Below are 72089 nucleotides of genomic sequence, written 5' to 3' on the forward strand. Positions count from 1 at the left end.
ATGTCAATAAATCCAGTAGTTGAAAACAACAGCGTCTTTCCATTGTGTGCTATATCTCTCAGGGTCGGCCCTTTTAAATACAATATATATATATATATATATATATATATATATATATATATATATATATATAATATATATATATATATATATATATATATATATATATATATATATAACACTTTTAAAAAATGCTTTTACATGAATTGCAAATTAAATGTATATATATATATATATATATATATATATATATATATATATATATATATATATATATATATATATAAATATTTATATATATATGTATATATATTTATATATATACTATATATATATATATATATATATATATATATATATATATATATATATATATATATATATTCCCCAAGTCTGTAGCTGAAAAGACAACACATTTTTTTGTTAGGGCATTTGTTTAGAACTTTTATTGCTGCCTCAGGTCGAAGCCGTTCTCACTTGACCAAGTCAAGAAGTTGACCGCAAGTGACTTGACCACAAGAGACGAGTGCAAGATCTGGGTGGTGAAGGTGGATGACGTCACGTACAAGACAATTTGGCCAGACTGTACCGTACACGACCACGGGGTGAGTTCAAAGTTCAAAGCTAAAAATAGATCGAGTGTTTTTTTTTGTTTGTTTTTTTTTTGGTTTTTGTTTGTTTATTTTTTGTTTGTTTTTTTTGTTGTTGTTTTTTTGTTGTGGTTTTTTTTTTTTGTAAATTTTTTTTTTTTTTTTTTTTTTTTTTTTTGTTCTCTAGTAAGTAGATTCTATAACTTTTTTTGTAATTCTTATATCCGAAATAATCCCTCAAACATTAAATGCTGCACACCCCTTCCAACTGAAATCTTACTTTATATATTTCGTAAGTCATGTGATACCGGATATTGCGTAACACTTGTAAGTATCCAAAGTTGACAGCCTCTTTCTGAATATTCTCTTCAGGTAGTGCCAGCTTATGACCTAACTTGGACCTGTAACTCCATGGTCGCCTTGACGAAGGACAAAAAAGATTTGGAATACGATCCCGTACCCATCGTACACATAAGGCAGGGACCCAGGTATGTAAGCGTGTTTAGAGGACCTTAGCAGGACATTTTACATGTAAGGTAGGACAATAGGCCTGTAACATAAGTATAGTGTAGAGGACCATAACAGGACATTGTACATGTACAATAGGGGTCATCCATAAATGAGGACACGCTTTTTTTTACGATTTTCACCACACACACCCCCCCCCCCCTCAGTCACACATCGTCACAAAAAGCCAGACCCCCCCTCCTCTAAAATGACGTCACGCCTCAGCCGACAATCCCGCTCAAAATTGCAGTTGAAATTTTTCTTAAAACATCGATATTTTCCGTAAACTCTGTCAACATAGAATATTTTTGATCAATTCCTATTACAATCTTTTAAAACCGTTTTCTAAAACGCGAAAGAAAGGCTAAAACTCGTTTGCTATACATGCTTTTTTATAATGCAAAAGTGTGACGTCACACCATCTGAACCCCCCCCCCCCCCTACCCCTCATCACCTTCATTAAATTACGGACCGCCCCTCCCTCCTACGAGTGTGACGTCCATTTATGGACGACCCCATAGGACAGTAGGCATAAAACTGATAAGTATAGTGTATACAATTGTAGAGGAATTTAGCAAGAAATTTTATCAGTCTTAATACTTAGAAGAAAATGTGTGTTAAGTACGGAGTTAAATATTCTTATCCAACAGGTTCCCATGGGTGTCCGCCTTATGGAGAGAAGACTTCAAGGATCCCTGTCAGTAAGAAATTGATCTTGTGACCCAAGCGGGTTACTCGAGATTCATAAATAAATAAAACCTTGCAAAAACTAATTTCGGTTTTATTATGTTTTTTAATATCATTAGCAGTGTTCGCTAATTAAACAATATCTGTTAAGGGTCATATCCATAAAAGACGTCACGTCAAGAACGATATTTTTAGTCTCCACATAAAGACTGGTGCTAGACCTCATAGATTTATTTTCTAAATATAAACGGAATACAAATAATGCGACATATAACACGTTTAACAAATAAATAATGTAGATTACTTGAAAATACAAAGCATATACAAATGATAAAAAAGAATAAAAAACATGCCAACAGAATAATCAAAGAAGTAATACTTGTATGGTTAACTAAATGACAGATGAATTAACATGCTATTACATCTTGCCGCAATTTAAAATATAATTACACAACATTTGAAATTAATCCTTACCGTAAATGGACAAAGCGCTTGTTATCAAACGAAGCATTATACAAACCACCTGTGATCAAAGACCCTATATACACAAAACACCTGTAATCAAAGACCCTATATACACAAAACACCTGTGATCAAAGCCGCACACGGCCCTTGTGATAAAACACCCGTCGACAAACCACCTGTGATCAAAGACCCTCTGCTGAGAAAACACCTATGGTCAAACCCCCGTTATGTTCAAAGCCCCGCTGTGGTCAAAACCCCTATGGTCAAAGCCCCTTTGGTCAAAGCCCCTATGGTCAAAGCCCCTATGGTCAAAGCACCTGTGGTCAAAGGTCCGCGCACCAATAAATTGAATCGGTGCACGCGTATAGATTTCATACCGAACAATGAATCATGATCACCGTACGTACGACCGGTACAACTTTTGCCTTATAATTTATTTATTTTAAAGTTGCAAGCAGGTTGCGCTAGAAAAAAAAAACACTTCCGCAATCACGTACGTGTGTATGTGTATGTCATTGTGGTTGGTCATGTCTCATATTTTAAATTTTATATTAAACTAGTTGTAATAATAAATGTTTAGGCGAAATCATGCGAATCTACAGTCTCCACATAAGTCTAGAAACAGTAAATCTGTAGCCTATAGGCTACATAGACCTAGTTGAATAACACGAAATTTTATAGATGGTAGGACTTCTATTTCTTACCGGCTCAGAGTTACCTGAATATATGGTTAAATGTATGAGATATTAATACTCAGCGGGTTTGCTTTACGTGCTGACCACAAATTCTATTTTTGTGTCTTTATATTTCTTTTTTTTTTTGTTAACTCTCGGCAGTCCATCGAGTTCCAATGTCTCTGCGAACTATGACCATTCGCCCTTACTTTTCCATAACGTGATTCAAGTACCCATAACAGCTGAGGGGACTCGGTCGTACTTCATACTCAAAACTTTCGGGGTTTTTTTGTTTTTTTTTTACATCGATCACGCCGTCAACTAGTTTTATTTTTACGTTGCAAAAACGTGTTTTGTTTTTTTATGTGCTCGTGTGAATTACCATTACTTAAAAATGTACTTTATTTCCCTTTCTATGTGGGTAAACTTACTTTCACAACAATAGATTATGTTTACGCATAATTTTTTTTTATTTGCTCTAGTGAATAACAATAAATTGAAAATATGTTTTTATTTTCATCGATATTTGATGTTGTGTCAACGATATTTGTTACACCAATGCTTCTAAATCTATTGGAATATATACCCGTGTTATACAAGTTATGCAGGATCATACGTGAAATGAGATGGTGGCTTTCATGTAATGGTTAGTTTTATCCTCTTAAACACACAAAAACATTAGAACGAACATGTTTGTGTACAGCCTATAAGATAAGTACTCAAGTAAAGATTTGAGAACTACTGAGTTAAACTGCATAAATTAATTATCTTGCGTTAGTTTTATAGGCAATGAACATGCAGAGATGTGTATAAATACCCAGAATTTATATACTGCTCCTACATCTAATAGTACTACCAGTTTAGCACTGTACGCGTTTACAAAGCGAGATAGAATACATGTTCAATGAGAATGACGTCAACTTGCTACACGGCATTGGTGTTGCTGATTGCTTGCGGTTCCAGCACAGCCAATCAAAAAAGTGGGAATACACCAGGTAAACTTTCAGGGTGAATGTCAACTTATCAAGACTTATTTTACGCATTTTTTAACGCTTGATATTTTAGTTGCGAGCTTCTTTTTATGCGATTATTTGTTTTCCGTCTTTTCCTTTCCAGTGAACTTCTTCTTCTTCTTCGTTCTTAATTTTTAGTGTTGGAGGGGATCGAGACTTATCTGCCAGAGGGTTTGAACTCGAGACTTTTTCAAATTTTACAACCATCAGATTTTGCACGCCTCCAACACAATTGAGTATATGTGTCAAAAAGTTATGACTCCGATTTCAGCCTGCTTTTCTTTTTAGATTTGCTTCCATAGCCCTTTGTCCAACCAAGAACAAACTACAAGGCAGCAGTTGTTTGATTTTGGAGTTGTCTCTCCTAGAAGAAAGGCTGTCCCCTGGGTCCCTCATCTGCTCGAGAGTTCGAACTCAAGACTTTTCGGTTTAGCAACCATGAGCTTTACCGACTCGACCACTCCAACCCTTTCTCGTCATCAGTTTTACTGTCTCTCATACTGTCTCTTATACCGAGTTTGGAGGATGTGTTGTACTCGTTTGTTTGCCTCAGACATGTAATTTACAGCGTCAGCTTGCCTTGCATGTTCGCTTTAGTATTACAGTTGTCATCATCGGCTAGTGAGGACTGATACAGATTTACAATAGAAATACTTATTTCTTACATGTAGCCTACTTTCATTCATAAAACTCGACTTTTTACATCACTCCGAGTCGGACGAAACCTGGCTTCTTGAAAACGGAAAGTTTACTTTATTTCAAATTCCTCTAAAACCTACAGAGCTCGATAATCTAATAGTAAAGCAGTATATTCTAATAATATTTTGCCTTTGCATGTTTTCTCAAAGGACGAGCGGCTTTGCAAAAGATTTCAATATTTCTGAAGCCAAATTCCACTGGAAGTACCATCCTCGTACTTACCTTTATAAAACAACATTACTAAACGTATCAGGGGGCTCACTCCCCCCCCCCCCCAGAGGCGTAGCGAGAGGGGGCGGGGGGTGCGTACCGCACCGGGTGACACCATTTAGGGGGGGGGTGACACCAAGGCAAAAAATAGCAAAATATATAGAGAAAAATTTTAGGAGGGGGTGGCAAAATCGATGTTTCAGGGGGGTGCAAATCGAAAGTTTCAGGGGGGGGGGGGCAAATCAAAAGTTTGATGGGGGGATGCAAATCGAAAATTCAAAGTTTGTCCCCGGGAAGGGTCGCCACGCCTCTGGGGGGTGGCACCATAAGGTGCCGCACCGGGTGACACCCGACCTCGCTACGCCTCTGCTCCCCCAAATTTCGTAGACGATTATTGCTGAAATAATTAACTCCTCTCTAGTTTGAACTTTAGTTTTAAATAGTAAAAGAAAGATCTTAGAAGGATAAAAATTTCAGTAAAGAAATTTGTAAATTTACTGAGCAGTTATCAAAATCTTTGTATACAAATATACGTTTGCTCCACTAAAGTTCAATTATTGTTCTACAAGATTGTACTGTATAAATCTGTACTTTAAGTAAAACCAAATCCGACCACAGTCAAGTCAACGCTTAATATATTGTGACGAGCCGACCCGCGGCATATTATACACCGCTATTTAGTTGTTTTATTTTCTACTTTTCAGTAATTTGTGAATTCGACAGTACCAATGCTGCCACTGAAAATATTTGCTTCAAGAACGATACTACCCCCACCCTCCTTTCCCCCAACCCCTACCTACACCCCCCCACCACCCATCCCCCCACCCCCCGTGAAAGCAACCTCCTCTTAGTTACCTCCCCTAAGTTTAAAATAGTTTCAAACTAAATTATCTGCCCCTAATAGCCGTCACTAAACCCGCTCTATGATTGTAAACATTTAGCGTGAACCACAGCTCACCAGACCATGTAGGGGTGGGGTGGTAGGGAGCGCGCTTACAGCTTGTTTTCTAGCGTCTCCCAGAAGAGAATTATATATATAGATTCTTTACATCCCCAGTCCTATCACACAAGCTGTTGAACTTCCTCTACCTGTTCGACGGCTATTTCTCTGACGTCAGGCAAATCCAGGCCTATGAATCGGAAGATGAGATTGACCCCGATAAACCCTACTACTCGGTGGGGAGGATAACTCCAGTAGAGATTCCTGCTCTAGCACCGGTGACATTTTTTTTTTCGTTGGTTCTCATTTCTTTACCTGTGTTTATTTATCAACTAGAATTATTTATCCAAAGAAATTCGACGTTCAGAATGATCTTTAAACCCTTGATTTCATGCCCCGTATGTTGCAGGAAATTACGTATCTGTTTGAACAGCGTCTTGGGAAGATCCTACGACGACGGGTGATCCTTATCATATGGGAGGACGACAACGAGCAGATCTTCATGCAACCGTACAACATCACCACACCTCCCAACGACATGTAGGTATTTGTTTGTGGAAAACATTTTAGTGGGATCTAAATCTGAGTAAGGAAATTCGCATATATATATATATATATATATATATAAATATATATATATATATATATATATATATATATATATATATATATAATATTTATATATATACATTTATTTATTTATTTATATATTTATATATATATATATATATATATATATATATATATATATATATATATATATATATATATATATATATATATATATATGTATATATATATATATATATATAGGTCCAAGCCGTTCACAGCTGCTGAGGTCATGAATTTGACCGCTAGTGACTTGACCACAAAAGAAGAGTGTAAGATCCGGGTGGATAGGGTTGATGACGTCACATACAAGATTTCTTGGCCTGACTGTACTGTACAGGACCAGGAGGTGAGTAACACGTCCCCCAACATGTTTTGTTCTGTAAACGGTGCTGTTATTGGTTTTTTTAATTTACTTATATAATAGCCGTCCGGGAAAGTACCATGACTTGTGTGTTACCTGGAATTGCCCGGGTTTAGGAAATAGGCCTATATCACTTTTCGAATTAACCCTATCCACAATCAACCAAAACCTAAACATAAACGCAAACAAAAACGAAAACACAAACACAAACAAAAACGCAAACACAAAAACAAAAACACAAACATAAGCATATACGCAAACACAAACACAAACGAAAACACAAACCATAATCCAACAACTATCGCAAACCCAAAGACAAAAGCAAACGCAAACACATAAGCTTACGCAAACAAAAACGCAAACCAAAATACAAACACAAACATAAACACAAACGTAACCGCAAACAGAAAAGCAAACACAAACGTAAGCACAAACAAAAATGCAAACACTAACGCATTTACAAACGCAAACATTAACGCAAACAAAAGTACAAACACACCGCAACAAACACAAACACAGACGTAAACCTAAGCGCAAACAATAACGGAGAACATAAACACAAACTTAAAAACAAACGTAAAAATCTTACCCTGCCGGGGCGCCGGCGGAACTACCTGATTCAACTTAGTAAATGACTATAATGCCAAATCTTATGCATAATCTCACAGTTTAAAACGAACGTAGTTTCTTTGACTTTAGTTATTCCACGTGACGTTAATTAAAATGTTTAGTTTGGAAAATGAAACTTGTTTTACAAAATCGTTATTTTGTTAAGGATTCATTTGGGATTCATTTAGATAATAAACACTTTAAGTGTATTACACTATGGCGATTAACTCAAGTTTTTACTATATTGTTCTATAGTCCGTTCTTTGTCCGCCACATACAGAGACCGTTTGAGCTTTATATTTCAAGAGAGACCATTTGAGCTTTATATATTAACAGAGACTGTTTGAGATGTACATATATGTACATATATATATATATATATATATATATATATATATATATATATATATATATATATATATATATATATACATATAACCCTTATTGTTATGTGAAAGTTGATTAGAATGACCACGCATGACGTAACTGTTCAACTTGATTTAGGTCCTTATGTGTGGCTTTAGCGATCCTTTTAACCATAGGCGTCATCCATTTATGACGTCTACACGCGGGGGGGGGGGTCCGAACAAAACTGACTTTTGCGGAGGCATATGGACTTTTATAAGGAAAAAAGGTGGATTTTTGTGGGGGGAGGGGGGGGGTCCAAAATCCGAAAAAAATTGTGGACGTCATAAAAGGATGACCCCATACTTGATAAATGATCTCAATTTACCTTTTTTCCTCAGGTGTTACCAACGTATGAGATGATAGTGACCTGTGATTCGATAGTTGTGATCATTGCCATCAGGAAAGACATGGAGTACGATCAAGTTCCAATAATTCATATCAGGACTGGGCCAAGGTATGTGGAGAGTCGGTCACTTTATGGATATTAGGGGGTGATCCATAAATGACGTCACGCTTTTTTGACGATTTTTACCTCCCCTCCGTCACACATCGTCACAAAAAGCGAGCCCCACCCCCTAACAGAGTTTCTTCCAGGCATCTCTTCGGGGAGGCAAAGCCCCCCCCCCCCCTCCCCCCCCCCCGAAAAAATTTTACCGCCCCCCCCCCCCTCTCCCCGAACGAAATGAAATGTATATAGTTTATATAGAAAATATATACTTTTAACAGTGTCTGCCCCCCCCCCCAAAGAAAGTCTACCGCCCCCCCCCCCTCCGAAAATTTCAAGTGCCCCCCCCCCCCCGGAGAAAAAAGTCTGGAAGAAACACTGCCCCCTAAAATGACGTCACACCTCAGCCTACAACCCACCTCAGAATTGCAGTTGAATTTTTCTTAAAACATCGATATTTTTTCGAAAATCTTGTCTGAACTCTGTCAACATAGAGTATTTTAATCAAATCCTTTTGCAATTTATTAAAACAGTTTTCTAAAACGCGAAATAACGTCTAAAATTCGTTTTCTAACATTGCTTTTTTTTTAAATTCAAAAGTGTGACGTCGCACCATCTGAACCCCCCCCCCCTCCCCCTCGTCACACACCGTCACAAAATTACGTACCCCCCCCCCCTCCCCCCTGTGAGTGTGACGTCATTTATGGACGATCCCTAAGTTTGTAGAGCAAATGCAGTAACTTTGTAAGGCTTATATAATATGGATAGGATATTTATAGGGCTTTTTAGGGAGATGAAATACATAGGATATGTTGTAGAGGACGTGGTAGGACATTATGATATAATGGAGACAAAAAAAAAGGGGGCATGAGATTTAGAACATGCTGACGACATGTAAAAAAGGACATGTTAAGAACATAAATAAAAGTTTTTTAAATGGAATTTGGTAGATATATGATGCTTGTAATAAGTTCGTTGCTGAGGACATTTGTCAAAGGTAATATAAAGGATGCCAAACGTCCCAATAAGGAAACGGCAGTTTGATAATCGGCATTCGGATAGTTCTTTTCAGACTTTAGTCGTAGACTAAATTAATTTGATTGAAGCGTGGAGCGGTACGACTACCAAACTCTGGTTCTTTTTGCAGATAACACTTGATCTATAACGTTTTTCAATTGTTATTCAAACAAAATAACGACGTATTCAAATTAAATGGTTGTTCCACTGACCACAGGTTTCAGCCACTGCGGCTTATGGTGGCTGGAAACTTGACAGATCCATGTCACAAGGGGGTCGTCCATGACCAACGTGACACTGACGGGGGTGAGGAGTTGGGAATTCTGTGACAACGTGTGGCAAGAGTGAGAAAAGCGATCATCAGAAAGTATGCCGACACCAAAGTACATATTGACTAGTCAGGGGACTCTACAGATCATGGAGGCTTTAAAGTTGACAGATATATGTATTAGGCACAAACTGACTGATCTGTTTATTGTTCATTAAAATATCAAATGCAATTTATAAAAATACCTTTTTTTGTTATTTGTACGCTTTTGATTATATATAAATATATATATATATATATATATATATATATATATATATATATATATATATATATATATATATATATATATATATATATATATATATATATATATATATATATATATATATACTAGCCATGGGTACACGTTTCACGTAAATTATCTATCTATATATATAATTCTCTTCTGGGAGCCGTTAGAAAACAAGCTGCAAGCGCGCGCCATGCAGTCCCCTCTCTTCCTCTCTATCGCTACCTCCCTTCCCCACCCACCCCCACCCCCCCCCCTCACACGGTCAGGTGAGTTGTAGTTCACGCTAAATGTTTAGTTTGGTGACGGCTATTAGGGGCAGATAATTCAGTTTGAAAGTATTTTAAACTTAGAGGAGGTAACTAAGAGGAGGCTGCTTTCACGGGGGATGGGGGTTTAGTGTTTTAAAGCAAATATTTTCAGTGGCAGCATTGGTACTGTCGAATTCACAAATTATGAATTACTGAAAAGTAGAAAAACAACTAAATAGCGGCGTATGATACACCGCGGGTCGGCTCGTAGGCCTATAATCGTACTGTTATACTTATTTGGAAAAACATAATTTTTAAAATAGTTATTGGTCAAAACGCAATTTACTTTACTACCCGTTGAACGATATTAGTGACAAAGCAAAAAAAAAATAACTAAATAGTTAAAATCCGACATATTCAAAATAACATAGGCTACCAATACCTGTTAGAAAAATTAAAACCAAATTATCTCTATACTACTAAAACTCAACTTTGTTTACATGTTTGAATAATTATTTGTTTGTCTGATTTGCTACTGGAGAGAATCTGCACTATGTGTACGGCTGTAAAATAGTATGTAGGTAGAGAACAATTTTTCTTTTCAGACAGACTGTTAATCACAAATTTTATTTTAAGACGTTAATTAATTTATTGATTAATTCATAGGTAGATTAACCACATTAATTTTAAAATTTTCAAACAAGGGCTTAACTTTGACTAAAAAATCACGTCACATAATTTGTTTACTTTTTAGTACAATAAAATGGCGGCTTCCATCATAGATTTTGTGGCCAATTCAAAAGTTTAACGCGTTCTCAAGCTAATTTTCTATCTGCTATAACTTCAACAATACGCCCGTTTGCTGTTTTTATTACATTCCAACACTTATATAAATTTTCAACTCTCTTTTTTTATTTAGTTTTACAATAAATTTCTCTAGCTCTACAATATGTCCAAGAAAGTTATCTATTTATTTATAGATCTAAATATCAGGTGGCCAAGAAAGTTATTTATAGATCTAGATCTAGAATCTAGGTAAAACCAAAGATTAATTAGATACAAACCAAAGATTAATTAGATAAAAATACAATCCATTTTAAAATCATAATACATTTTTTTAGTCCTTAAATACTTGATATAAATCTTTGTGATTGTAACAACAGTAATATTGTTTATAGGATGATACTGTCGTTATTGTGGGTTCGTTCATCCAAGAATACGAGCAACAGTGCTTTGTAACTTCAAACTTTATTTACATGGATCCATAAGAAATAATAATAATATTCCACAGTAGAAAATTGACTATTACATTATAGTCTAGAACAAACTGACGTGGTGACATCTTACATCTTACTACACAGTTACAGGCAAGCACACCTCGTTCACCTTGCGCTCCCCCTTTTATACGTTCCATTCTTTCTTCTTACGTCGGGTGTGGGGAAATTGCGAGACGCGAAAAGCGAAATGGCGAGGCGGGAAAATGCGAGAAGATCATGCAAGACATACCTGCAGAATCAAGGGTAAATAGCGAGACACTTTTTGCGAAAAAAAGTTTTTTTTCATGCTTATTTCATCTTTATTTATTTAAATTATTTTTTTTTGTTTTAAAATAAACTAGCATGTAGCCATACCCTTTAACACGGGTGTTGTATGTTGTAATTTTTTATCTAGATTTTATTATATATATATAGATAGATACTAAGAAGATAGATAGATCTAGATCTATTAAAAAAATCAAAACATCGTTGCTGTGCTACTGTCATCGCCCGCTCTCGTTAGCGAGAGGAAAATCCCATCTCAGTCGGCATTAATTTAAAAATCTAGCCCGCTCATGTTTATACAAACGTGAGCTGTGTCATTGTGAATTGGTATAATTTTGTCAGCAGGAGAGATATTCTGCAACATGTATTCATGGATTGTTGTACTTGCAAAAAGTGTAAAAGTATAAACAATTCTCAAAAGTGTAATTTATTTTTTATTAAGTAATTTTAATTACAAACAAAATTTACAAACAAAATCTTCTGAAACAGTCCTAGCATTAATCAAACACACCTCGTCACAGGGGCGTAGCGAGGGGGGGGGGGGGCGGGGGGTGCGGACCGCACCGGGTGACACCATTTAGGGGGGTGACACCAAGGCAAAAAATAGGAAAATATATAGAGAAAAACTTGAGGGGGGGTGCAAATCGAAAGTTTGAGGGGGGGTGCAAATCGAAAACTTGAAAGTTTGTCCCCGGGAAGGGTCGCAACGCCATTAAGTTCCGCACCGGATGACACCCGACCTCGCTACGCCACTGCCTCGTCACACCATCTTTCACACATAGTACATCCAACCCACCAGTTCATTAGACTCCCATTTATATTGTGCTAGCACAGAACACGAATATGAACATAATGGGGAAAAAAGTGCGTCTGTAGATAATCTGAATAAAGTCCGCTATGGACAAAACTACCATTTAATAGCTAAAAGGGGCCATCCATAAATGACGATTTTTACCCCCCTCCCCCTCCCCTCCGTCACACATTTTCACAAAAATCCAGACCCCCCCCCCTCCCACTAAAATGACGTCACACCTCAGTCCACAACCCCCCCCTCAAAATTGCAGTTGAATTTTTTTTAAAACATCGATATTTTCCCAAAATCTTGTCTAATTTCTGTATTTTAATCAATTCCTATTACAATTTATGAAAACAGTTTTCTAAAACACGAAAAACGTCTAAAATTCTTTTTCTAACATTGCTTTTTTATAGTGTGACGTCACACATTTCTATGCAACAATACAAAAATATGTTTGCGGCGGCACGGCGATATTCAAAGACGGTTTCGGCGGCTTCGGCGTTCCACACAAAAGAAAGAAGTTGATCTATCGTCGGCGGTATTTCCGTCGGTTTCGAACAAGGTGGTATTCTAAGTCGACACAAAAGATGGGGGGGGGAGTAGACAAATCATCAGTATGTCTAGCGACGGAAAAATCGGAAGTTTTAACAATGTAAACGAAACGTCTTTGAAGTCTGGACCAAATACCACTGAAAATCGGGTGCGGTAAATTTTTCGCAGAAATCTTCGCATTTCAACACCACCCAGCGTAAGTATCGGGTTGTGGTAAAATGCGAAACAAAAAAGTCACGTGACCGACCGTTTTCGCGCCCTTCTCGCATTTTCCCGCCTCGCCATTTCGCTTTTCGCGTCTCGCAATTTCCCCACACCCTCTTACGTCAATGAGCGATCTCACAAAAGCATGGAAAAATACATGACGAGTTGCTCAGACAGTCCTTCCGTTGGCCAGGTACTCTACATTCATGCAACTTCATGTAAAACACAATATAATAAACATACCCAATAATACAGTCTGTGACACGTCCCCCCTTCAAATAAAATTTTGTGCAACAAAATTTACAAAGTACAATGCTAGTAGGGCAGGATCATGTGCCAGAAAACAAAAACATGTTTGCAACTTCATGTAAAACACAATATAATAAACATACCCAATAATACAGTCTGTGACAGTGATTTATCTATCTAGACCTAGATCTATCTAGAATAGGTCTAATTTAGATCTAGCAAGAGTTACGCAAAAACTATACTTAAGTAAGACTTAAGCAAACGATTCCTAGAATCTAGATCTAGATAATTCTATCTAGATCTAGATAATTTCAGACCTTCATTATCTATATATATATATATAAAGCAATGTAGATGTGTGTGTGTCTGTGTGTATCACATGTTTTGAACAATAATTTTGAACTAACTCGTTTTAGTATACCGTATCTGAAAGGAAATATCTCCAAGCAGAACTAAATAACTATAGCATTCCACTATAATTACATACTTTCACATTGAGTTACTAAACCTTAATACCGTAGATATTTTATCTTGAGATATAATGTCTGAGATACCTTGTGAATATATTTTGTCAGTCAGATAACTTGTCTTTGAGATAATTTGTCCTGACAATCATGTTCCTCAGATTTTTATTTCATGGAGCCCTTTTAATAGATTCTTTTTAGTCCGTTCTAAATTTGAAAATGTAAGTCTTGTCTACATCGGCAGTTGCGGTATGATGTCAGGTGGATTTCACACCATTTTGATTAAGTAATTAGTTTAAGAAAAATGGATTAAATGTAGAAGCTACTTCACCGTGCACACACTAAAACGTCATCATAACTTGTGCTTTCTCTAATCTTGTATGTGTATCAGGTCCTGTAAACTAAATCTTGTATGTGTCTCTCAGGTCCTGCGAACTAAATGTTGTATGTGTATCAGGTTGTGAAATAAATCTTGTATGTGTGTCTCAGGTCCTTTGAACTAAATCTTGTATGTGTATCAGGTTGTGAAATAAATCTTGTATGTGTATCAGGTTGTGAAATAAATCTTGTATGTGTGTCTCAGGTCCTGTGAACTAAATCTTGTATGTGTATCAGGTTGTGAAATAAATCTTGTATGTGTATCAGGTTGTGAAATAAATCTTGTATGTGTATCAGGTTGTGAAATAAATCTTGTATGTGTGTCTCAGGTCCTGTGAACTAAATCTTGTATGTGTATCAGGTTGTGAAATAAATCCTGTATGTGTGTCTCAGGTCCTGTGAACTAAATCCTGCATGTGTATCAGGTTGTGAAATAAATCTTGTATGTGTGTCTCAGGTCCTTTGAACTAAATCTTGTATGTGTATCAGGTTGTGAAATAAATCCTGTATGTGTGTCTCAGGTCCTGTGAACTAAATCCTGCATGTGTATCAGGTTGTGAAATAAATCTTGTATGTGTATCAGGTTGTGAAATAAATCTTGTATGTGTGTCTCAGGTCCTGTGAACTAAATCCTGCATGTGTATCAGGTTGTGAAATAAATCTTGTATGTGTATCAGGTTGTGAAATAAATCTTGTATGTGTGTCTCAGGTCCTGTGAACTAAATCCTGCATGTGTATCAGGTTGTGAAATAAATCTTGTATGTGTATCAGGTTGTGAAATAAATCTTGTATGTGTGTCTCAGGTCCTTTGAACTAAATATTTTATGTGTCTCAGGTCCTGTGAACTAAATCCTGCATGTGTATCAGGTTGTGAAATAAATCTTGTATGTGTATCAGGTTGTGAAATAAATCTTGTATGTGTGTCTCAGGTCCTGTGAACTAAATCCTGCATGTGTATCAGGTTGTGAAATAAATCTTGTATGTGTATCAGGTTGTGAAATAAATCTTGTATGTGTGTCTCAGGTCCTGTGAAATAAATCTTGTATGTGTATCAGGTTGTGAAATAAATCTTGTGTGTGTCTCTCAGGTCCTGTGAACTAAATCCTGCATGTGTATCAGGTTGTGAAATAAATCTTGTGTGTGTCTCTCAGGTCCTGTGAACTAAATCCTGCATGTGTATCAGGTTGTGAAATAAATCTTGTATGTGTGTCTCAGGTCCTGTGAACTAAATCCTGCATGTGTATCAGGTTGTGAAATAAATCTTGTATGTGTATCAGGTTGTGAAATAAATCTTGTATGTGTGTCTCAGGTCCTTTGAACTAAATATTTTATGTGTCTCAGGTCCTGTGAACTAAATCTTGTATGTGTATCAGGTTGTGAAATAAATCTTGTATGTGTGTTTGTTGTCTTGTGAACTAAATCTTCATTGTGTGTCTCATTGCAAACATTACCTCAGTGTTAACATTCAGCTCAATCTTACCCTTAAGCTCAACTTAACATTAAGTTCTCTTTAAATATTAAACCCCTAACATACCTTAACATCTCTGTTAAGTTACAACTTTAAGGAAATATCCCATTCCACTCTCTTCACATGTCCAATTTACGGCACCGTAAACATTATTTTAGTATTAAAATATGGTGTCCATTTTTAAATTATTCCTGTAATCCCTAAAGATGTTTAGCCTTTCAACACCCAACCATTTTGTAGATTTATAAACATGTTATTTGCTAAGCTAAGCTAGGCCTGGCAAGGCTAGGAAAGGCAAGGCTAGGTTAGGCTAGGGCAAGGCAAGGCAGGCAAGGCTAGGCTAGGCTAGGCTAGGCAGAGGCGTAGCGAGGGGGGGGGGCGGGGGGGACATATGTGTCCGGGCGCCGACCTGATGGGGGGGGGGCGCCAAATTGAAAGTTTGAGGGGTGGTGCAAATGAAAAGTTCGAGGGGGGTGCAAATCGAAAGTTTGAGACGGGATGCAAATGAAAAGTTCGAGGGGGGGGGGGGGTGCACATCGAAAGTTTGAGAGGGAGGGGGGGGGTGCGAATGAAAAGTTCGAGGGGTGGTGCAAATCGAAAGTTTGTCCCCGGGCGCCGGGAAGGGTCGCTACGCCTCTGAGGCTAGCCTAGCCTAGGCAAGGCTAGGTTAGGCTAGGTTAGGCTAGGCTAGGCTAGGCTAGGCTAGGCTAGGCTAGGCTAGGCTAGGCTAGGCTAGGCTAGGCCAGGCTAGGCTAGGCTAGGCTAGGCTAGACTAGGCTAGGCTTAGGTAGACAAGGCAAGGCAAGATAAGGATAGGATAGGATAGGATAGGATAGGATAGGATAGGATAGGATAGGATAGGATAGGATAGGATAGGATAGGATAGGATAGGATAGGATAGGATAGGATAGGATAGGATAAGGTAGGGTAGGGTAGGGTAGGGTAGGGTAGGGTAGGGTAGGGTAGGGTAGGGTAGGATAGGATAGGCTTAGGTAGGCAAGGCAAGAAATGCCAAGGCAATGAAAGGCTAGGCTAGGCTAGGCTAGGCTAGGCTAGGCTAGGCTAGGCTAGGCTAGGCTAGGCTAGGCTAGGCTAAGCTAGGCTAGGCTAGGCTAGGCTAGGCTAGGCTAGGCTAGGCTAGGCTAGACTAGTATAGGCAAGGCAAGGCAAGGCTAGGCTAGGTATAGGCTTGGCTAGGCTAAGGTAGGCAAGTTAGGCAAGGTAGACAAGGCAAGGCAGGGCAAATATAACCAAAATTGTATCGCTTTACTTCTTTTAAATAATCTTCATTTTTAGGTTTTTCACCCTGCACTTTTATTGTTCGCATTGGGATTACTGTGATAAGGTTGTAAAAACAAACGCACACAAAAATACATGAAACCCACGTGACCGAAATCTACTGCAAATGTGAGCAGTGTAGAGTCTGATGGGCCGTTCATTGTGGTGGAAAAAGAAAGGCTATGTTCTTTGATACTACTGTTAAAATTTCTTATCTTTATCTTAATCGTCGTCACCATTAGTGTAGTATAGGGCAGCAACAAATCTTCGCCATTCCACTCTGTCTTGGGCGAGCTACTTCAATTCATGCCAGGTCTTGCCTGTAGCATGCACTTTTTCTTCCATCTCTCTCCTCCATGTTCCAAACTGTACAAATTTAGAGTCATCCATTTTTTTTCTAAAGTGAATAACTATTGGAACTTGTTCCTACGTATCGGCTTTGTTTCTATTAGATCAGTTAATAACTCCATAGCTTGGCACTAACAACATCGATTTCTTATTGATTCTGTTGTGTACATTTTATTTTACATCATTACTGAAAGTTTTAACTTATTTCTAATATTCTTGTTGAATTAATACATGTAATCTGATTTAAGTACTGTTGTATATGGTGGGGGGGGGGCATTTCGTCACTACACTAACCCTAATCCTAACCCTAACCTAAACCCTAATCCTAACGCAAATTATCAAACATAACCATATCCCTATGGCTATTTGGTTGAAGGTTAATTAATAATCTGCAGAATGGTAAAGTCTTTCTCTGCATTTTTTGTTCTGGGTTTTATACATAGTGATGGTTCAACATGGATACTATTTTATGTTTACGTTTTCTCTGTGTTTGAGTATGATTATGAGAATATGTCCTATTCTCATATCCATGAAGATATACTTGACAAAGGACAGGAATTTAATCAAGAACACAACAGAAAATCTGATACATGCATTTCACACCCAGAATAACGGTAAATTTTAGTTCAGTTGTGATCCTGATAAGTTTGTTGATTTAGCTGGATATGAAAGAAATGGAAACAGCCATATACATTTTATTAATTTGTACAAGCGGGATGCTCAATAATTTGTCTCACTGTAATCGCATTGCGCGCAAATAAGCAAATCGACAATCCTGGTTGGAAAGATTCAACACACAGAATAAAAGGGAAGATCTTAAACGGATTTCTGAATTAATCACTAGTTTGTATATTACCACTATGTATTGCTTCATGTTTAAGTCAGTCATACATTTGAGATAAGCATTGGTATTATATTTATACAATTAAATCGTGACTGGGTAACATTGTTATACACAAAGCTAAGATATGAGGCATAGGGCATTGAGTGATGAGTATTATCAAATTCTACCATTCCTAGATTATTAAAATCAATAAGCTGGGAGGACGGTTATGATAAGTGAGTTGGGTATGTGCGAGTAGGTAAGAAGTTAGGGGCAGTGTTTCTTTCAGGGATCAGGGGAACTGGACGAATAAATCTATACATAAAATATCTTTTTTTGGAAGCAAATGCTTGGAACTAAAACATGTTTTGGGGCAGGCCATTTAGGGAGCTTGAAAAAGCGGGCTTGAATTTTTTTTTACTACGGAGTGACCGCAGTTGTGTGTGTGTGTGTCCTATAAGCCTAAAGAGGGAGGGAGGGGGTCAAAGAAGTCAATATAACTTTTAATTGTCTATTTATATTTATTAAGTAAAACTAAAACTATAATTGCGTATCTTTCCTTGATTGCTGTATTCCTGCTCAAAATCTCATAAATACAGTTACCTCTCTTAGACCACGTTATTTTCTTAAGTAAGTTCAAGAAGAAGGATACAACAAAATGTAGGAATGCAGCTACACCAACATACTAGTGAATCCCTGAGCAAAAGACAAAACAGCTTTTGTCATTCTTGTTGGAGAAATATTAATTATACAAATTGCAATACATACAGGAATTAAGGGGAGATAATCAGAGAACAACAGCTGGGCTCTCATGGGCACTGATTAGAGGAGCAGCCCAAAACCGCGTCCGCTGGAGATGGCTCCCCAGGGGCCACAAAGGAGTGATGATGATGATGAATCAGAGAAGGTAAAACAATATACCGCAACCCCAACCCTTACAACACCATAAACCGCAATTCAAACCCAACCACCTAACCACCAGTCCCACACCCCTAACCCAACCACCTAACCACCAGTCCCACACCCCTAACCCAACCACCTAACCACCAGTCCCACACCCCTAACCCAACCACCTAACCACCAGTCCCACACCCCTAACACAGCCAGCTAAAGCGCAATACATCCCGCGTGAAAGGTATGACAAGTTTTGATTTTTTTGTTCCGTGTGATATCTAAATGAGTAAATATTTGTTTATTACCCGTATGTGAAAAGACAGTCACAATGTATTAGAGATTACCTCTACATTTGTACAATACAAGGAAGGCCTTATTGCGAGCTCATTCTACATATGTAATAATCTCGAAACAGAAAGAATTTAATCAAAAACTGTAAATCTATATAAGATTTATGTGTTTCATATTATTTGCTGGGATATGAATATGCAATACAAATAACCTTTTCAAATATTGCTCTTGTAATATAAAGTCAATCGCCCTTTTCGGACCGGACACTCCATAGGGCTAGTGAAGTAGAGTTCAACTGTTTCTGTGACCTCTGCATATGAAGGGATAGTGTGGTCATATTATACCCAGCTGACTTAACTTTCGCTAAACGTGGATCACACATTACAAAACGAATGCAAAACAGGAAAGAGCATAATCCCATCCAACACAATACTACATAACACAATACGGTTTGTGTAAAACTGAGCAATCTAAGGGGCCAAAACTCTCGAGGTTTTAACTTACCACAACAGCATATTCCACTACGCTCCCAAATTTAACTGTTCCTCTTCATCGCCCCGTCACTTTTAACTCATCCCCCTTCCCCCTTAAGTCTTACATAAGCAAAAAATGCACGCTTAAGACATTGTTAATGTGGATAAGATGAAAGATCCAAAAAATGTGTGGGTGGGGTAAAAGAAGAACCAGTTGTGAGGGTGCAAGTTGAAGAAATGTGTATTTCTATCTACATATACTATGTGATGCTCCGTCAAGAACATACAGAATTTATTATACTTTCTACGGGGATCGGCTCTTCTTATATGCCTGTAACAGTTTAGTGAAATCAACACACGAGTCCGATTAAAATGTTCTATCTATAATGTTTTTTATTCAACTCTAATCAATCTCCCACTCCTACACTAACTCCATTCTATCACATAACTATCTACTAACGCTATCTAACTACGCACTCCCATAATCATCCCATACACGATATCTTACTCTAACTCTCTACATATCTCTGTCCGTTCTCTACAGTGGTCAGCTTCAGTGGTCAGCTGTCTCTTGTGACTGGTCATCTGCTGTAATTCTATTGGTTTACCTAACTACGCTATACTCTGTTTCTGATAACTTCTGTTTGACATATCTGACGTAAACTTGCGTAATTAAGGACATTTTACTTTCGCTTGTTATATAATACTACACTACCCGTCATCCCTTGGATAACTGTGGGTTTCGGGGGGTCATCCATAAATGACATCACGTCTGTCCCTTATCGACAAAAGACGTCACACCTAAGACGTTTTTGTCTTTTAAAAACACCTATTTCGGCAGAGCATGGGTCTGACCACACTATCCCTTCATATGCTGAGGTCACAAAAATGGGTCAACTCTACTTGACCTGCCCAGTGCCGCCCCCCCCCCCCCCAAACTCAGGCATTTTTTTGTCTTTTAAAACACCGATCAGAGTTTCTTCCAGGCATCTCTTCAGGGCATCTCTACGTCCGAAAAAAGTCTACCGTCACAGGTGACCTACCCAACTCTGCTTCACCTGCCGACAGCACCGCTAAGTCTGAGACAACATGTTTTTTATCGTTTTATCGTTATACTCTTCCACCACTTTTGTTGGCAAACATGTTACAAACCAGTCTCTTTTCAATTTTTGAACCAACAAGCTTTAAATTCAATGTATCTTTTGTATTCATTTACATATTTCGATATTTATTTACTATACTCTAAACACCAATGTAACTATCTTGTAAATATTCACCCAAACGGCGTGGGTTGTTACTGTATTTGTTTTAAATTGGAAAATAAAAGTATTTAAAAAAAAGAATGGAACGTTATATATTAGTTAGAATAGATGATACGGTCTGGGTCTAATTTGGTTCGGCCCATATGCTTAAAGGTTAAATCAAATAAACTCTACTAATCTATTTCTGCAAAATGTTCAAAAGAATTTGTTTTGTCAATTTATTTGACCATCTTGAAATGTAGTTAATGTTTGTAAATAGTTGTTGCTTGAAACGTAATTAATCCTCTTGAGGTTCCACTATCATCACTGTCAGCAGAATATTAAGAGCTCCCTCTTAATATCATCATCTGTGAAATAAACATAATGCACGATAAAGTTTAGTGATGCTCGGCTTTTTTTTTTTTTTTTTTGCTATCAATGAATTGCTGTCGCTTTCTTGCACTAGCATTTTCAGCTTGAGGAAAGCTCTAAGGATTGACCGGGAAGGACATTACTCCGATTTGCCTTCATAATATAACAGTTGTCTTAAGACGCAGTGTTCTTTAAGGTATTTTTCACCCTAAGCTAGGGACACTTAAAACTTGGGAGGGAGGGCAATGGAAAAACATTGGTTGTAGTACATATTTTGCATATGAATTCAATTTCGTTTGTGTGTGAATGGCCGGTTAACGTGTAATGTCCTTTCCCAAAAACATACATAAAATAAACTCTGTACAGGATGTCACTGAGTCCCCATAGATGTGATGGGTATTGGTTAAAGTAAAAGAGGCTAGATATAGAGCGGGCTACACCATCCTCTCATATACCTTGTTCATAGAATCAAGTGAACTTAATTTTACCTGGCTCAATTGACCTCCATGTTCAAAAGCGTAATTTTACTTCTTTTTATCCATAATATAAAAAGCGTAGGCTTACATTACACCATTTAACCCTTGGAGTACCGTGGGACATATGTGTCCCATAAATTTGAAATTACATAAAATTTTAGTTGCTGATTTTGTTCTGAAATACTTGTAATGTTTACAGATTTTAAAGAAAAAAGTCTGGTTTTAAAATGTATGAATTACTTTCAATAATTCGTTGACAACAACTATGACTTTTCAACAAGTCAGAAAGGTTCATAACATGAATCTAAAATATATTTGTGGTTAAATGAAAACGTGTGTATTCCAGAATAAAAACAGATGAAACAGCAACTGATCACAATGATGTATGCCGACCATCTCGAGTAGACTTACAGGACAATAATAGAAATAGGGCTCATTGTGACATTAAACTAGGATCAGAAGTTTTATTTAAGAACTATTGGAAGCAGCAAAACAATCGTGAACGGAAGAAAACAATGAGTTCAATGTTCAAGGAATCAATGGAAAAAACAAGAAGATGAAACGGTGTGCTGTTCTGATTATATGCGATGCAAAACGTTAGGTTACTGATTATAATTGACCAGACTATATTACGATCGTAGTGCTATGTAATTGGCATAATTTTTTAGAAACGCTCCGCTTGAACAATTAATTACTACATGTAAAATATACACAAAACGAATCCATATTACGATTCATCTTGGAAAATTATTTTTCCTCGAAAATATGGATACGTATGTTGCGTGCTCTTTGTATTCGTGGTATAAACTTAATAGCATCGTTTTTTTTTTAACTCAACGGGCTTTTTACCTCTAAAATTGTGTATATGTTTCTTCTTTCTTTTTCTTCTTCGTTCTTAATTTTTAGTGTTGGAAGGGATCGAGCCTTATCTGCCAGAGGATTTGAACTCGAGACTTTTTCGAATTTAACAACCATGAGCTTTTGCCGACTCGACCATGCCTCCATCACAATTAAGTATTACGTGTCAACTGGTTATGCGCCATTAAGGCCATTGACTCCGATTTCAGACTGTTTTTCTTTTTGGATTTGCTTCCATAGCCTTTGTCCAACCAAGAACAAACTACAAGGCAGCAGTTGTTTGATTTTGGAGTTGTCTCCATAAAAAAATTGCATGCAATAATTTTAGTCCTTAAAGGGTTACCACCTGCAGTTTGAATTTTTTTTATGGCCCGGAAGGTTTCCACGCCTACTCGGGCTCTATATAAGCTGAAGGAAATTAAAGGAGCGGTACCAGAAGTGTTTGATTCTAACCAGATTTTGTTGCTTCACACTTCCAAAATGTTCAAACTCGTCTTGGTTTTATCCATCGGTTACATCGCAGCAGGTGAGTAGCTTAATAAAAACTTTTGTTTCCTTCTTGTAATGAAATTTCAACTTTTTATTTTGGAAATTTGAATTCAGCAAAGTCATACATTTCGCTAATATAAAAAAGGCCTCCAAAAAATTCGATAATTTACTATCGTTGATGACGGTTTTATAAATATATTTTTTTTTGCAATCAAATTGCAAATGCTGCATTTTTATTTAGCCCCTGAAAAGACATTCTGCTAGCATAAAAATAATTTAAGTTACACAAATTGTATTTGCATTTAGATAAATTAAATTTAGCGGATGCAAAATTAACTAAGGCAAGTTGAATTTACAATGTGTTTTAGAGGTTCTTTTCATAAAACGTAAAATATAAATCTGTAATTTACAAGGTTTTACAAAAACATAATGTGCTCGGTTAATGAATAAGTCACTTTGTGATACCTCTTTGAGGCGGTAAACGAGATATGTTTATTTCGGGGGTTTACTAATTAACTTTAGGAATCACACTTTGTTTACCTACTAGAACATTAAACCTAGACCAAAGGCGATACCCACCCATTGATGATAGTATCTGATATCATCAGGGGCGGAACTATAGTGCAGCCAGACCCCGCAATGCGGGGGGGGGGGGGGGGCACGCCATTTAGGGACTCAGAGCCGACCATAATAAAAAATTTTACTAGTAAAAAAAATAATTTTCTTGCATTTTTAACTTGATAGTTCTTTGTAAAAAGATTGCCATAGCTGCGGTTGGATTATCTTTATTCTAAAGACACCAGCCCACGCTCTTGTATATTTTTTCCCCTTTGTTGTTAAACCACAGTGAAAGCCGAGTCCTCTTTCTTCTACAATCAAAATTATCAAAGATAAGTAAACGTTCAAACCTCTTCCATTACCTATTTCCCTTTTTAAATAGTCAAATAGGGGTGCTCATAAGCTCCTTTTAATAGATTTGCACTAAACAAATTAAAAAGTAATTACTTCTCTTAATTATTTTGTTTTATAAATGCATTTAAAATTAATAATATAAATACAAAAAAACTTAAAAATAAACATAACACGAGACACCATTACTTATACAAAGCTTTCATGTTTTATATTCTTTTGACTAATTAGGGTTAGAAAGATTCTATAGCAGACATAAAATAAACTAAATTTTTAAAACAGACTAATACGCTTACGCACATGACATGTTATTGCAATTTGTTTTAATTGAAAAAAAAAACATTTTTGTTCAAATCCCGAACAGGCCAGCATTGAGAATCCTATGTTCATATTTTGTGTTTATATATATATATATATATATATATATATATATATATATATATATATATATATATATATATATATATATATATATATATATATATATATATATATATATATATATATATATATAGGGGGGGGCCTAAAAAAAATTTCGGGGTGGCCCTTTTTTTCTATTTTCGCCACTAGATATCATCCAAGTGTTTTAAACCCATTCAGAAAAATTAGAATAGACTATTTGGTATATAAATTTGTACATTTTTAATTAGTGTGAGATTTTTTTAAAAACAGTAGATGGAACTTGAAAAAGTCACTATTTCTATTCGAAACTTTTTCTTTCACGTACGCACGTGAGCTCATAAACGTCTAATGGATTCAAGTCCGCGACTCGAACTTCTTCCTTTTACCAATCGTTCGCTCTACCATCCGACCACAACTTCCCAATCTAATTATAAAACACTGCACAGAAACATGGACTTAATAACGAGGTTTTTTTTGTAAACTGAAGATTTTTTCGGTTGATTTGTACATGGAAAACTTGTTATTTAGTCCAATGTTGTGTTCTAGTTGAATGTTGTATCTAGTCCAATGTTGTGTTCTAGTTGAATGTTGTAACTAGTCCATAGTTGTCTTTTCTAGCTGAATGTTGTATCTAGTCCATTGTTGTGGTCTAGTTGAATGTTGTATCTAGTCCATTGTTGTGTTCTAGTTGAATGTTGTAGCTAGTCCAATGTTGTGTTCTAGTTGAATGTTGTATCTAGTCCATTGTTGTCTTTTCTAGCTGAATGTTGTATCTAGTCCATTGTTGTGGTCTAGTTGAATGTTGTATCTAGTCCATTGTTGTGTTCTAGTTGAATGTTGTATCTAGTCCAATGTTGAGTTTTAGTTGAATGTTGTATCTAGTCCATTGTTGTGTTCTAGTTGAATGTTGTATCTAGTCCAATGTTGTGTTCTAGTTGAATGTTGTATTAAGCCCGTTGTTGTGTTCTAGTTGAATGTTGTATCTAGTCCATTGTTGTATTCTAGTTGAATGTTGTATGTAGTCCATTGTTGTATTCTAGTTGAATGTTGTATGTAGTCTATTGTTGTGTTCTAGTTGAATGTTGTATCTAGTCCGTTGTTGTGTTCTAGTTGAATGTTGTATCTAGTCCAATGTTGTGTTCTAGTTGAATGTTGTATCTAGTCCGTTGTTGTGTTCTAGTTGAATGTTGTATTTAGTCCGTTGTTGTGTTCTAGTTGAATGTTGTATCTAGTCCATTGTTGTATTCTAGTTGAATGTTGTATGTAGTCCATTGTTGTATTCTAGTTGAATGTTGTATGTAGTTTATTGTTGTGTTCTAGTTGAATGTTGTATCTAGTCCGTTGTTGTGTTCTAGTTGAATGTTGTATCTAGTCCAATGTTGTGTTCTAGTTGAATGTTGTATCTAGTCCGTTGTTGTGTTCTAGTTGAATGTTGTATCTAGTCCATTGTTGTATTCTAGTTGAATGTTGTATGTAGTCCATTGTTGTATTCTAGTTGAATGTTGTATGTAGTCTATTGTTGTGTTCTAGTTGAATGTTGTAACTAGTCCATTGTTGTGTTCTAGTTTAATGTTGTATCTCGCCCAATGTTGTGTAGTAGTTTAATGTTGTTTCTAGTCTTTTTTCTTCAATAATGTGTAGGTCTCGAACAAGTTGACGACTGTGATGCTCTCGAGAAATGTATGGACCCTAAAAGTTATGTGACTCCAGCTAATGTAGAAACACTTTATGGTAAAAACAACTCTGAAGCCCTTCGCAGGTAAGTAAAAACTTTAAAAGTAAAAATTGTATGTATAAAAGTAAATGGTCCTCTTTCAACTTTCTCGTTTAAGGTGTGAAGAGGAAGTATTGTAATCGTGCAAAAAAATCGAAATAGAGATTTTCACACATCTCGAAGTTTTATTTATCCCTTAGTCAAAATTAATTTTACAATCGTGTTTGAATGTCTGTGTGTGTCTGTGTGTGTGTAACTGTGTCTGTCTATGAACAAGATAACTTGAGTACCGTTATAGCTAGGTTGACAAAATTTCATGTATATGTATTATATCAAATTTCTTGTTCTGTACCAACATTTCAGTGATTTCCAGTAAACGAAAGTGGAACTTAGTCTACTTAGTTTAAATAGTCAAAAAAGTATTTACCTTGTATTCAAATACAAATGATAAATTTCTAAATACAAATGATAAAATTTAAAACAAAAGTATCCTACATACATTGCTGGTTTGTATAGTACATATGATACATTATGTGTCTGGCATGTGGTGACGTGAAGGTAGTTTGAAGTATGGATTATGGCATCCCACGCCTGTATTAACCATACATCACGCCAGGTCTAGTACCCGTTACAATCATGCCAGGTACCCATTTGACTGAAGTAAAAAAAACCAAGAAGGTCAACATCACCATGGAAAGTGCAGGATATTTTTGGCAATTTAATGTTTTTTTAGACTAATCTGTTTGACTACATGCTAAATATTATAGCATTAGGTTCAGAATTGAGCATTAAAATTTCGGCAAAGAGAATCGCCTTCCACCCTCCCGCTCCGACCGTATACTATTTTGCAGATCGAATAGCGATACAAGAATCCGTGATATTTATTTGTCTTTAATAAAGTGATCCAGGCAAGATGTAATGCGATTATATAAAAGAATTTAATCTCTCACGTGGAAGTTGAGAGAATCGTAAGAATGGTAAAAAGAACTAGCTGCGTCTTTTCTAAACAAAACAGGCTAATGAAATCGCACATTACGCTTTAATACAATTAGTTTATATTTTAAGAGTTAAACGATTTATCTACTCCCCGTTCCGATGTAAATCCTTCCAATTTACCTTGGCGAAGGAGCGCACAATTCACCAAAGTTTTATCGTATTTTAGTTTTACACAATAAACTTTAATACATTTGGTTGTTTTTTTCTTAGTGTTAAAAGAGTTATTTACTCACAAATCCATTACACATCCATGTGGTTCTTGGATAAATTTGGTAGAGCTCATTTTAACGTCACTGCTTTTTTTAAGGTTACACAATCGTCCAATACAATGTAATACAATTGGTTTCTTTTATAAGTGGTATCATTTATCAACTAACCAGTCCAGTGTAAATCATTCCGATTTTAGTCGGCGAGAAAGCGCCCCCCTCCCCAATCTAGGAAAAGCTGGAAAGCGATTTTTAGCCGGTCGCTGTTTCTTAAGGGTATATGCTTTACAGTAACAAAATCAAGGTAGAAAACAGTTAAATCAGTATGTTAAGATTTGTAGCCGTTAAATTCCTTAACTTTGTTTAAGATTCAAACCTGAAGCTTAAAATGAGCTTTTAAATTTATTTTGGACTTATTTTGGCGCCAGCTAGGGACGACGCCTGTGGGAGGTTAGGGGGGGGGGGGGGGTCATAACCCCCCCCCCCATAGACCCCTCGGTGTATATATATATAAATTATGAGGGGGGTGCAAATCGAAAGTTTGAGGGGGGGGGTGCAAATCGAAAGTTTGTCCCCGGGTAAAAACTTTAACCCCCCCCCCTTGAGACGATCCTGGCTACGCCACTGTTTGTTCTGTGGCGGTCGCCCCCCCCCCCCCCACCCCCACCCCCTGTCCTCGTTAGCTACGCCTGGTTATGGGCAATCAAATTATTATAAATGACTGTATAAATACAAGTTAACATACATTTTCTAGGAACGGCAACAAGTTTTACACCTGCTTTTATACTTCTGTGTATAAATGCTCTGACCCAGTTCGTAATAATTACCTCAAGGGACAATTAAAGTTGGTCACTTTCCTAACGAAGAGCAAAAAGGGTAAAATACTTTTTTTTCAGTTAACATTAGGCACAGATTTGTATTCATAAACTTTAGCTCTATCAAAGCCTAAACAAAATTGTTTAATTAAAGTATATATTTGTTTTTCAAAATATAGATATCGAAGACTTGAGTAAGTGCAAAGACAAGGACAAGATTAAATGGGCGATCGCATTCATTAACTATCATTTCTGGAGAAGTCTCAAATCCGCCTCGTATAATGTTATTACATTGCGTCGTAACATTAAAGTCGAGATGGATAGAGAACTTTGCGAGTAAGTTTGTTGTATAGTTTTTAAGAAACTCAGTTATCTTATTTTGTTGAAATTAGCTAAGGAGCTGATTGTGCAATAAGGTAATTAAAAATCAATCCCGTTTTTCTACAACACTCCTGTGTTCAGGGGCGGAACTGCAGTGCCGCCAGACCCCGCAATGCCGGGGGGGGGGGGGGCCACGACGTTTAGGGGCCCAATTCTGACAAAAAAAAACAATGAATTTTCTTTTCATAAATAATATTTTTCGCGCACCTTGATAGTGGTTTTGTAAAAAACAAACATGACTGCTATAGCAGTGATTGTTCTACAGTAACTAACACACACTGTTGCGTAGAAAAATATAAAATCTTCAAGATCTGTATTTTGAAAGATAGGCAAACGTTCAAACTACTTACATGACTTACTGCCCTTCTTTAAAATAGAGGTGCCCATAAAGCTCATTTAAATAGTTTTGTAAGTTAAAAAGCAATTTCTTCTCTTAATTATTATCTAAATAAATCATACTAAAGAATCCTAAAGCTATAAAAATGAATGTATTCAAAACTAATAATATAAATACAAAAAATTATACAAATAAACACAACGCGAGAAACCATTGCACAAATCAAGCTTACTTGTTTATATAAAAATTTTGACCAGTTTAAAAAATTGTTCCGGGGTAATCGGTCAATTTGCGGTAAACATGAAAATGTAATTAAAACGCTTGTAAAACAGGGATTACTGCGGGCCCGAAATGAGTTCGGACTTATTGTTGTCTGGTTCGTTATCTCAGAGTGGTTATAAATTGTAATGAAATAGATTAAAATACTCAGGTAATAGAAAATTTAAAATTTAGAGAAGCACGCTACTTATATATATATATATATATATATATATATATATATATATATATATATATATATATATATATATATATATATATATATATATATATATATATATATATATATATATATATATATATATATATATATATATATACATATATATATATATATATATATATATATATATATATATATATATATATATATATATATATATATATATATATATATATATCATTGTTATTTTGTTTTGTAAAGCTTTTACATTGTTCACAACCATAGTAATATTTTTTTTTTCTTTATTCGTCTCTAGGAAATTGTCTGATCTGAGTTTTGATTTTTATATTGTATTGACCAAACTCTGCCCGAAAAATTCAGCCGAAATGCTGAGCTGGTATTGGGAGTATTACCAGCTAGTGAACTTTGAAGTGTACAGCTGGTGCGATACCAGTTATATCGGAATACGTGAGTTGTGTTAACAAAAATTAAATTTAGAACTTGTGTTTGCTATTTGTGAACAAATATACATAACTTTTTATACAAAACAACATTTAAATATTAGGTTCACTTCACCGTTCCATTCTTTTTTATATCATTCTATTCATTCGTTATAATTTCATAATTATTTTTTAAAAATTATTTTACTGCATTGATTTTTAATATTATTGCTTTATTTAGAACTACCAGCACGCAATCTTAGCGACCTAGTGCGACACCCGCGAGTGGAGCCACCTGACATAAATAGCAGGAAAGCCATTAAATCTTTTGGGAGGTATTACCTACCTTTAGATTTGACTAATGGTCACACAAATTGAAAATAAACACACACACACACATATCTATCTATCTATCTATCTATCTATATATATATATATATATATATATATATATATATATATATATATATATATATATATATATATATATATATATATATATATAGAGATATATATAGATATATATATAGATATAGATATAGATATAGATATAGATATAGATATAGATATAGATATAGATATAGATATAGATATAGATATAGATATAGATATAGATATAGATATAGATATAGATATAGATATAGATATAGATATAGATATAGATATAGATATAGATATAGATATAGATATAGATATAGATATAGATATAGATATAGATATAGATATAGATATAGATATAGATATAGATATAGATATAGATATAGATATAGATATAGATATAGATATAGATATAGATATAGATATAGATATAGATATATATATAGATATAGATATAGATATATAATATGTATTTATGTATTTATGTATGTATGTATGTATGTATGTATGAGCGTGACAACAATTAAGCTACAGTGATTTGAATTTTTTTTAAATATTTAAGCAACAACTTACATTAGCCACTCTAGAATAAAGACACGTCAACTATAGATACAGTTTATTTTTTTAACATAACGATATTAATGAAAAATGCACGATAATGAAATTTAAAAATTAAGATTTATTACTGTGTAGGTGTTGGCCTTTTAAAAAGTCTCCCCTCCCTTCCCACTCATCGCGTGGTCTGACGGCATAGTAGTTCTCCCACTGAATAATATCTGATATGTATTGTTTTGGTTAATACTTCAGTAGTTTGTAAAATGCTTCTATCATTCTGCAATAAAAAAAAAATTGTTTTCCTTGAAAATGGAGTGTATTTTAATTATTTTTAAGAGTATCACATGAAAAACAAACGAGGCAGATATACATGCATCATATTACTTTATTTTTTAAAATATGCATTATGATAAAAACTTCATTTGTTTAAAACTACAACTTCAGATTACGTTAATCAATGTGGCAAATATACTCTATCGAGTCCGACAACATTATAAGTAGCCGCAATTGCTTGTTTGTATAGGACCCTTCTAGGATATGAGTCGTTGGACAAGAGGTCCCCTAATAAAGTGTTTTATTTACGTCATTGAACAACATCAATAGAATCGTTTATGAGAGGCTTTAATGGTTTACAAGAGGCTTGAATAGCAAAAATTAGTACAATGGAAACAGTGATACTAAAAAAAATGACAGCCGGCATAATGAGCCTGGTCCGACTAGCCCCACACACAGACCTCCGTAACTACTAGTCTTATAGCCCATAGCTGACCGGTTGTAAAATATATTTTACAAACTGTCTAACATCTGAGTAAAATGCACATTCATGTAGAGACATTGTTACATATATGTCATCATTCAAATACTAAATACACTTCATTCATATACTAAACTAGCTGCATCCCGTGCTCCGCCACGGTAAATCTTTTTTAAATGTACCAACTTTGGAACAGAACAAAACAAACAAAAACACAACACAAACAGAAACAAAACACAACCACAACACACCACAACCACAACACAACCACAACACAACACAACCAACACAACACAACCACAACACAACGACAACACAACTACAATACAACCACAACACAACCACAACACAACCATAACACAACCACAACACAACTACAACACAACTATAACACAACCACAACACAACCACAACACAACCACAACACAACCACAACCACAACCACAACCACAACACAACCACAACACAACCACAACCACAACACAACCACAACACAACCATAACCACAACACAACCACAAAAACTAAACAAAAATTGAGAGATCATAGATTAATTAGAAAATAATATAAATAATCTTAACATTGTTCTATTTTACTTATGAACCGTAACATATAATAATCAATGTGGAAGTAATAAAAAAAATTAACTTAAATTATTGTGAGTGAGTTGAATATTTAAAACACGTTTCCCATACGTCCGCGCCCAGACGAGCCTTTCCATTATTCTCAAAATGACAAAAAGTCTAATTTCACCATCTGTTTTCATAACACCGAAAAACAAAAGCAAAACAATAGTGATTTTGAGAAATCATAGACTAATTAGAAAATAATAATAAATAATATAAATAATCTTAACATTTTTCTCTTTTAATTATGAACCTTATTATATAATAATCAATGCGGTAGTAATAAAAAAAAAGATTAACTTAAATTATTGATGAAATAAATATATTTTCAAATTACCTCCCTTGCAAAAATTACCAAAAAAAATGTGAATTAATTAGTTTTTTCGACCTACTTTTATGAAAATGTATCCATTTTTTCTAGGAATATAAACTAAAATGATATTTGACATTGATCTTTTTAATATGTTTTAGCAATATTCGTGTATTTAATATTTTCTTTACATTATGCAAAAGAGTAAACGAAAGTGGCAATTATAAAACAGCTCTATATCGTTATATAAACAAACCCTACTCTATTACTTATAATAAGACACTGGAAAGCACTGCATGGTGCGTTGTTTACCTTTATGGTTCCTAAAGGAAGGACTGACATAGCCCGCTTATATTATAGATAACACAAATCTCCATATTCACAAAATAAATAGTAATAAAATTATTTTGTGACTAAATACATGGTTTATGCATTTTCCATACAAGATAGTGATTAACAAAATAGTACAGTTAATCAGGGGCGTAGTGAGAGCGGGGGGCGGACCGCACCCGATGACACCATTTAGGGCAGTGGTTCCCAACCTTTTTCGAGTGGCGACCCCCTTTTATAAAAAGTAAGTGACCCGCGACCCCCATATAATTAAAAAGCCGAAATTAGTATGGAAATTAATAAGCACTAAAATAAGATTGTTTAGTAGACTTTCAATATGAACTACTCTTGATAACTATTTTAATAGCATGAGTAAAATTGTATACTATTCACTAAGCCTTCGTGGTTACGTTTTTAATTTTAAAAAATTGTTAACGCCAACCTATGTCATTATAATTATCTTAATTTTATTTTTAATCGAAGAATAGTGTTGAAAATATATTCTCAAAAAGTCAATCAATTTTACGTTTGGGTATGAATGGTGAATACTACACCAACATTGTGTCTGCAGTTTTTCATCTTACTCGGAATCATTCTGCAAATCAAAGAATTCATCTTGTAATTCATCGGGAATGCTGGCAACATCAAGGGAAGAAGAGAATGGGTAATGCTTAAATGCAGATTCTTCTTTTTTCGGCTCAGAGAAATAGCGGTGCAGTTCGTTTTCAAGAGATTCAAGATGCCCAGAAATCGCTTCTTTCAAAATTTTAATCATCTCACAGATTCATCTACCACACCGCAGAGTTTCTCAATTTACAATATTTCCAAGATTTATTTTCTTTACCGATTTTGCAGCTTTGATAAAAATGCCCCGAGATTATCATGGAAAGTTATAATATTCGTTCATTTTCCATGAAGCTTCAGGTTAAGCTTATCTTGATGTTCGAACACATCTGCTAGGTATGATACTCTCTCTAACCACTCTATGCCGTTTTAAGTGTACCAAAAAGTCTTGTTTCCTTTGCACTTCCAAGAACAATTTGATTTCAGATTTCAATTCAAAAACACAATTTACAACATTTCGTTTTACAGCCAGCGTACTGTAGTGTAGAAGAGCAGATCCTCGTGATCTATATTAATGTTTTTGCTCAGTTCTTTGAAGGCTCCAGATTTTATATAATTTACGACTTATACTAGCAATGGACTCTTGATGTCGATTGGTTAGGGCAGTGGTTAGAAAGCTACATCTTTTCTGTTTTCTGAAAGCCCGATTTTGAGATAAACATAGATGGCACACTATCCGTACAAACCCCCAAAGCCGTTCTAACCCATTTTAATCATCCAGTTTCAAAAAAGGTATTTATTTTCTCCATGTTATCTTCACAAAAGAGCAACTCTTCTTGGCTATTATCCGCATGAATATAGACACAGACCAGCAACTGCGAACACGAACTCACGTCTGTTGATCTATCAACTTGAAAAGCGAACCATGGTGAAAGCTTAATTTCGATAACAATGTGTTATTTAACATTTACGTACATGCAGCGTTTGATGAGATTTTCTCCTATTATTATTTTTTTTTTTTTTTTGCTTGGCATTTTCTATCGCGACTTCATTTGATGGTTGCACTAATGCTGGTGAAAACTTCCTGTTCGATCAAGTCTCTGGCGTTTGCAACTAGCTTCATACCGTCGAAAGAACTCCATATATTTGTTGGTGTGTTCCGAACGACTCGTCTCAAATGGCGTTTTAGTTTTGAAGATTTCATAGATTCGTGACTGAGACAACTTTGTACAGTGCGCTTTGTTTCTTCTCTATTACATTTCCAGAGATGTTACTGAAGCCAAATTTCAAAAATTCTTCTAAATATGTATGTTTTGTTTCAAATTACTAAGGTTTAGTATACCAGTTGGCGACTCCCCAGAAAGACCCTCGCGACCCCCAGGGGGGTCGCGACCCCCAGGTTGGGAACCTGTGATTTAGGGGGTCGACACCAAGACAAAAAATAGCAAAATATATAGAGAAAAATGATAATTCCACTTGATTAAGTGAATAATTCGAGTGTTAAATAGTCTTTTAAAAGGTGAAAATCGAAAGTTTGAGGGAAAGGGTGCAAATCGCGACCCCCAGGTTGGGAACCTGTGATTTAGGGGGTCGACACCAAGACAAAAAATAGCAAAATATATAGAGAAAAATGATAATTCCACTTGATTAAGTGAATAATTCGAGTGTTAAATAGTCTTTTAAAAGGTGAAAATCGAAAGTTTGAGGGAAAGGGTGCAAATCGAAAGGTTTTTTTTTGCGGGGGGGGATGCAAATCGAAAGTTTGAGGAATGGTTTCATATTGAAAATTCAAATTTTTTCTCCGTGAAGGGTCGCTACGCCTCTGAGGGGTGGCACCATTAAGTGCAGCACCGGGTGAAATATGTATATGTATATGTACATGTACATGTACATGTACATGTACGTGTACGTGTACGTGTACGTGTACGTGTACGTGTACGTGTACGTGTACGTGTACGTGTACGTGTACGTGTACGTGTACGTGTACGTGTACGTGTACGTGTACGTGTACGTGTACGTGTACGTGTACGTGTACGTGTACGTGTACGTGTACGTGTACGTGTACGTGTACGTGTACGTGTACGTGTACGTGTACGTGTACGTGTACGTGTACGTGTACGTGTACGTGTACGTGTACGTGTACGTGTACGTGTACGTGTACGTGTACGTGTACGTGTACGTGTACGTGTACGTGTACGTGTACGTGTACGTGTACGTGTACGTGTACGTGTACGTGTACGTGTACGTGTACGTGTACGTGTACGTGTACGTGTACGTGTACGAGTATGTATATGCATATGCATATGCATATGCATATGCATATGCATATGCATATGCATATGCATATGCATATGTATATGTATATGTATATGCAAAATGTGTATGTGTATGTGTACTGAATTTGAGTAAAAGTAAGTAGTATCAAAACTGGCAGTAGCGACTTTAGGAGGTGGTAAATAGTGGGGACAAAATGGGGTGGCACCCGCAACCCTAGCAGCGACGCTCCACCATGCATCAACCCGTTAGAATCATATTGGTAAATGAATGGACAGAATAAAGCTACATTCAGTTCGATAAATTATTACTAAAACTGCCACTCCTGTCTCAAGCAGAGTTTCTTCCGAAATGAAATTTATATAATTTATATAGAAAATATATACTTTTAACAGTGTCCGCCCCCCCCCCCCCGAAGAAAGTCTACCGCCCCCCCCCCCCCCCGAAAATTTCAAGTGCCCTCCTTCCCCCCCCCGCCCCCCCCCCCCCCCCCCCCCCCCCCCGAGAAAAAAGTCTGGAAGAAACACTGGTCTCAAGCGAATAGTCAGTTTAATGTCTTGTTTTTTTCCGCCATTGTTTAAAGCTAAATGTTTATTTCAAGTACTTCCTTCAAACGTAGGACTCTTGTTTATGTGAAGTTTTTATTCAAACATTGAACTCATGTTTATGGGAAGTACTTTATTCAAACTTTGAACTCTTGTTTATGTGAAGTTTTTTATTCAGACTTTGAACTCTTCGTGTTTTAGTAAAATGCCTAAAGCAGTCACCGGTTCGCAGCTAAAATACTATTAATTGTTAAACTATGTTCACTGCAGTATGTAAACACAACAAGCAAAAGAAAACTTTTTAAAAGATAATAAAAATACAAAAAAGGCTTTTAACCAGAGATCGTGTTAAAGTTTGTTCTCAGTTGGACAAAGACACTCCAAAAGGAAAAGCAGAATGAAAAAGGAGTTAAGGGGCCATGTGGCGCATAAGAAGTTGACACGTAATACTCGATGGTGTTGGAGGAAATCCCAAAGTTCACGCATAAGAGCCTTTATTTATTTAATAATTATGTTTTAATATATTGACATATTTACAATCAAACTTAAACAGAAAAATAAATTACAATGGCTTTTGCATCAATATTCACATCACAAACAGTAACAACAGTGTAATAGTAAGCCTATATGTAAAGAAAAAAGAATTCTTTATGTACTGAAAATAACAATTAGCTATCTAGAAAAAAATATTGTATTTTGTCATTTTTCTTAAAAACTTAAAAGCCTAATCTAATAATTCATGGCAATCCTTAGAAACCAAAACAGGGCCAATTTTTATCAAATTTAGTGATGCGAGCATCTCATTTTTATGAAAATAGTATTGATTCCAATTACTCATAACTCATTTGACAACACAAAGTAGCTACTACATTTACCATAATTCGATAGAAGCTCATGGTAATTATTATATTGATGGAATAAACAGTATTAAAAATCCGGTTATTCCCCTTTATTACGGCTGCTGTTTATTTTCCGGTTACGCAGACCTTTCTTCTTCCGATTTTCTTGTTTCTGCCGCCTTCCTTTCTTCTTCTGCCTTCCTTTCTTCTGCGGCTTTCCTTTCTTCTTCTGCCCTTTTTGCTGCAGCGGCTTTCCGATCGTCTGCCAACTTCTTCAAGATACGAGCACGTCTCAAGTTCCGGAGAAAAACGTACCAGCAGGTCTCAGAGGTGTGGCAGAATTCCTGCAGATAGTAGCAGCACCCCCCGCGGCAGTCCACGGCGAAGCTGAAGTCAGGTGAGAGGGGGCAGCCGGACAGGTCGGAGTACCGGCACAAGACGCGATCTGCAATGGGATAAACTGTTTTATAAGCTCCCAGAATGTTTCCGGGTAGTCGGAATACTGGCTTAAGAACCGATCTACAACGGAAAAACTATTTTATTAGCCCCCAAAATGTTTCCGGGTAGTTGGAATACTGGCTTAAGGCCCGATCTACAACGGAAAAATTATTTTATTAGCCCCCAAAATGTTTCCGGGCAGTCGAAATACTGGCTTAAGGCCCGATCTACAACGGAAAAATTATTTTATTAGCCCCCAAAATGTTTCCGGGCAGTCGAAATAAAGGCATAAGGCCCGATCTACAATGGAAATAAATTATCTTTTTCTAACCGCAAAAATAGAAAATGTAAGACGTCTTTGTATTTTTTTTTATTTTAAAAATGGAGAACATAATAAGATTTTTTGAAATTGAGTTTCCAACCGGCATAAGACACGATTTATAAGGAGAAACAATATCGACTCCAGATGTTTTTAATCTACTTGATGTAATGCAAGTTTAATTTATGCTTTCTAAATTTAATTTTGCTACTATTTTTATTCTTTAAAGTGTTTTGCGTTTGGACTGTGGTGGGGGTAGGGGATGGCATAAACAACCATAGACGGTCTTTAATCTTGCATGAGAAAGCTTAAACAACCTTATCGATTATAGTGGTCCATAAGAAAAATGAAGTAGGGGTATTAAGGGTTTATGTGGTCAGTTTTGTGCCCAACCGCCTTTACTTTCGTCGGGTACTAATCAGAGCTGGGTACCTCGAGATATTAAGGGATAATGTGGTCAGCACTTTGCCCAGCCGCCTTTACTTTCCTTAACGTAAGTTAGGTACTCATCAAAGCTGGGAGAACTCACGGACCTTCCACTTACTTGAATCCGGATTCAAACTCGAGACTTCGAGTTAGCAGTCAAATGCTCTACCACTAGACCACGCCATCCAATTAACCACACAACCACGCAATTCTACAGTAAATTTATAATTCAAAATTAATTATGCTAAATTAAGTTCTAATTTGTTTCTTGTCTTTAAACCTGTGTTTACTTACTTGTGCCACAAATTGCGCCCAGTGCACGAGTTTTTCTCACAAGCTTCCCGGTGTTTGAGTGGCCGCTACCTGATGATGAAAAAAAAACGGTCCGTGTGATGTTACGACAAGTAGGTGTGTTCGTTAAAATAACAGGTGTCTTTGTTGAAAGAACAGGTACTGTAGTTAAAAGAAAGGTGCCTTAATTTTGTTAAAAGAACAAGAGTCTTTGTTAAAATAGTAGGTATCTTTGTTTAAAGAACAGGTATGTTTGTTTAAAAAGAAGGTATCCGTGTTTAAAGAACAGGTATCTTTCTTTAAAGAACATGTATCTTTGTTTAAACGTATCTTTGTTTAAAGAACAGCTGCCTTTGTTAAAATAATGTTTTTAATTTTTTTAGTAATTTAAATAGTAGTTTATAATTATAAATTTAAAATAAATAAATTATTTTCTCATTAAGAACATTATTACATAAAAGCTTGTTATTAAAACCTTTTTTTTTGTTTATTTTTCAGTATTTTAAAATGTGTAATAAGTGCATTGTTTTGCGTTGTCATCAGGTCTTGACCCACGTGCCAAGTTTGAAACGAATCGGTCCGTTAGAAGTGGTCGAAATTTCCCTCGGCAGTTTCAATCCATGACGAAGCTTAACTAAAGAACGACAGACAGACTAAAGAACGTGGAAGGAAGTTAAATAAAATATTGTAAAAATGATAGGTATCTTTGTTAAAATAAACAGGTACCTTTGTCAAAACAACCAGAAACGAACAGGTATCTTTGTGATTTTTTTTTTTTTTTTTGTGCTTGCGTTTTCTTTTTGTTTTGTTAAGTTGGGTGGTTTTCCCATTTTTAAAAATCATTCAGCAATCTTTAAATTTAGATCTACTTGCGCTCTTCTTCTTACAAAGTTTTAACCCTCTAATTCCACAAACTTTAAAAAATCGTATCATTTCCAATTCAAAATTACTGAGTGAAACAATAAAAACTTATACGAAAAAGTCTGGGTCATGCTCTAACATCAGACAAAAACATGCTATATAACAAACATGTCCGTGTTGTTCTACCAAAGTCCATTCAAATAGAACGTATCAAGGGCGGTAATGCTTTCTATTTATACACCACACAGTAATATTTAAAACTATAATAAATTTGAAAAAAATTCGAACCTATTAAAACAGTAACCACTACGAAAAGGATAGGCCTCATTCTTCGAAAACCAGCGTTCACAAGTTCACTAAATGTTCACGTGGATTTAATTGAAGAGTTAGGAAATAACCTTTTATATTTGACTGCCCTTTTGTAACTGCTTTCATGGCGGGGGTTCTAAAATTAAAGCTAATTAAGTTATCAGTTAATGAAGTGCGGAGAAAAGTGTCACTGGCGTAGCTAAGAGAGGGCGGCTGGGGCGGCCGCCCCGGGCGCCGATCCTAAGGGGACGCTAAAAAGGGTTTTAAAAAATAATTAAAAAGCTCATTTTAGGCCGGTGTATTGAATTATACATAGTCAAAGCTACGAACGCAAACTGCTACATGGCTCTACACATTAATTTCTACATCAATTGCGTGGCACCACAATAGAAACCTTTATGGACAGTGACTGATTAAAAGCGCCACCAACCTTTCCAACTGGGAGGGAAGGCAGTTTTTCACCAACTTGAGTAACTATATACGTAAATGAGCATGAGGTGGGGGCGCAAAATGGATGGTTCGCCCCGGGCGCTGGAATAGGTCACTAAGCTTCTGAAAAGTGTATCTCTCTCATACTTACATAACGGGCTTGAGCAAGTCTTGTGAGCAGACAGACACAGGATTAAGAAACAAGGTTTTTCTAGCATTCAAATTGCCAGTAGCTTGGGGACCCGTGGATTTTCCCCAGGTTTGTACTTCCAAAGTTTTTTTTTCATGCAACTTTCAGGGGGAGAGGGGGGGAGGCAATACGCCCCGGGGTAGAAGTCCCCCCCCCCCTCCCCACACACACCCTAGTACGAAATGGGAAAAAAGATAAACTCCAAATGTAGAATATATTATACTTTAACAAGTACCATCTTGTTTTGAATGTGATGGGCATTTCGGTCGAGGGACAATCTAAGGTTTCTAGTCTGGGGCCGAATTTCGCTCTACCGCTAGACCACCCCCGCACCTACATACCTGTATTCCTAGTAACGTAATACCCGTATCTACATATCGTAATACCCCGTATTAGTAATAAAGAAATGTTGTTAATAACCATACACCAACCACTAGCCTAACGCTAACCATCTATAAATCTCAACATCACATACTTGCACTAGCTAAAACTTAATTTTAACTCTAGCCAACACACCTGATCCATAAAATTACTAGTTAGTGTACATTTTTGTGTTTTGGTTCTACGCCTATGGTCAATGATAAGCATACCTTACCGTCCTAAGCATAATCAGGGATACACCTATGTACAATAATACTAAATTTTTCCCTCTTAAATATATAGTGTGGCATACACCTATGAACAAAAATATTAAAATATCGCCCTTTTAATTTATTTTTGTGGGATACACCTATGAACAATTGTACTTATACATTGTTCCCCTAAATATAATGGGCGAATACACCTATGAACAAATGTATTGATCTATTGTCCCCCTAACATAATAGGCGGCTACACCTATGAACAATTGTACTGATCTATTGCCCCCCCCCCCCCTAAACATAATGGGCGAATACACCTATGAAGCGTGATTAATTAAACAACGCCCACGAGTAAACTATGAATAGCCACGATTATAGAACCAAATTTTACTCCGCTGGGTTGGAGAGTTCTCATGATACAAAAATAAAAATGGCATACTTGCACACCTTTGTCGCTTCAAAGCAAGATAAGAATCTTAAATACAGTGTTTCTTCCAGACTTTTTTCTCCGGGGGGGGGCACTTGAAATTTTCGGGGTGGGGCGGTAGATTTTCTTCGGGGGGGGGGGGGGGCGGACACTGTTAAAAGTATATATTTTCTATATAAATTATATAAATTTCATTTCGTTCGGGGGGAGGGGGCGGTAAAAAAATTTCGGGGGGGGGGGGCGAATGCCTGAAAGAAACTCTGAATACAAATCGAAATTTGTGCAAAAAATACGTCTTTTTAACTGTAAAAGATAAACCACACATTTTCAAGATTTTTTTATATCAGTTTTGCTGGTATATTTATACATAATAACTAGAGAAAATTTTGATATTTTAATAATAATAAAGAAAGTTATTTCAATGTTAATATTGTAAAAAAAAATCCAAGATGGCCGCCATCACCATGGTAACGGCAGGAAATTTTCGGCCACTTTTTAAATTTATTTTTAGACTTAACTTTTTGAGTTATAACTATATGCTAAATATTATAGAATTAGGTTTAGAAATAAGCATTTTGGTTATTTTGGTTTTCATCACCCGCCCATGCCCTTAAGTATTGCTTTATGTTTTGGAGACCTGGAGACAAACACAGACGGGGTGCAGTCGTTCACAGATGTTTACAACAGATCCTCAAAATAAGAATTCATAAGATGGCCAGACAAACAGTGTTTCTTCCAGACTTTTTTCTCCGGGGAAGGGGGCGGGGGGCACTTGAAATTTTTCGGGGGGGGGCGGACTAAAAAAAATTCAGAGGGGGGGGCGGACACTATTAAAAGTATATATTCTCTATGTAAATTCCTTTTGGTTCGGGGGGGGGTAGACTTATTTCGGGGGGGGGGGGTGGCTCCGCAGTTAAAAAATGATTTTCGTATATTCAAATGAGTTGTTGACTTTTCTATCTCAGACTTTTTTCTTATAAATTGTAATTTTAAAAATGCGCGCATTTACCTAATATTCTAGACCCAGTTCTGATATAACAAAGACTCCGTAACTACGGTTCACTTGCTATGGGTCACTTGCCACGGGTCACTTGCCACGGGTCACTTGCTATGGGTCACTTGCCACGGTTCACTTGCTATGGGTCACTTGCCACGGGTCACTTGCCACGGGTCACTTGCTATGGGTCACTTGCTATGGGTCACTTGCTATGGGTCACTTGCTATGGGTCACTTGCTATGGGTCACTTGCCACGGGTCACTGTCCACGGGTCACTTGCTAGGGGTCACTTGCAACTGTTTCACTTGCTATGGGTCACTTGCTATGGGTCACTTGCTATGAGTCACTTGCTATGGGTCACTTGCTATGGGTCACTTGCTATGGGTCACTTGCTATGGGTCACTTGCCACGGGTCACTTGCCACGGGTCACTTGCTAGGGGTCACTTGCAACTGTTTCACTTGCTATGGGTCACTTGCTATGGGTCACTTGCTATGAGTCACTTGCTATGGGTCACTTGCTATGGGTCACTTGCTATGAGTCACTTGCTATGGGTCACTTGCTATGGGTCACTTGCTATGGGTCACTTGCCATGGGTCACTTGCTATGGGTCACTTGCTATGGGTCACTTGCTATGGGTCACTTGCTATGGGTCACTTGCTATGGGTCACTTGCTAGGGGTCACTTGCTATGGGTCACTTGCTATGGGTCACTTGCTATGGGTCACTTGCTATGGGTCACTTGCTATGGGTCACTTGCTATGGGTCACTTGCTATGGGTCACTTGCAATGGGTCACTTGCTAAGGGTCACTTGCAACAGTTTCACTTGCTATAGGTCACTTGCTAGAGGTCACTTGCAATTGTTTCACTTGCTATGGGTCACTTGCAATGGGTCACTTGCTATGGGTCACTTGCAAAGGGTCACTTGCAATTGTTTCACTTGCTATGGGTCACTTGCAATGGGTCACTTGCAATGGGTCACTTGCTATGGGTCACTTGCAATGGGTCACTTGCAATTGTTTCACTTGCTATGGGTCACTTGCAATGGGTCACTTGCTATGGGTCACTTGCAATGGGTCACTTGCTAGGGGTCACTTGCAATTGTTTCACTTGCTATGGGTCACGCTATGCCGAGCCAAGTCAGAAAGGGTAAGATATTTTTATCTCTCAGAGCAGTGTGAAGCAAGATTCTAATCTTTGGTAAGTTCTAGTTTTACGCAGAGGCGTAGCGAGGGGGGGGGCGGAGGGCTACATATGTCCCCGGGGGCCGACCTTAGGGGGGGGGCGCCAAATTGAAAGTTTGAGGGGGGTGCAAATGAAAAGTTCGAAGGGGGTGCAATTCGAAAGTTCGAGGGGGGGTGCAAATCGAAATTTGTCCCCGGGCGCCGGGAAGGGTCGCTACGCCTCTGGTTTTACGAGTTCTTTGGCGAGGCAGTCTCGCTTCGAAGGTTTCCTGCCATAATCGCTGTAAGGGTCGGGTTAAAGTTGATAATAACGCTAGGTTTTAAAATTTCTAATTCAACCCCAAGTTCATAGTTCAATGTTTTAAAAACTGAAAAAAAAGTCAAAATTTTGGAGCTTTCGCTGGTTATACTAGAAGTGTCTTGGCTGTAGATGTGAGAACCACTGTGATAGAAGGACATGTCGATCCAACGTGGGGGGGGGGGGTGGTGGGGGAGGGGGTCGCCGGCACAGGTGTTTGTTGTCTCCTTCAAAACAACACGTGACGTCACTGCACTCACCAAGGACAAAAGTACTCATCAAGGTATGAAAAAGACGGGAACAAAACTTAACGAAACAATAGAGAAGATTTATAGATCTAGATGAGATGGTAGTTTTAGTTCTTAAGTACAAAAGGTGCTAGGTATCTACTATAAAATTACACACACAAATGCCTTAAAACGACTATTAAGTACGTCATTTAACTGAAGTTTTAAGTTTTTTGTTCAAATGGAATGTTTGGTTATACGAAGAAAGAAAATTTGTTAAAATACGTGAACAATTTTTTTTAAAAATCAAACAATGCTAAAGAGGGCGTTAATAAAATTATACTTTGTACTTAGGGGAGTCGTCCAAAAATGACTAAACACGCCTAAGAAGTAATGGGTATTCGAAATTTTGTGGTAATGTTTGACAAGTGCAGAGGCGTCGCAATGGGGGAGGGGCAGGGGGCACATATGTCCCCGGGCGCCGACCTTAGGGGGCGCCAAAATAGGTTGTAAAAACAAATTAAAAGGTCATTTTTGCTTCATTTTTGCATTATAAATAGTTTGAGGGGGTGCAAATAGAAAGTTTCAGGGGGGGGGGGGGGGGTGCAAATTGAAAGTTTGAGAAGGGGGGGTGCAAATTGAATATTTGCTCTCGAGGGGGGCGCCAAATTGAAAGTTTGTCCCCGGGCGCCGGGAAGGGTCGCTACGCCTCTGGACAAGTGTGGTGTAAGGGTAAAAATTGTAAAAAAAAAATTAAAAAATTTAAATTAAAAAAAAAATTAATTTAATTAATTTAATTTTTTTTAAAATAAAAAGCACGGCGTGACTCAGTTTTTCAACCCCACCCACATTTTCATATCGGTGACAAGAAAGATGCGCAACGGGAAAAAACGCAACGGAAAAAAGCGCAACGGAAAAAAGCGCAAACAAAAAATGCGCAACGAAATTTCATATGAACTGGTTGTCACAAAAAGTCATATTTACCCCCCCCCCCTCCCCCTTTTACAGCTACACTCCCAACCCTTCTCTTAAGAGAATACAAATAAAATCACAGGTAACATTTCTCCTCTTCACAGAACTAACGACAAGTTAAGGCGGGTTAGTAAAACCCTAACCCACCCTCCAGAGGAAAACAAATTAATCTACTTCTAAAATTGAATCCCCCTCCCCTTTACCTACATCGATTCAAAACTTTAATTAGCCACAAATGGCTGCCCACACAACGTAAACAAGATAACGACCTTCAACAGATTGATTGAAAAAATGGGGATGGGGGGGGGTGGTGTTCTTCACTTAAGTCACGCCGGGGCTGGGTGTCACAGTATGGGGGTCAGCTGTCGACCTTGGGCTGATTGAGTGACCCTCGTCTGCTGGCTTTTTTAGGTCACGGTGCCCTAGGGGCTAGTGTAGAAGTTCTAATCTAGCCGTGGTCACTCTAACTGGTGACCCAGCAGCCTTGGCCACTGTAGTCTAGTGGATTTAGTCAGTTGGTTCTATTTGTTTGTTTACTCTATCCTATAGGCTAATGTAGACCCTATCCTAGTCGGCTATAGCCTAGTGCCTCTAACCTAGTCTAGTGGCTATGTCCCAGAGCCTATCCTAGCTATACCACCACCCATGCTTAGACTTAAACTAACTTTGACGCCTACACTGCCACCGAAACTCAGACATGCAAAGCCTATACCATAAGCTAAATCTAATCCTTTAATTGGCTTCGCTTTATCCCTAACCAAAATCCAAACCTTAAACACATCCCAAAGATTATATCCCCAACGGTAATTCTAGCTAGAATATTTCAAATGGCGCTAACAATTGTTAATTTACTATTAGGTTTTATGTATAGCAAGGATACAATTTAGTGTCAATTTGTACGCGACCATTGGTAATGGCCTGTTTCCTGCGTGGGTAATATACAAAGTAATTTAATTGATAGCCGGGGGAACAGGTCGATTCGACATATGGTGTAATGAAGGGTGATACAGTACTGATGGTGACACGGTACTCATGTAATGATTGCGATACGGTACTTATGGCGATACTGTACTGATGGTGATACGGTACTGAAGGCAATACTGTACTGATGGTGATACTGCTCTGATGGTGACACAGGTACATAAATATTCTAATGATTGTTGTACTGTACTAATAGTTATCCGTTTAAAAATGTACTTATAGTGATATTTTAAAACTACTAATATGGTGATACTGTACTTTGGTTATAGAGTATCTCAGTACTGATGTTGGTAAGTTGATACTGATATGAAGGTGGCACTATGGTACTGTTTGTCTGGTAGCATGTGGATAGATTATTTATAGTCAAACTCAGTTACTGTACAATGGTGGCACGATATAGTGTAGTGATAATGATACTACACAGAAGGTAATACAATGATATTCTATAGATGGTGATAAGGTCTTTTTTTGTGGTGGCTCTTTACAAGATGGGGTGATGTGTGGTATTTGTAACTAGACATAATGGTAAGCATTAGATACAGTAACTAGACATGGTGGTGAGCATTAGATACAGTAACTAGACATGGTGGTGAGCAGTAATTTCAGTATAATAGACATGATGGTAAGCATTAGATACAGTAACTAGACATGGTGGTGAGAATTAGATACAGTAACTAGACATGGTGGTGAGCATTAGATACAGTAACTAGACATGGTGGTGAGCATTAGATACAGTAACTAGACATGGTGGTGAGCAGTAACTACAGTAACTAGACATGGTGGTGAGCATTAGATACAGTAACTAGACATGGTGGTGAGCATTAGATACAGTAACTAGATGTGATGGTGAGCAGTAACTACAGTAACTAGACATGGTGGTGAGCATTAAATACAGTAACTAGACATGGTGGTGAGCATTAGATACAGTAACTAGATGTGATGGTGAGCATTAGATACAGTAACTAGACATGGTGGTGAGCATTAGATACAGTAACTAGACATGGTGGTGAGCATTAGATACAGTAACTAGACATGATGGTGAGCAGTAATTTCAGTATATAGACATGATGGTGAGCATTAGATACAGTAACTAGACATGATGGTGAGCATTAGATACAGTAACTAGACATGATGGTGAGCATTAGATACAGTAACTAGACATGGTGGTGAGCATTAGATACAGTAACTAGACATGGTGGTGAGCATTAGATACAGTAACTAGACATGGTGGTGAGCATTAGATACAGTAACTAGATGTGATGGGGAGCATTAGATACAGTAACTAGACATGGTGGTGAGCATTAGATACAGTAACTAGACATGGTGGTGAGCATTAGATACAGTAACTAGACAAAGTGGTGAGCAGTAACAACAGTAACTAGACATGGTGGTGAGCATTAGATACAGTAACTAGACATGATGGTGAGCATTAAATACAGTAACTAGACATGGTGGTGAGCATTAGATACAGTAACTAGACATGGTGGTGAGCATTAAATACAGTAACTAGACATGGTGGTGAGCATTAGATACAGTAACTAGATGTGATGGTGAGTATTAAATACAGTAACTAGATGTGATGGTGAGCATTAGATACAGTAACTAGACATGGTGGTGAGCATTAGATACAGTAACTAGACATGGTGGTGAGCATTAGATACAGTAACTAGACATGATGGTGAGCAGTAATTTCAGTATAATAGACATGATGGTGAGCATTAGATACAGTAACTAGACATGATGGTAAGCATTAGATACAGTAACTAGACATGATGGTGAGCATTAGATACAGTAACTAGACATGGTGGTGAGCATTAGATACAGTAACTAGACATGGTGGTAAGCAGTAACTACAGTAACTAGACATGGTGGTGAGCATTAGATACAGTAACTATACATAGTGGTGAGCATTAGATACAGTAACTAGACATGGTGGTGAGCATTAGATACAGTAACTAGACATGGTGGTGAGCAGTAACTACAGTAACTAGACATGGTGGTGAGCATTAGATACAGTAACTAGACATGGTGGTGAGCATTAGATACAGTAACTGGATGTGATGGTGAGCAGTTACTCGACAATTGGGTCGAGTAGTAACTAAAAAAAAATGTTGGAAATGTGAAAACATATATCTATTTTATACTAGGTTCAACAACTTGTTAACAACTAGACAATCGAATGAGTCGAACCAATTTTTCAACTAGACACTAGTGTAACATGTAATGTGACCGCGTTTTATTAATTTTGTATCAGTCTGATTATAATGTGTAGTTTTAATTAAATTTTATGTTAATGAACCAGAGCACATGCTACACAACACACATCATTGGGTTTAATTTTAGTTCATTAGTTTGCAAAACAATTAAATTTTACTGCATTTTGTAATTGTTAAGACATGGGAATCTTGATAGTGGCCCGGCTTACAAGGGTCATAATTTGGGTACAAATTAAAACTAATTTTTTTCTGGCGGTTGCGTTAGAAATTTAAAAAATACTTAGTTCTATTTTTGAATTGTTCAGACCATTGTTAAATTAAAACTACTTTGTGTTGTTGTTTTTTTCTCAGACGATTGCGTTACTAATTAAAAGTACTTTGTGTATTATTTTTTACCTAAGACAATTGCATTATAAACTAAAAGTACTTACTTTTAATTTTCTGACGGTTGCGTTTCAAATAAAATAAACCGGGAGTGATCTCCCCTAAACTTTCTCGAATATTCTAATATAACACTATGGGGGATGGCAACTCGGGACATAGACAATATTTGTAATACATTTTTAATTACTTAAACTTTTTATAATAGAATAGAATCTCGTAAAAAAAAAGAATTGCACACCAGGTGAACGCCAAATAAAAAGTGCATAATAGTGCGGGATATTATTAGTACTTTATAAATTCACATGCGTTTTTTTAGAAATAGGAAAAAAGCGTAAATTACTACTTCCGGTTAACGGAAATTACCCAAAATTTGACAGAAGGCAGAGAATTAGATATTGTACTTACATGTGAAATTTCATTTATCTATCTGAAATAGTACTCAAGTTATAGGCTTTTGAACAATTGAAAAAAAAAAAAAAAGTTCCACTTCCGGTTATCGGAAATCGCTCAAAAGTTGATACGGATCTACGATTTTGATATAATACTTATATATGAAATTTCATTAACCTAGCTGTTACGGTACTCAAGGTATTGTGTTTACACACACACACACACACAGAGACACACATACACACAGACATACGGACAAGATTGCAAAACTATGTTTTTCCGACATTTTTTTTTTGCACAATTACAAGACTTTCTCTATACTTCGTATATACGAGAAAGTAAAAAAGTCACAAGGAAAAAAGTCTAAAACATATTTAAGAAATGCTGTTTTTTTTAATTGTTAAGAATTTTAAATTTTAGATGTGTATTAATATAGGTGGTGTTTTTATGGTATCATCCTAACTTTGCTTAATAAAAATTAATGCATAGTTAACTGGAAACAGTCTTTTTAGATTCGTCCTTTTACCTTTTTTTAAAAAAAAATTCAGGAAGAACACAATTCACGCTAATGCTGTTCACCTTCCTTCCCCTCTTCAACATAACACCTGTTTAGTTTTCCTGCAGTAGAACCTCCACCCGCCCCCTCCCAACAAAGCAAAGTTTCTTTCAACATATTAAAACCGTGATGTACCACTTTATGTAGATACAGCAATGTCCCTTTCGGTTGTAGGAAAAAGAGACCACAAGTTCGCAAAAATGCATACTATCTGTAAACACGTAGTTCTCCAAATTTTACATTACAGTAGTACAGTTTGCGTTATATTTTTTTTAATTTGATAAATAGTTGGTATAATTATATGTACAATAAGGGCCTAAATTAAAATGAAAAAAAAAGGTAATAGATATTCGTAATTGTTTTATCGATGTACGATAGTTTTAACTAAGCTATGGATGTATTTTTTCTGAACAAGCTGTTCGTTTTTGAAGACATGATGGCCTCGGAATTATATGTGCTGAACAAAATTTACCTTCGGTTAAGGTGTTCTATATTTAATCTATCTAGAGCATAGACCTATTATGCACAACTAGAGATCGATATTAAATAAAAATTGTGGCAGGATCTGATTGGTTTGATAAAATTGGTTTTGGTCAGGTTTTGCCCAGAGCCTAAATCCACCTTAACACCGCCGACCTCCCCAAAGTTTTACGCGTTCATCCTCTTCTACCTTAAAGCGTACCCTATTTCACATGCTGGTAATATAGATACCGTTGGGGAGGGATAGCAGTTCATGTGTCTATCTGGACTGCACAAGACCAATCAGGGACTGGGGTGGATTGGGATATAATAGTGTGTGGTTACTAAATAACCTTGGTGGGTAAAACGGTTGAAAAACAAATATACTGTAAGAACGGCAAAGAAGCGAAGAACTAAAAGAATGTTAGAAACATGACTGCTTAGTTTATTTTTTACTGCCTAAACCAAACGTGTGGCACTTAATATCAGGTTTTCGTTTGCCAGGAATAACAATTATTTAAAGCTACATGCAACACTACGGCCAATGCGGAAAACTCTCGTTTGTGTGTGTCGGGCAGGGGGGGGTGGGAGTTTGGGCACGTGTCAGGAGTTTGCCACGTCCTTATGTTATAATTGAAGCCAATCGAATGCAGACAATATTTAACTGGGCCACAACCTAACATCACGTGATCAGATACTACGCAGTGCAGTAGATTCTTAAATAAACACAGCAATATTTTAAGTCAAAAGCAGTCGACTTATTTCGTTATGAATGTAATACCTATTAATATATTATGGACAGGTTTATTTATTCTCTTTGTCAATTTATAGACCAAAAGTCATTATCGGCTATTGTTTTTCAATATCTTCAAACAGTGAAACATACTAAATGTGGTACAGCTCAGTTTTAAGATCTTTACGAGAATCTATACATGGATGACAAGGGAAGGGGTGGGTTCTATTGTGGAAAACTCAAAATAAAATAAAAATCCCCGTTTCATCCCTGTCCACAACTCCTCCCTCATCCTATATACCGAAAAGAAGCCCTCGACACCTTCTCTCCCCTTCACCATGCAGGCCACCACTCCGCTCACATTGCAGTAAAAAGAAGTCTAAAAACCTTAATTCTTAACATACAGGAATATATCAAGATGCTAAAAAAAATTGTACCATATACTTTACGTTCTTAAAGGCCTTGTAAAAGTGTTCTATATTAAATCTAAATAAAGCATTGACCTCTAATTGTGTATAAATCTTCATGTACTGAGTAAGAGGGGGGGGGGGGGGTAGAAATAGCGATTAGGGATGATCAGGTATATTAAATTAAATAGGCTGTCACCTCAAAATGCGGATTGAACATAATTACATTAACGTTGTTTACGTTGTATTTGTTGGCTATTTAAATAAATCCGTAATCCTCATCACTCCCTGTGGAGTGTAGGGCAGCAACAAATCTCCGCCTTTCCACTCTGTCTTGGGCGAGCCACTTCAATTCATGCCAGGTCTTGCCAATAGCCTGCACTTTGTCCATCTCTCTCCTCCATGTTCCCAGTGGTCTTTCGCTTTCCAGGCGGAGTCTACTTCAGAGCCATGTTGAAGAATTTTTTTTTGCTCATGCGTACGACATGACCCAGTCATCTCCATATCCTCATTCGAACTTCTGAAACATTGTCGTTTAATCCTGTCCTTCGCCATATTTCCGTGTTCGAGACTTTGTCGTCCCACTTTATTCTTTGGATACGTTGTCAGGATCTTCTTTCAAAGCCTCTGAGTCGGCTCTCTCCTTTCTTGTTTAGTTTCCATGACTCTACAGCATAGAGGGTCACAGAACGTACATTAGATTTTTACAGTAGCCCTAGTCAGGTTAAAATATAACACATTAACCTGGCTGCAAATTCCCCCTAGGAAATAGACATTAGGGATGAGAAGGTATGGACTGGTTAGCTGGACTGCTAAGCCTTAAGTCTTGAGTTCGAATCCGGGTTCAAGTCAGTTCACCGTCCCTGAGTCCACCCAACTCTAATGGGTACCTAACACACGTTAGGGCAAGTAAAGGCGGCTGGGCAAAGTGCTGACTACACTAACCTTTCATATGCCGAGGTCACAGAAACAAGTGGCACTATAGAAAGGGAATCTAATTGAGTTGAACTAATTTTACCCTGCTCGACTATAACATGCACAACAACTATAGATCCATATTAAATAAAAATCGTGGCAGGATCTGATTGGTTTCATTACGCTGGTTGTGGTCAGGTGAAATTGAAGTGGAGATTAAATAATTGACATTATTGATCAGGTCATGACTCTTTTTGTTTTGATTGTAAAATTTAATATGTTGAAACAGCACTTTGTCTTGTTATATGGTTAAATGTCTATCAACTCCTCCCCTTTATGGCCTTTATTGAAATGGATGATTCTATCCCACACTACAGGTACAATATTTGTAATGCAACCGGTAGATTTTTATACTACTATCTATAACTACATTTTATTATCTATATATATAATTCTCTTCTGCGAGACGTTAGAAAACAAGCTGCAAGCGCGCCTTGCAGTCCCCTCTCTTCCTCTCTATCACTACCGCCCCCCCCCCCCCCACATGGTCTGGTGAGCTGTGGTTCACGGTAAATGTTTACAATCCGGGTTTAGGGGCAGATAATTTAAGAGGAAGTAACTAAGAGGAGGCTGTTTTCACGGGGGGGGGGGGGTAGGGTAGGGGTTGGGAAAAAGGGGGGGGGACGTTAGTGTTTTAAAGCAAATATTTTCAGTGGCAGCATTGGTACTGTTTAATTCACAAATGTGAATTACTGAAAAGTAGAAAATAAAACAACTAAATAGCGGCGTATGATACGCCGCGGGTCGGCTCGTAAATATTTAAAAGCTAAAGGATGAAACGGAGGAGATTCGCAACTTAATTTGACTTTACATCAGTGCCTTTTGTCCCTATTTTTTCTTAAATGTTGATGTCGTATTGAGGGACCTCCTAGCCATTAAATTATTTTCAATAACTTACTCTAAAATACTTGATGAGCTGCATAACTGGAATATACGTGTTTAACATTGCGTGACTCTAATACAGTAATAAATTATGTAAGCGACTTTATACCAATATCGCTGCAGCTTAATTTGGCCAGAAACGTTTTGTGTAAAGTTTGATTTCGCTTTCATGATTTTGATAGAACGCTATACATTTTGAAAAAAAAAACAATATAAGTAAAATTTGCATTTTGATTTGTCAATTTAAATTTACTTCCACACACATCAACTCAGGTTTTAATTTCAATTTTAAAATGTTAAAATTTTAAAAGACATTTCACACAACGACCAAAACAACTAACTTATCACGCAATGATAAAACATAACACTTTGATTTATCTGATCAGCTTTATTGTATTGATGTCACAAACGTGGCAAAAATCTCAAGTCAACAAAGTGGTTGTTCGATCAATGTCCACCTCGGCTTATAACCCCACACATTACCCCACACACTACCCCACACATTACCTCACACAAATTACCCAAATGCTCTGAATAAATACATAAACAAAATCGAACGTAATCATATTTTCTTATGTTAAACAATATATTGCATAGTGTTGTAGCCTTTGACTTTTACTGCTTTACATTAAGAAACGTTCTATTGAAGTTGCTGTCAGTGCTCAAGCTAGTTTTCTTCTAGATAGAAATTAGATAGTATTAAGATATAGACCAAACATTTACTAAGGTGTTCCCTCGTTAACATTTTATTTGTCCTTAATTAAAACAATATATGGGGTTTCTTGTCCAGATGATAAGTAGCGAGAGTTAAAGTGCGGGTGATATATGTCTAGGTGGTTAATTGACCGACAGCCATGATAATGACTAGGGATTTGGTTTTCGGAGTTTCATCTCAGCAGAATCGAGGGAGTCATAAGCACCAGTGAACAAGTACCAAAAGATACCCAGAATATATGCTTTATTTCCCCGATCTCCGTTCAAGTTTGTAAACCCACAGTAACCATTGTTAGGCCACCACCAACCTTTATAGCCTAGATATCTACAACCAACGCTGGGCCCTTTATCGAAAGTTGTGAACGGCTCTCCATTGTTATCTCTAAGGTGATCATCATTGACACTTCCTCCGAAGGTGTTGTTTGTGTAGGACATTCGATAGAGATCTGCTTCACTTTGCACCCTGAAGTTATGGTATGTCATGTATTTGGGATCTCCCTTCCATATCATGTCAATCCTCATATCTGTATAACCCTGTTAAATCATTATATAATTAAAACAACTGTTAACAAGTGATTAGTTAACTGCAGCACTCTCCCAAATCAAGAATTCAACTTCAATAGTCAGTTACTGCAAGTAACACAATGATAAAAATACAAAATTATAAACTAGAAATTTCTTGCAAGCTTTCCCACTTTTTCATTTTCTCTACCCTCATCTCTTCCTCGGGTACACACGCACACGCACACATACACACGCACACACACACACACGTTATCTCCCTCTAATACACTCCTCTCACTCTAAACCACACACACAAAACCATCTCTCTCTCTCTCACACACACTAATTATCTCCTTCTCACACACTCTCCAATAACAAATTTATTTTTAAAAAATATTTACCGCAGCTGTCAGTTTACTGACCATCTCATTGCCAAGCCAAAAGTCGCCATTAAAAGAGCCGAATCCATCGCGATATTCTGCCCAGTTTTTTGTAAAGTTCAGGTCACCATTGATATTGCGCTGGAAATAAATGTAACGAAATTCTTAAAATCAAACTTCTATCATTATGTCGGCTAGACTTAATAATGTGTCGAACGTTAACCTTAAAAATTTGCATATTTTAACTGGTGAAACTTGAAAGGTAAATTAAGAAAGTAACCTAGAGCCTCTTACAAACATGAAAATTTAAAGAATAACTAGCCTAGATAATAATCCAACCACCTCTGTCAGTTTTTTCATCACAAAGACCACAGATTTTACCAATTGTTTTCGATTAAGTGTTTGAATAACTAACCTTGAAAACAATCCAACCACCTCCGTCAATTTTAGTGTCACAAAGAACACAGAATTTACCAACTGTTTTCGATTAAGTGTTTGAACAACTAACCTGGAAAATAATCCAACCACCTCCATCAGTTTTAGTGTCACAAAGAACAAGTTTACTATCCAGAGATTCAACCACTACTCTGTCTTTCAGGCAGGTAAACTTGGCGTTTTTTTCACATTTTTGCTTAAGCGTACAGTTCATAAATCAATATATATATATATATATATATATATATATATATATGTGTGTGTGTGTGTGTGTGTGTGTGTGTGTGTGTGTGTGTGTGTGTGTGTGTGTGTGTGTGTGTGTGTGTGTGTAAGATAGAACTTTAGTTTTTAGCTTTATCAATTCATGAAACTGATTTTTTTAGTAAAGATAATGTCAATAATGTAATTGATTAAAAAAATACTGACTTGACCAAATGTTGATCTACATTTTTGAGGTCTGTTTTTGCAGCGACCTGTCCCAGCCTTCTTGGTGTATTTGTTCTCTTATCATACATTCAATATAGGTAAACACGGGGTTAGTGAACAAAAGAATATAGGCCTACAATACAATTAGTTCAATAATCTAATGAGATATCTGTTTATGTTTTTATCTTATATATAATATGGGATTGTTTTAAGTTTCGATATGCTTTCAGCTAAATTTGCACGCAATTCGCATAAACATAAGCACATACAAATAAAGCCACAAATATAAGCACAGTCATACCCACAAACTGCATGTATTATTAGCACATATAACTCTCCTTAGTAACACATTATTTTATCATGCCAAATTTTAATTAATTGAAGATTCGTTTCGGATATGCATTTTTAACACAAATACTATTATGTAATAGAACTAAAACGTATATAACGAAGCATTACAACATTATGTAGCTCTTTTGTTAGTTTATAGACTTTCTAAAGTGAAAAATAATTTATGCTGTAACTTACAAAATATATACAAGATATCGGAATATAAAGTCTCACCCGATGTATCATCAGCGTATGAGCAGTTGAACAGAAAGAAACAGACAGCAATGGTTAGCCACCATGTGAAGTAGTCCATTGTAGATGGATATCAGATAAGCTGGGGTCTGGGCTGTAAATAGAAGAACGTTCCAGATGGCTTCTTCCCTTGAACAGCCAAACGAGTCAACTAGCATGAAGTTTTTTCATTAACTTATAGTCTTAAGTAAGGCACCATATGGCAATATGATTAAGAGTTCTTTTCTCGTACGTGTCGTGTACATCCTGATTTAACGAGCCTTTAGCGAATTGAGGTCAGGAATTAGGTTGTTAGAACTAATTTTTTTTCGAACTGATGTCAATAATCGTATCCCTATCCTAAACTCTAACCAAAGAAAAACATGAAGTGTATTACTTATCCTAAAATGATACCGCATATCACAAATTAACTAATACTCAATTTTGGAAGAGTCCATCAGTCCATTGTCAAACATCAATTTTGATTGGACAAATCCTTTCAAGAAATGTGCTTGATTAGATTCAACTTTGGCCGACATTAAATATGCTGTTAGTTTTTTTACATTTTTACGCCTAGGAATATATGTTATATTTTAGAAATATTTGACCCTGAATTTTAGAGTTGCTGTACTAAGCAAGTTTTAATTTCGATGATGTGAGGGTCAAGGTTAGTGTAATAATAGTATAATTTTATTGGGAAGGTCAGTGTTATGCGAGGTTTTCAGTTAGTATAATTCCAAGGTGTAATCCTACTCCCAAAGATCGATAGAAAGTACTGTCGTGGCAAGATCTCATTGGTTTCTTTAAATTAATGTAAATCATGCCAATCTGAAAAGCAGGTTATTTTTAAAAAAAAAGATATTAATTTGATAAAATATCGGTAAAACTAATTTAACTTTTGAACGAGGCTAGGTCATATTTCCTCGATATCTATCCACGAAGAGTTAAGCATATCACGACAAACTAAGTTATACAATGAACAAAAGCTCCATAGAAATCAACTCATCAGTCGTCTTTAAGGGTCATCTATTTAAGTCGTCCACACGGAAGGCATGTGGGGGGGAGGGGGGCTTAAGAAAATCAAATTTTGCGGGCGCGTGTGGACTAAGGAGGGGTGGGGGCTTGTTCGGTTGGTTGTGGACTTCAACATGTTGATTTTAACATGGACGTGCTTATACATTTTTACATGAGACTTGTACCTTGCATGTTAAAAGTACAATTAAGAGGACAGTTGTTTTTTTTTAAGCCTATCGTAATGTGTAAATAAGGTTTTGGATACAATTATACCTACACTGGGCCATCCTTATCATAAAGGACGTGATCAGTTTTAACGATTTTTTACCTTTCCTATTCACCCATGGTAACTCAAAGCCAGAACTTAACACCTAAAATTAATTTGTGATTAACAGTTTGGTCAAAAAGAACATTGTTCTCTACCTAAATACTTTTTTACAGCTTTACATATTGTGCAGATTCTCTCCTGTAACCAAACAGACAAACAAACAAACAAAAATATCCAACATGTAAACAAACTTGAGTTTCAGTAGAATAAAGATTACAGAAAATCATTTATATTCTCCTTTTTAACGTATTATTACTTAACAGCTTATTATTAAAACGTTTTTGTGCATTTTTATAAATATATAAACCGGGAGTGATCTCCCCTAAACTTTCTCGAATATACGTATTTAACTCGGAATATAGACATGATTTTTAATTACTTAAACTTTTAAAAATAAAATAGAATCTTGTAGAAAATATTATTAGTACTTTATAAATGTACATGCATTTTTTGAGAAATCGGAAATAGCGTAAATTAGTACTTCCGGTCAACGGAAATTACTCAAAGTTTGATAGAAGGTAGAGAATTAGAACTTTTACTTACACGGTAAATTTCATTTATCTATCTGAAATAGTTCTCAAGTTATAGGCTTTTGAACAAATGAAATAAGAAAAGTACCACTTCCGGGTATTTGAAATCGCTCAAAAGTTGATACGGATCTACGATTTTGAAATAATACTTATATATGAAATTTCATCAACCTAGCTGTAACGGTACTCACGTTATTGTGTTTACACGCACGCACACACACACACAGACAGACACACATACACACAGACATACGGACAAGATTGCAAAACTATGTTTTTCCGACATTTTTTTTGCACGATTACAAGACTTTCTCTATACTTCGTATATACGAGAAAATAAAAAAGCCGCAAGGAAAAAAGTCACAAAATTAAAGTCACAGAAAAAAGTCTAAAACATATTTATGAAATGGATTTTTTTAATTGTTAAGAATTTTAAATTTTAGATGTGTATTAATATAGGTGGTGTTTTTATGGTATCATCCTAACTTTGCTTAATAAAAATTAATGCATAGTTAACTGGAAACAGTCTTTTTAGATTCGTCCTTTTACCTTTTTTCAAAAAAAAATTCAGGAAGAACACTATTTACGCTAATGCTGTTCACCTTCCTTCCCCTCCTCAACATAACACCTGTTCAGTTTTCCATCAGTAGAATCTCCACCCGCCCCCTCCCAACAAAGCAAAGTTTCTTTCAACATATTAAAACCGTGATGTACCACTTTATGTAGATACAGCAATGTCCCTTACGGTTGTAGGAAAAAGAGACCACCAGTTCTCAAAAATGCATACTATCTGTAAACACGTAGTTCTCCAAATTTAACATTACAGTAGTACAGTTTGCGTTATATTTTTTTTAGTTTGATAAATAGTTGGTATAATTATATGTACAATAAGGGCCTAAATTAAAATGAAAAAAAAAGGTAATAGATATTCGTAATCGTTTTATCGATGTACGATAGTTTTAACTAAGCTATGGGTGTATTTTTTCTGAACAAGCTGTCCGTTTTTGAAGACATGATGGCCTCGGAATTATATGTGCTGAACAAAATTTACCTTCGGTTAAGGTGTTCTATATTTAATCTATCTAGAGCATAGACCTATTATGTACAACTAGAGATCGATATTAAATAAAAATCGTGGCAGGATCTGATTGGTTTAATCAAACTGGTTTTGGTCAGGTTTTGCCCAAGCCTAAATCCACCTTAACACCGCCCCCCTCCCCAAAGTTTTACGCGTTCATCCTCTTCTACCTTAAAGCGTACCCTATTTCACATGCTTGTAATATAGATACCGTTGGGGAGGGATAGCAGTTCATGTGTCTATCTGGACTGCACAAGACCAATCAGGGACTGGGGTGGATTGGGATATAATAGTGTGTGGTTACTAAATAACCTTGGTGGGTAAAACGGTTGAAAAACAAATAGACTGTTAGTACGGCAAAGAAGCGAAGAACTAAAAGAAGGTTAGAAACATGACTGCTTAGTTTATTTTTTACTGCCTAAACCAAACGTGTGGCACTTAATATCAGGTTTTCGTTTGCCAGGAATAACAATTATTTAAAGCTACATGCAACACTACAGCTAATGCGGAAAACTCTCGTTTGTGTGTGTCGGGCAGGGGGGGGGAGTTTGGGCACGTGTCATGTGTTTGCCACGTCCTTATGTTATAATTGAAGCCAATCGAATGCAGACAATATTTAACTGTGCCACCACCTAACATCACGTGATCAGATACTACGCAGTGCAGTCGATACTTAAATAAACACAGCAATATTTTAAGTCAAATGCAGTCGACTTATTTCGTTATGAATGTAAAACATTTTAATATAATACTAGACTACCCGTTATCCGTTGGATAACTGTGGGTTTCGACGGTCATCTATAAAAAATAATCACGTCTGTCACTCAGAGGCGTAGCGACCCTTCCCGGCGCCCGGGGAAAAACTTTTCGATTTGAACCCCCCCCCCCTCCGCCACACCCCCTCCCCCGCGAGATTTCGATTTGCAACCCCCCCCCCCCCCTCAAACTTTCGATTTGCACCCACCTCAACCTTTCAATTTATTTTTCCAACCCATTTTGGCGCCCCTTAAGGTCGGCGCCCGGGGACATATGTCCCCCCCCCCCCCCTCGCTACGCTACTGCAGTGTCACTTATCGTCACAAAAAAACAGACCCCACATTAAAAAATATGTTTTTTATCTTTTAAAAAACACAGAAAACACCGATTTCGGACTATCCCTTCATATACTGACGTCACAGGTAACCTACTTAACTCTACTTCACCTGCCATGTGTCTCGCCAAGTCTCAGACAACATGTTTTTATCGTTTAAAAAAACGATTCCAGCCGAGCATGTCTCTGACCACACTATCCTTTCATATGCTTAGGACAAAGAAACAGATGAACTCTACTTCACCTGCCCTGTATCCCGCCAAGTTCAGATAGGCAACTTTATTATTCACATCTAAAAAATAAAATTTAAATTTAAAAAAAAAAGTATCATTGACGCATTGGTCTAGAACCTGTGCCACCCGCATGCAAGCCGATTACACTAACAACTTAGCTATTTAACTCGTGACGTCACAGATGAATTTTTATACTATACTTTAATACTTTGAGTCTCCTTATGCAACTTGATTTGCGCGCATAGATCTAGATCTAAGTCTAGTAGTAGTAACTTTCAAATTAAATTTTATCTTAAATTAACCAAACAAAGATTTATATAAAATAATGAAGGTCTGAAATTATCTGGATCTTGGGCGAGCTACTTCAATTCATGCCAGGTCTTGCCAATAGCCTGCACTTTGTCCTTCTCTCTCCTCCATGTTCCCAGTGGTCTTTCGCTTTCCAGGCGGAGTCCACTTCAGAGCCATGTTGAAGAATCTTCTTTTGCCCATGCGTAGGACATGACCCAGTCATCTCCATATCCTCATTCGAACTTCTGAAACAATGTCGTTTAATCCTGTCCTTCGCCATATTTCCTTGTTCGGGACTTTGTCGTCCCACATTATTCTTAGGATACGTTGTCACAATCTTCTTTCAAAGCCCCTGAGTCGGCTCTCTCCTTTCTTGTTTAGTTTCCATGACTCTGCAGCGTAGAGGAGTACAGAACGTATATTAGATTTTACAGTAGCCCTAGTCAGGTTAAAATATAACACATTAACCTGGCTGCCTAATCCCCCCCCCCTAGGAAATAGACATTAGGGATGAGAAGGTATGGACTGGTTAGCTGGACTGCTAACCCGTAAGTCTCGAGTTCGAATCCGGGTTCAAGTCAGTTCACCGTCCCTGAGTACACCCAACTCTAATGCGTACCTAACACACGTTAGGGCAAGTAAAGGCGGCTTGGCATAGTGCTGACCACACTATCCCTTCATATGCCGAGGTCACAGAAACAGGTGAACTCTACTTCACTTGCCCCATAGACCGTAAGGTTTGAAAGGGGATCTATAAGAAGGTATATTCAATTAGATAGGCTATCATCTCAAAAGGCGGATTGACTGTAAATATATAAGTGCTGTTTGCGTTGTTTTTGTTAGTAATTTTTAAAAAATACTTGGTTTAAATTTTTAAACAGAAAAACAAAACAGAAAAAATTGTTAACATCGATTTATGGATGTTTGAAGGTATGAGTTGAACTGATTTTACCCTGCTCGACTTTAACATGCACAAGAGATCCATACTCAATAAAAATCGTGGCAGGATCTGAGAGGTTTCATTAAACTGGTAGTGGTCAGGTGAAATTGAAGTGGGGATTAAATGATTACCGTTATTGATCAGGTCATGTCTGTTTTTGTTTTGATTGTAAAATTTAATATGTTGAAACAGCACTTTGCCTTGTTATATGGTTATATGTCTATCAACTCCTCCCCTTTATGGCCTTTATTGAAATGGAGGATTCAATCCCACACTACAGGTACAATATTTGTAATGCAACCGGTAGATTTTTATACTACTATCTAAAACTACATTTTATTATAAATATTTAAAAGCTAAAGGATGAAACGGAGGAGATTCGCAACTTAATTTGACTTTACATCACTGCCTTTTGCCCCTATTTCTTCTTAAATGTTGCTGTTGTATTGAGGGACCCCCTAGCCATTAAATTATTTTCAATAACTTACTCTAAAACACTTGATGGGCTGCATAACTGAAATATACGCGTTTAACATTGCGTGATTCTAATGCAGTAATAAATTATGTAAGCGACTTTATATCAATATCGCTACAGCTTAATTTTCCCAGAAAAGTTTTGTGCAAAGTTTGATTTCGCTTTCATGATTTTGATAGAACGCTATACATTTTGAAAAAAAAAACAATATAAGTAAAATTTGCATTTTGATTTGTCAATTTAAATTTACTTCCACACACATCAACTCAGGTTTTAATTTCAATTTTAAAATGTTAAAATTTTAAAATACATTTCACACAACGACCAAAATAACTAACTTATCACGCAACGATAAAACATAAGACTTTGATTTAACTGATCAGCTTTATTGTATTGATGTCACAAACGTGGCAAAAATCTCAAGTCAACAAAGTGGTTGTTCGATCAATGTCCACCTCGGCTTATAACCCCACACATTACCCCACACACTACCCCACACGTTACCTCACACAAATTACCCAAATGCTCTGAATGAATACATAAACAAAATCGAACGTATCATATTTTCGTATGTTAAACAATATATTGCATAGTGTTGTAGCCTTTGACTTTTACTGCTTTACATTAAGAAACGTTCTATTGAAGTTGCTGTCAGTGCTCAAGCTAGTTTTCTTCTAGATAGAAATTAGATAGTATTAAGATATAGACCAAACATTTACTAAGTTGTTCCCTCGTTAACATTTTATTTGTCCTTAATTAAAACAATATATGGGGTTTCTTGTCCAGATGGTAAGTAGCGAGAGTTAAAGTGCGGGTGATATATGTCTAGGTGGTTAATTGACCGGGAGCCATGATAATGACTAGGGATTTGGTTTTCGGAGTTTCATCTCAGAAGAATCGAGGGAGTCATGACCATCAGTGAATTTAAGCCACCAGATACCCCGAGCAAATTCTTTACTTCCCCGATTTCCGTTCAAGTTTGCTAACCCACAGTGACCAACGGTAGGCCACCACCAACCTTTATAGCCTAGATATCTACAACCAACGCTGGGCCCATGATCGAAAGTTGTGAACGGCTCTCCATTGTTATCTCTAAGGTGATCATCATTGACACTTCCTCCGAAGGTGTTGTTTGTGTAGGACATTCGATAGAGATCTGCTTCACTTTGCACCCTGAAGTTATGGTATGTCATGTATTTGGGATCTCCCTTCCATATCATGTCAATCCTCATATCTGTATAACCCTGTTAAATCATTATATAATTAAAACAACTGTTAACAAGTGATTAGTTAACTGCTGCACTCTCCCAAATCAAGAATTCAACTTCAATAGTCAGTTACTGCAAGTAACACAATGATAAAAATACAAAATTATAAACTAGAAATTTCTTGCAAGCTTTCCCACTTTTTCATTTTCTCTGCCCTCATCTCTTCCTCGGGTACACACGCACACGCACACATACACACGCACACACACACACGTTATCTCCCTCTAATACACTCCTCTCACTCTAAACCACACACAAAACCATCTCTCTCTCACACACACACTAATTATCTCCTTCTCACACACTCTCCAATAACAAATTTATTTTAAAAAAATATTTACCGCAGCTGTCAGTTTACTTATCATCTCATTGCCAAGCCAAAAGTCGCCATTAAAAGAACCGAATCCATCGCGATATTCTGCCCAGTTTTTTGTAAAGTTCACGTCACCATTGATAATGCGCTGGAAATAAATTTAACGAGTCTTAAAATCAAACTTCTATCATTATGTCGGCTAGACTTAATAATGTGTCGAACGTTAACCTTAAACTTTTGCATATTTTTAAACTGGTGAAACTTGAAAGGTAAATTAAGAAAGTAACCTAGAGCCTCTTACAAACATGAAAATTTTAAGAATAACTAGCCTAGATAATAATCCAACCACCTCTGTCAGTTTTTTCATCACAAAGACCACAGATTTTACCAATTGTTTTCGATTAAGTGTTTGAATAACTAACCTTGAAAACAATCCAACCACCTCCGTCAATTTTAGTGTCACAAAGAACACAGAATTTACCAACTGTTTTCGATTAAGTGTTTGAACAACTAACCTGGAAAATAATCCAACCACCTCCATCAGTTTTAGTGTCACAAAGAACAAGTTTATTATCCAGAGATTCAACCACTACTCTGTCTTTCAGGCAGGTAAACTTGGCGTTTTTTTCACATTTTTGCTTAAGCGTACAGTTCATAAATCAATATATATATATATATATATATATATATATATATATATATATATATATATATATATATATATATATATGTGTGTGTGTGTGTGTGTGTGTGTGTGTGTGTGTAAGATAGAACTTTAGTTTTTAGCTTTATCAATTCATGAAACTGATTTTTTTAGTAAAGATAATGTCAATAATGTAATTGATTAAAAAAATACTGACTTGACCAAATGTTGATCTACATTTTTGAGGTCTGTTTTTGCAGCGACCTGTCCCAGCCTTCTTGGTGTATTTGTTCTCTTATCATACATTCAATATAGGTAAACACGGGGTTAGTGAACAAAAGAATATAGGCCTACAATACAATTAGTTCAATAATCTAATGAGATATCTGTTTATGATTTTATCTTATATATAATATGGGATTGTTTTAAGTTTCGATATGCTTTCAGCTAAATTTGCACGCAATTCGCATAAACATAAGCACATACAAATAAAGCCACAAATATAAGCACAGTCATACCCACAAACTGCATGTATTATTAGCACATATAACTCTCCTTAGTAACACATTATTTTATCATGCCAAATTTTAATTAATTGAAGATTCGTTTCGGATATGCATTTTTAACACAAATACTATTATGTAATAGAACTAAAACGTATATAACGAAGCATTACAACATTATGTAGCTCTTTTGTTAGTTTATAGACTTTCTAAAGTGAAAAATAATTTATGCTGTAACTTACAAAATATATACAAGATATCGGAATATAAAGTCTCACCCGATGTATCATCAGCGTATGAGCAGTTGAACAGAAAGAAACAGACAGCAATGGTTAGCCACCATGTGAAGTAGTCCATTGTAGATGGATATCAGATAAGCTGGGGTCTGGGCTGTAAATAGAAGAACGTTCCAGATGGCTTCTTCCCTTGAACAGCCAAACGAGTCAACTAGCATGAAGTTTTTTCATTAACTTATAGTCTTAAGTAAGGCACCATATGGCAATATGATTAAGAGTTCTTTTCTCGTACGTGTCGTGTACATCCTGATTTAACGAGCCTTTAGCGAATTGAGGTCAGGAATTAGGTTGTTAGAACTAATTTTTTTTCGAACTGATGTCAATAATCGTATCCCTATCCTAAACTCTAACCAAAGAAAAACATGAAGTGTATTACTTATCCTAAAATGATACCGCATATCACAAATTAACTAATACTCAATTTTGGAAGAGTCCATCAGTCCATTGTCAAACATCAATTTTGATTGGACAAATCCTTTCAAGAAATGTGCTTGATTAGATTCAACTTTGGCCGACATTAAATATGCTGTTAGTTTTTTTACATTTTTACGCCTAGGAATATATGTTATATTTTAGAAATATTTGACCCTGAATTTTAGAGTTGCTGTACTAAGCAAGTTTTAATTTCGATGATGTGAGGGTCAAGGTTAGTGTAATAATAGTATAATTTTATTGGGAAGGTCAGTGTTATGCGAGGTTTTCAGTTAGTATAATTCCAAGGTGTAATCCTACTCCCAAAGATCGATAGAAAGTACTGTCGTGGCAAGATCTCATTGGTTTCTTTAAATTAATGTAAATCATGCCAATCTGAAAAGCAGGTTATTTTTTTTTAAAAAGATATCGATTTGATAAAATATCGGTAAAACTAATTTAACTTTTGAACGAGGCTAGGTCATATTTCCTCGATATCTATCCACGAAGAGTTAAGCATATCACGACAAACTAAGTTATACAATGAACAAAAGCTCCATAGAAATCAACTCATCAGTCGTCTTTAAGGGTCATCTATTTAAGTCGTCCACACGGAAGGCATGTGGGGGGGGGGCTTAAGAAAATCAAATTTTGCGGGCGCGTGTGGACTAAGGAGGGGTGGGGGCTTGTTCGGTTGGTTGTGGACTTCAACATGTTGATTTTAACATGGACGTGCTTATACATTTTTACATGAGACTTGTACCTTGCATGTTAAAAGTACAATTAAGAGGACAGTTGTTTTTTTTAAGCCTATCGCAATGTGTAAATAAAGTTTTGGATACAATTATACCTACACTGGGCCATCCTTATCATAAAGGACGTGATCAGTTTTAACGATTTTTTACCTTCCCTATTCACCCATGGTAACTCAAAGCCAGAACTTAACACCTAAAATTAATTTGTGATTAACAGTTTGGTCAAAAAGAACATTGTTCTCTACCTAAATACTTTTTTACAGCTTTACATATTGTGCAGATTCTCTCCTGTAACCAAACAGACAAACAAACAAACAAAAATATCCAACATGTAAACAAACTTGAGTTTCAGTAGAATAAAGATTACAGAAAATCATTTATATTCTCCTTTTTAACGTATTATTACTTAACAGCTTATTATTAAAACGTTTTTGTGCATTTTTATAAATATATAAACCGGGAGTAATCTCCCCTAAACTTTCTCGAATATACGTATTTAACTCGGAATATAGACATGATTTTTAATTACTTAAACTTTTAAAAATAAAATAGAATCTTGTAGAAAATATTATTAGTACTTTATAAATGTACATGCATTTTTTGAGAAATCGGAAATAGCGTAAATTAGTACTTCCGGTAAACGGAAATTACTCAAAGTTTGATAGAAGGTAGAGAATTAGATCTTTTACTTACACGGTAAATTTCATTTATCTATCTGAAATAGTTCTCAAGTTATAGGCTTTTGAACAAATGAAATAAGAAAAGTACCACTTCCGGGTATTTGAAATCGCTCAAAAGTTGATACGGATCTACGATTTTGATATAATACTTATATATGAAATTTCATCAACCTAGCTGTAACGGTACTCACGTTATTGTGTTTACACGCACGCACACACACACACAGACAGACACACATACACACAGACATACGGACAAGATTGCAAAACTATGTTTTTCCGACATTTTTTTGCACGATTACAAGACTTTCTCTATACTTCGTATATACGAGAAAATAAAAAAGCCGCAAGGAAAAAAGTCACAAAATTAAAGTCACAGAAAAAAGTCTAAAAAATATTTAAGAAATGGATTTTTTTAATTGTTAAGAATTTTAAATTTTAGATGTGTATTAATATAGGTGGTGTTTTTATGGTATCATCTTAACTTTGCTTAATAAAAATTAATGCATAGTTAACTGGAAACAGTCTTTTTTAGATTCGACCTTTTACCTTTTGTTTTTAAAAATAAATTCAGGAATAACAGAATTCACGCTAATGCTGTTCACCTTCCTTCCCCTCCTCAACATAACACCTGTTCAGTTTTCCATCAGTAGAATCTCCACCCGCCCCCTCCCAACAAAGCAAAGTTTCTTTCAACATATTAAAACCGTGATGTACCACTTTATGTAGATACAGCAATGTCCCTTTCGATTGTAGCAAAAAGAGACCACCAGTTCTCAAAAATGCATACTATCTGTAAACACGAAGTGGTCCAAATTTTACATTACAGTAGTACAGTTTGCGTTATGTTTTTTAGTTTGATAAATAGTTAATATAATTATATGTACAATAAGGGCCTAAATTAAAATGAAAAAAAGGTAATAGATATTCGTAATCGTTTTATCAATGTACTATCGTTTTAACGAAGCTATGGATGTATTTTTTCTGAACAAGCTGTCCGTTTTTGAAGACATGATGGCCTCGGAATTATATGTGTCGAACAAAATTTACCTTCTTAACGGCATGGTTAAGGTGTTCTATATTTAATCTATCTAGAGCTTAGTCCTATTATGCACAACTAGAGATCGATATTAAATAAAAATTGTGGCAGGATCTGATTGGTTTGATCAAACTGGTTTTGATCAGGTTTTGCCCAAGCCTAAATCCACCTTAACACCGCCCCCCTCCCCCAGTGGCGTAGGCAGGGGGGTTAGGGGGGTCATAACCCCCCCCCACCATAGACCCCTCGGTATATATATATATATATATATATATATATATATATATATATATATATATATATATATATATATATATATATATATATAAAGTTTGAGGGGGTGCTAATCGAAAGTTTGAGGGGGGTGCAAATCGAAAGTTTGAGGGGGGAGTGCAAATCGAAAGTTTGAGGGGGGTGCAAATCGAAAGTTTGTCCCCGGGTAAAAATTGGACCCCCCCCCCCCCCCCTTGAGTCGATCCTGGTCACGCCACTGCCCTCCCCAAAGTTTTACGCGTTCATCCTCTTCTACCTTAAAGCGTACCTTATTTCACATGCTTGTAATATAGATACCGTTGGGGAGGGATAGCAGTCCATGTGTCTATCTGGACTGCACAAGACCAATCAGGGACTGGGGTGGATTGGGATATAATAGTGTGTGGTTACTAAATAACCTTGGTGGGTTAAACGGTTGAAAAACAATTAGACTGTAAGAACGGCAAAGAAGCGAAGAACTAAAAGAAGGTTAGAAACATGACTGCTTAGTTTATTTTTTACTTCCTAAACCAAACGTGTGGCAATTAATATCAGGTTTTTGTTTGCCAGGAATAACAATTATTTAAAGCTACATGCGACACTACGGCCAATGCGGAAAACTCTCGTTTGTGTGTGTCGGGCAGGGGGGGGGGGGGAGTTTGGGCACGTGTCATGTGTTTGCCACGTCCTTATGTTATAATTGAAGCCAATCGAATGCAGACAATATTTAACTGGGCCACAACCTAACATCACGTGATCAGATACTACGCAGTGCAGTAGATTCTTAAATAAACACAGCAATATTTTAAGTCAAAAGCAGTCGACTTATTTCGTTATGAATGTAATACCTATTAATATATTATGGACAGGTTTATTTATTCTCTTTGTCAATTAATAGACCAAAAGTCATTATCGGCTATTGTTTTTCAATATCTTCAAACAGTGAAACATACTAAATGTGGTACAGCTCAGTTTTAAGATCTTTACGAGAATCTATACATGGATGACAAGGGAAGGGGTGGGTTCTATTGTGGAAAACTCAAAATAAAATAAAAATCCCCGTTTCATCCCTGTCCACAACTCCTCCCTCATTCTATATACCGAAAACAAGCCCTCGACACCTTCTCTCCCCTTCACCATGCAGGCCACCACTCCGCTCACATTGCAGTAAAAAGAAGTCTAAAAAGCTTAATTCTTAACATACAGGAATATATCAAGATGCTAAAAAAATTGTACCATATACTTTACGTTCTTAAAGGCCTTGTAAAAGTGTTCTATATTAAATCTAAATAAAGCATTGACCTCTAATTGTGTATAAATCTTCATGTACTGAGTAAGAGGGGGGGGGGGTAGAAATAGCGATTAGGGATGATCAGGTATATTAAAATAAATAGGCTGTCACCTCAAAATGCGGATTGAACATAATTACATTAACGTTGTTTACGTTGTATTTGTTGGCTATTTAAATAAATCCGTAATCCTCATCACTCCCTGTGGAGTGTAGGGCAGCAACAAATCTCCGCCTTTCCACTCTGTCTTGGGCGAGCCACTTCAATTCATGCAAGGTCTTGCCAATAGCCTGCACTTTGTCCATCTCTCTCCTCCATGTTCCCAGTGGTCTTTCGCTTTCCAGGCGGAGTCTACTTCAGAGCCATGTTGAAGAATTTTTTTTTGCTCATGCGTAGGACATGACCCAGTCATCTCCATATCCTCATTCGAACTTCTGAAACAATGTCGTTTAATCCTGTCCTTCGCCATATTTCCGTGTTCGGGACTTTTTCGTCCCACTTTATTCTTTGGATACGTTGTCAGGATCTTCTTTCAAAGCCTCTGAGTCGGCTCTCTCCTTTCTTGTTTAGTTTCCATGACTCTACAGCATAGAAGAGTACAGAACGTATATTAGATTTTTACAGTAGCCCTAGTCAGGTTAAAACATAACACATTAACCTGGCTGCAAATTCCCCCTACGAAATAGACATTTGGGATGAGGAGGTATATTCAATTAGATAGGCTATCATCTCAAAAGGCGGATTGACTGTAAATATATAAGTGCTGTTTGCGTTGTATTTGTTAGTAATTTTTAAAAAATACTTGGTTTAAATTTTTAAACAGAACAACAAAACAGAAAAAATTGTTAACATCGATTTATGGATGTTTGAAGGTATGAGTTGAACTGATTTTACCCTGCTCGACTTTAACATGCACAAGAGATCCATACTCAATACAAATCGTGGCAGGATCTGAGAGGTTTCATTAAACTGGTAGTGGTCAGGTGAAATTGAAGTGGGGATTAAATGATTACCGTTATTGATCAGGTCGTGTCTGTTTTTGTTTTGATTGTAAAATTTAATATGTTGAAACAGCACTTTGCCTTGTTATATGGTTATATGTCTATCAACTCCTCCCCTTTATGGCCTTTATTGAAATGGATGGTTCTATCCCACACTACAGGTACAATATTTGTAATGCAACCGGTAGATTTTTATACTACTATCTATAACTACATTTTATTATAAATATTTAAAAGCTAAAGGATGAAACGGAGGAGATTCGCAACTTAATTTGACTTTACATCTCTGCCTTTTACCCCTATTTCTTCTTAAATGTTTTTGTTGCATTAACTTATTGTCAATAACTTACTCTAAAACACTTGATGGGCTGCATAACTGAAATATACGCGTTTAACATTGCGTGATTCTAATGCAGTAATAAATTATGTAAGCGACTTTATATCAATATCGCTGCAGCCTAATTTGGCCAGAAAAGTTTTGTGTAAAGTTTAATTTCGTTATCATGATTTTTATTGAACTCTATACATTTTGAAAAAAAAACAATATAAGTAAAATTTGCATTTTGATTTGTCTATTTAAATTTACTTCCACACACATCAACTCAGGTTTTAATTTCAATTTTAAAATTTTAAAATTTTAAAAGACATTTCACACAACGACCAAAACAGCTAACTTATCACGCAACGATAAAACATAACACTTTGATTTATCTGATCAGCTTTATTGTATTGATGTCACAAAAGTGGCAAAAATCTCAAGTCAACAAAGTGGTTGTTCGATCAATGTCCACCTCGGCTTATAACCCCACACATTACCCCACACACTACCCCACACATTACCTCACACAAATTACCCAAATGCTCTGAATAAATACATAAACAAAATCGAACGTAATCATATTTTCTTATGTTAAACAATATATTGCATAGTGTTGTAGCCTTTGACTTTTACTGCTTTACATTAAGAAACGTTCTATTGAAGTTGCTGTCAGTGCTCAAGCTAGTTTTCTTCTAGATAGAAATTAGATAGTATTAAGATATAGACCAAACATTTACTAAGGTGTTCCCTCGTTAACATTTTATTTGTCCTTAATTAAAACAATATATGGGGTTTCTTGTCCAGATGGTAAGTAGCGAGTGTTAAAGTCCGGGTGATATATGTCTAGGTGGTTAATTGACCGGGAGCCATGATAATGACTAGGGATTTGGTTTTCGGAGTTTCATCTCAACAGAATCGAAGGAGTCAGTTTGACGAGTGAACCAGACCCAGTGGATACCCCGAGCATATTCTTTACTTCCTAGAACTCCGTTCAAGTTTACTAACCCACAGTGACCAATGTTAGGCCACCACCAACCTTTTTGGCCATAATGCATACAATGTTGGCCGGGCCCTTTATCGAAAGTTGTGAACGGCTCTCCATTGCTGTGTCTAAAGTGATCATGAAGGTCCTCTCCTTCGAAGCTGTTGTTTCTGTAGGACATTCGATAGAGATCTGCTTCACTTTGCACCTTGTAGTTCTTGTATGTCATGTATTTGGGATTTCCTTTCCATATCATGTCAATCCTCAAATCTGTATAACCCTGTTAAATCATTATATAATTAAAACAACTGTTAACAAGTGATTAGTTAACTGCTGCACTCTCCCAAAT

General features: G+C 36.5%; 7 protein-coding genes across 7 annotated transcripts in view; 3 read left to right on the plus strand and 4 right to left on the minus strand.

Moving 5' to 3' along the window:
* Positions 1 to 460: 460 nt before the first annotated feature.
* Positions 461 to 1862, plus strand: LOC131951779 (uncharacterized; the record flags this gene model as incomplete). The annotated part of the gene is made up of 3 exons (XM_059314174.1): positions 461 to 605; positions 963 to 1078; positions 1748 to 1862. Coding segments are annotated over 3 exons (316 nt in total), but the record flags the coding sequence as incomplete, so codon positions are not given.
* A 1971-nt stretch (positions 1863 to 3833) lies between these two features.
* LOC131951758 (uncharacterized) lies at positions 3834 to 9633 on the plus strand. The gene is made up of 6 exons (XM_059314144.1): positions 3834 to 3918; positions 5903 to 6063; positions 6195 to 6325; positions 6599 to 6743; positions 8114 to 8229; positions 9455 to 9633. The coding sequence occupies exons 1-6, from the start codon at positions 3834 to 3836 to the stop codon at positions 9564 to 9566; spliced, it is 750 nt and encodes a 249-aa protein (XP_059170127.1). The 3' UTR covers positions 9567 to 9633.
* Positions 9634 to 19005: 9372 nt separating this feature from the next.
* Positions 19006 to 30263, plus strand: LOC131951759 (uncharacterized). The gene is made up of 7 exons (XM_059314145.1): positions 19006 to 19056; positions 23133 to 23280; positions 26196 to 26313; positions 28225 to 28346; positions 28465 to 28621; positions 29762 to 29913; positions 30127 to 30263. Exons 1-7 carry the CDS (start codon positions 19006 to 19008, stop codon positions 30261 to 30263), a joined length of 885 nt encoding a protein of 294 aa, XP_059170128.1.
* Positions 30264 to 36694: 6431 nt separating this feature from the next.
* LOC131951778 (uncharacterized) lies at positions 36695 to 39778 on the minus strand. Its single transcript, XM_059314173.1, has 3 exons — positions 39683 to 39778; positions 38537 to 38605; positions 36695 to 37504 (listed from the first exon to the last, which is right to left on the minus strand). The coding sequence occupies exons 1-3, from the start codon at positions 39720 to 39722 to the stop codon at positions 37197 to 37199; spliced, it is 417 nt and encodes a 138-aa protein (XP_059170156.1). The 5' UTR covers positions 39723 to 39778; the 3' UTR covers positions 36695 to 37196.
* A 13591-nt stretch (positions 39779 to 53369) lies between these two features.
* LOC131951771 (ficolin-2-like) lies at positions 53370 to 56194 on the minus strand. Its single transcript, XM_059314165.1, has 5 exons — positions 56014 to 56194; positions 55450 to 55526; positions 55097 to 55219; positions 54610 to 54729; positions 53370 to 54238 (listed from the first exon to the last, which is right to left on the minus strand). The coding sequence occupies exons 1-5, from the start codon at positions 56090 to 56092 to the stop codon at positions 53855 to 53857; spliced, it is 783 nt and encodes a 260-aa protein (XP_059170148.1). The 5' UTR covers positions 56093 to 56194; the 3' UTR covers positions 53370 to 53854.
* A 6171-nt stretch (positions 56195 to 62365) lies between these two features.
* LOC131951775 (ficolin-2-like) lies at positions 62366 to 65186 on the minus strand. Its single transcript, XM_059314169.1, has 5 exons — positions 64995 to 65186; positions 64431 to 64507; positions 64086 to 64208; positions 63599 to 63718; positions 62366 to 63233 (listed from the first exon to the last, which is right to left on the minus strand). The coding sequence occupies exons 1-5, from the start codon at positions 65071 to 65073 to the stop codon at positions 62850 to 62852; spliced, it is 783 nt and encodes a 260-aa protein (XP_059170152.1). The 5' UTR covers positions 65074 to 65186; the 3' UTR covers positions 62366 to 62849.
* A 6142-nt stretch (positions 65187 to 71328) lies between these two features.
* LOC131951774 (ficolin-1-like) overlaps positions 71329 to 72089 on the minus strand; it is a 2674-nt gene continuing 1913 nt past the window's right edge. Inside the window, exon 5 of the mRNA XM_059314168.1 lies at positions 71329 to 72020. Coding sequence (XP_059170151.1) covers positions 71637 to 72020 — 384 coding nt within the window. The 3' untranslated portion in view covers positions 71329 to 71636. The remainder of the gene's footprint in view (positions 72021 to 72089) is intronic.

This window comes from Physella acuta, unplaced genomic scaffold, assembly GCF_028476545.2.
Source record: "Physella acuta isolate Inbredline_101_S28 unplaced genomic scaffold, ASM2847654v3 ptg000826l, whole genome shotgun sequence".
NCBI lineage: Eukaryota > Metazoa > Mollusca > Gastropoda > Physidae > Physella > Physella acuta.

Coding starts and splice junctions, on each gene's coding strand:
- LOC131951758 (XM_059314144.1), top strand. CDS start 3,834: ATGACGTCAACTTGCTACACGGCATTGGTGTTGCTGATTGCTTGCGGT. Junction 6,326..6,598: donor ACCACACCTCCCAACGACAT/GTAGGTATTTGT, acceptor ATATATATATAG/GTCCAAGCCGTTCACAGCTG. Junction 8,230..9,454: donor CATATCAGGACTGGGCCAAG/GTATGTGGAGAG, acceptor CACTGACCACAG/GTTTCAGCCACTGCGGCTTA.
- LOC131951759 (XM_059314145.1), top strand. CDS start 19,006: ATGGCTCCCCAGGGGCCACAAAGGAGTGATGATGATGATGAATCAGAG. Junction 19,057..23,132: donor ATGATGATGAATCAGAGAAG/GTAAAACAATAT, acceptor ATGGCCCGGAAG/GTTTCCACGCCTACTCGGGC. Junction 28,347..28,464: donor CCTAACGAAGAGCAAAAAGG/GTAAAATACTTT, acceptor TTCAAAATATAG/ATATCGAAGACTTGAGTAAG.
- LOC131951778 (XM_059314173.1), bottom strand. CDS start 39,722: ATGAGGCCTATCCTTTTCGTAGTGGTTACTGTTTTAATAG. Junction 38,606..39,682: donor AGTGGTTACTGTTTTAATAG/GTTCGAATTTTT, acceptor TTTCATCATCAG/GTAGCGGCCACTCAAACACC. Junction 37,505..38,536: donor GGGCGCAATTTGTGGCACAA/GTAAGTAAACAC, acceptor ATCCCATTGCAG/ATCGCGTCTTGTGCCGGTAC.
- LOC131951771 (XM_059314165.1), bottom strand. CDS start 56,092: ATGGACTACTTCACATGGTGGCTAACCATTGCTGTCTGTTTCTTTCTG. Junction 55,220..55,449: donor GTAGATCAACATTTGGTCAA/GTCAGTATTTTT, acceptor TGTACGCTTAAG/CAAAAATGTGAAAAAAACGC. Junction 54,730..55,096: donor GTGGTTGGATTATTTTCCAG/GTTAGTTGTTCA, acceptor ATTTATTTCCAG/CGCAATATCAATGGTGACCT.
- LOC131951775 (XM_059314169.1), bottom strand. CDS start 65,073: ATGGACTACTTCACATGGTGGCTAACCATTGCTGTCTGTTTCTTTCTG. Junction 64,209..64,430: donor GTAGATCAACATTTGGTCAA/GTCAGTATTTTT, acceptor TGTACGCTTAAG/CAAAAATGTGAAAAAAACGC. Junction 63,719..64,085: donor GTGGTTGGATTATTTTCCAG/GTTAGTTGTTCA, acceptor ATTTATTTCCAG/CGCATTATCAATGGTGACGT.